At 34.1% G+C, this 72,089-nt stretch overlaps 2 long non-coding RNA genes across 2 annotated transcripts; both read left to right on the top strand.

Moving 5' to 3' along the window:
• The first annotated feature begins 18,234 nt into the window (after nt 1–18,234).
• LOC140811888 (uncharacterized) lies at nt 18,235–20,783 on the top strand. The gene is made up of 2 exons (XR_012113564.1): nt 18,235–18,442; nt 20,584–20,783. It is a non-coding gene; the product is annotated as an uncharacterized lncRNA (long non-coding RNA).
• Nucleotides 20,784–23,936: 3,153 nt separating this feature from the next.
• On the top strand, nt 23,937–48,732 carry LOC140811896 (uncharacterized). Its single transcript, XR_012113565.1, has 3 exons — nt 23,937–24,038; nt 29,936–30,310; nt 48,469–48,732. It is a non-coding gene; the product is annotated as an uncharacterized lncRNA (long non-coding RNA).
• Nucleotides 48,733–72,089: the final 23,357 nt, after the last annotated feature.

Raw genomic sequence — 72,089 nt, forward strand, 5'->3', positions numbered from 1 at the left:
CTGCAAGTGTTGGTCGAACCATGAGAGATGATAATTGTATTGCAGTGCCCTTTGGCATAACATCTATCTTCAAATTCTATAAATCCCATAAAATTTGTTCTTGTACTTGCATTGCAGCAATAGAACTGGGCTTTCCACTCATTGCATCTGCAATAACATTGGTTTTACCTGGATGATAGTTAATAACACAATCATAATATTTCACTAGTTCCAACCAACGTCGTTGACGCATATTCAATTCTTTTGGTGTGAATAAATATTTCAAACTTTTGTGGTCCGTATATATTTCACATCGTTCGTCATACAGATAATGGCATAATATTTTCAATGCAAATACCACTGCTGCCAGTTCTACATCATGTGTGGGATAATTATTTTCATATTACTTCAATTGTCTTGAGGCATAATCGATCACATTCCCGTGCTGCATTAAAACTGCTCCTAAACCTTGTTTCGAAGCATCACTGTAAACTACAAAACCTCCTGGTCCTTTTGGAATAGCAAGGACTAGTGTTGATGTCAATTTCGTCTTTAACTCTTGGAAACTGTGATCAAATGCTTCGTTCCATACAAACTTCACATTCTTTCGAGTTAAAGAAGTCAAAGGTAATGCTATTTTAGAAAATACCGCTATAACCGACGGTATAACCAGCTAGCTCAAGAAAACTACGTACCTCGGTAACAGTGGTAGGTCGTAGCCAGTTATTAACAGCTTCCATTTTACTTGGATCCAATGATATGCCTTCTTTTGAAATGATATGACCTAAGAATGATACTTGTTCAAGCCAAAATTCACATTTCTTCCATTTTGCATATAAATGTTTATCTTTCAAAGTTCGCAAAACTAATTCTAGATGTTCTCGATGCTAATCTACAGTTCGTGAGTAGATGATAATATCATCTATAAACACAATCACGAACTTGTCTTGAAATGGCTTGAAAATTCTGTTCATTAAATCCGTAAAAGCTGCTGGTGCATTTGTTAGTCCAATTGCATACAAGAAATTCATAATGTCCGTACCTAGTTCGGAAGGCAGTCTTTGAGATATCATCTGATTTCACTTTTAGTTGATGATAGCCTGATCGTAAATCAATCTTCGAAAGGATAGCCGCTCCTTGTAATTGATCAAACAAATCATCAATTCTGGGGAGTGGATATTTGATTTTAATTGTTACTTTGTTCAACTCCCGATAATCAATACATAAACGAAGAGTACTGTCTTTCTTTTTCACAAATAAAACAGGTGCACCCCACGGTAAAAAGCTCGGTCTAATAAACCCTTTATCAAGTAACTCATGTACCTGTTCTTTTAATTCTTTCATTTCTGTAGGAGCTAATCGATAAGGAGCTTTCGAGATCGGGTGAGTTCCTGCCATAACATCAATTACAAATTCGATCTCTCTATCTAGGGTAAGCCTGTAACATCATCGGGAAATACCTCTGGAAACTCACAAACAATATATGTATCTTTTAATTCACGAACTGGTGGATCAATAACTAAAACATATGCTAAATATCCTTGACACCTCTTCTGTAATAATTTACAAGCCTTCATACAAGAGATTATCTGAAGAGGTAAGGATATACCTGCACTTGCTACTGACCGGTTCATGTTCATGTATGGGTACGGATATCCAGTCCAAGGGCTGTGATGATCTCTATCGCCCAGTATACTGTGGTTTAGTCTGAACAGACGATTCAGTTCATGTTATGGGCCACTTGCATTGAACATATTCTCAACAGAAAATTATGATATGCTATTTAATGACAGGGCTCTATTGAGCAAAAATTTTACGTACGATTTTCAGTTATGCACGTATTTATAATTATTCATGACACGATTTTCACGTTACACTTCACAATATGATATCTTTACATGGCATGAAACTATATGATATATTTTACTTGTTATTCACGATATATGCATGCTGAATCTTTAAACTCACTAGACTTGATTGTTGTAGGTACTGATGAGGTCGGGACCGATGGCGGGGACCAGTGAGCCATCTTGGGTCGGTTTTTAAAACAAACAAGAACAGCGCTCCATCGGATTTTCATTTTTCTAGTTTTCGTTGTGTGTGTTGAGTTTCGAATTTATGGTGTTAGATGAGTTGTGGTTGGCTTATAGCCCTTTGCCATGATTCATACAACACCTTAGCATGTCTAGCATGAACCATGGTTAACCTCATAACCATTGGATCCTTCATTTGACAGCAAAACAAGCAACACCCCCACCCCCCTCGCGTGCCATGTATGTTCTCGGGTGAAGCTTGGGATCGTCGTAGGTGTTGGCTTGGATTGTGTTTGGCCTATGGCCCTTAGCCATGGTTCAAACCATACCTTAGGAGGTTGGTAAGAGGCTCTGGCTGGTGGTTCAAGCCCCAATGGCCGATAGTCTCGAAAACGAAACACGGAAGCACAAGAGCTGATGTTGTATTCTATTGGACAGCAGCTTTAGCTTCGGTTCAGAGGTGTGGTTCGAGTTCTTGGTTGGCTTTTAGCCTATGGCCATGGACTGGACAGTACCTTATTGAGTTAGAAAGGCCATGTTTTTGGCCTTTCATTATTAGGTTAAGTTTAGAGGTCGTACGAGAATTTACGGTGCAATGTGCCAAAGTGACTCTCGAAAGAGCGTTTCATGATTTTGGCCTACATGCACAATTTTTGTGTATTACAGCCCTTTGTATATATTTTCTATCATTTTAGGTGTATTTAAATCATGACTAAATGATGGTTCAATGTTGGTTCGGGTTGGTACGGAGTCATGGTTAAATATTAAGTTTGTTGGGCGTAATAGTCTCGTTTTTAGTTCGATTTTTGATATGTTGGTCAAGTTGAGTTTATTTGCATATTCCTCATGTTAGAATTAGGTTGCAGCGAGCCTGAGAACGATCCAGCCCAATTGGTAAAATAACACTGGAACATAATTATATTACGTGCATAAAATATAAAAGTTTATTTTGAGATATATGTGATATGTCTTGTGGCCACTTCACACTCATTGGATTGCAGCTTATGGGATTTATGGATGGCAATTTCCTCCGAAATCGTTGGAGGATCCGATACCCCAACCCGAATAGAAGCGGGTATGGAGGGATTTTTAGACTCGATTAAATAATTGGGTAATCGGGTATGGAGATTTTCGGGTTTGGGTATGGAGGCGGGTTTGATATAATCTGACCCCACGCCCGACCCGAATACCCGTTTAAATTAATATATAAATATATATATATATATATATATATGTATGTATGTATGTATGTATGTATGTATGTATGTATATAGTAATTATATTTATTTATATTAAAGATTCATTTTCTCAAATGCAAGTAAATCGATACTTTTTCTTTTCTTTTTCTCTTTATACAAACAAACAAATACTAAATCTATTATAATAGACAACCCTAAATCTATTATAATAGACAACCTTAATTTAGGTGAATGAAGATCTTCAAATCTTCGGCTTTAAGCAGCTAAATGTGAGCTTTGTTTCTCGTAAGCCTTTAAGGTAATTCTGGATCTTTCCAGATGAGGATATGTAAACCACTGTTTATAAACAGGATTGATTTCGGGGTCTTTTAACTGATTCTCAAGAACCTCAATTTGAGTTTTAATTAATTTAATTTTCTTTTTTAAAGTTACAATATAATTTGCAGATGGCATAATATAATCGAAGGGTGGATCATAAATATAATTATAAGACATAAACTAAACTTACATGATCTTGCAGAAGTTTGAAAAAGCAAAGCTTGAGAGAATTCTTCGAAATATTAAACCTTCTATTCAGAAAGAGAGTAGTTATTTTTTGGTGTGTCCATTACAGAGGGAAACCACTACTCTTATAGACTCCAAAAGCAAACAGTACATCCACTATCGAAATACTTAAACCAATACAATAAAGACACGTACTCAATAAAATATAAAAATTACAGACTTAATAATACACACATGTGACAAGAGACTTTTAGTCGGTAGTGGCATCCAACTCAGTCGGTGGTGGCATCCAACTTGCATCCACTGAATTATGTATTAAGTAATGCGAAAATATCTCCATCATCATCATAGGGATCTTGTGCATCTTGATTTTGATCATCATTTTCTGCCATAGTAGTATCATCTTCTATTTTATCTTTTCCTTTTGAAGAGGTAGATGCTTGTGTAGATATATTTGATTTTTCACCAAATACTTCTGAAAACATAGAAGTAATGGTATCTTTGTCCAAATGTTGGAAAAGTTCTTTAAGTAAAGTGGTTTGAGTTGGGGTATCATGATTCATGTTTTTCATAGTTTCTCTGGCAGGTCCAAGAGCTATTACCCCTTGTCGATCATAGGCTTTACCTTCTCTAAAGAAGTCTTCTTTTCCCCACCATTTTATTAATATTTTTCTGATCAAAATGGTAGTGGCAAATTTGATTTCAAATTTTTCTTTTAGCAAATCTTGTAATCCATACTCCCATCTTATAATCCAGGGAATATTATAATTAATGGAGAATTGAATCATTGCGGTCATTCCGTCGAATTGTGGATTGGCTTGTTGAAACTTAATCCATATGTTTTTAACATTTCTAGGGAAAATAGAGGGCATTACCCCCCATGAGAAGAAAAAAGTTTTGAACCAGGTAGGTATGAATTGATGAATATCATCTAATTGGAATTTAATCCACCATGAATGTTTTCTTTGAGAATTCCCATAAATAAGAATTGTATCCCATGCCATGATATAATCATGATAATTAAACATATTTGGCATTGCCTGAAAAGTGTTTAATTGTCTGGCTTGTCCAAGAGGTAAACCCCAATTAGCCGCTGGGATAATTTTCTTTATAATCATTTTAGAGAATGCAAAATCGCGATTGCGATCCATATGTTGGATTTCAACTGAGCCAGTTTCGACTAGAATAGTTTCAAAATAATCACGAGTTTTTCTTCCCAATATGGGTTGTAAATCTTTAATTAAATAGCTTTGAGCTATCTGAATTGGAGATAGACCTTTTAGATCTTTGTCAACAGGACAGCAATGAAGACATCCTGAAATTAGATAAGGATATTTTAATTCCTCTTTTGATCCCTTTAAGGCAAATATAGCATTATTATAATAATGAATGTCATATGCAGTTGGATCATCTGCAAATTCTTTAATGGGATCAAATTTCTCTTCATCTGTAGTAGCCATATTAGGCTGCTGAACATTAGCATCTCTTTTAAAAGGTGGCTTATTCATAGGCTTTTTTCTTGTTGCTGGTCTCTTTAGAACCGTTTTCCAAGGTTGCTCCCTGCAAAAATTCTCTAGTTAAAAAATCTGGTAAAGAATTAGATTTTCCAGATATATGTTCAATATCAAAATCAAAACATGCTAATATAGCTTGCCATCTAGCAAATATTTGTTTAGATGCTATTACTTTAACATCTTTTAAAAGAATATCTTTAGCAGATTTGCAATCAACTCTTAATAAAAATTTCTTATTTAAAAGATCACTTTCAAATTTTGTAATACATTTAACAATTGAAAGAATTTCTTTCTTTATTGTAGAATAATTCTTTTGAGTATTATTCCAAGTACCAGAAGTATATCTCACAAGAATTTCTTTAGATGTATTATCTAATTTTTGTTTAAGTATTCCTCCATATCCAATATCAGAGGCGTCTGTTTCAACTATTTTGAATGCTTCTGGATTAGCAATAGATAAACAAGGGAGTTCTTTAACTCTTTCTTTTATTTTTTTTATTGCTAAAGTATGACTATCAGTTCATGGTTGAGGATTTTTCTTCAACCTTTGAAATAATAATTCACAATCTTGAGCGAGATCTTTATAAAAATCTCCTATATAATTAAGACTTCCAAGAAATCTTTGTAATTGATTTACATCAGTGATTTTATCAGGAAATTTATCAGCAAAAACAATTGCTCTTTCAATAGGAATTATTATTCCATTTTCAATATAATGTCCTAAGAATTTTATTTTAGTTTGAAAAAGTTTTACTTTTCTTTGATTTACTGTCAAACCAGCTTTTTTAGTAACTTGAATAAATATATTTAAATGTTTAAAATGCTGATCAATATTATCAGAATATATAAGGACATCATCTATATAGACAATAATATAGTCTATATATGAATTATAAATTTCATTCATTATATTTTGGAATTCCATTGGAGCATTTTTTAATCCAAATGGCATTACATTCCATTCGTAATGGCCAAATGGTACAGTAAAAGCTGTTTTATATTTATCTTCTTCTTTTAGAAGAATTTGATAAAATCCCGATTTTAAATCAAAAGAAGAGAAAACTTTTCCTTTAAATAATCTATTTAGTAAATCTCTTTTATTTGGTAATGGATGCTTTATCCATTTTAATGCTTTATTAAGCGGTTTATAATTGATAACAAGTCTTGGAGCTCCTCTTTCAATTTCGGCTGCATTTTCAACATAGAAAGCTGGACAACTCCAAGGACTATTACTTGGTCTGATTAACTCTTTTTTAAGAAGACTATCAATTTCTTCTTTGCAATAATTTAAAAGTCTAGGCCCCATAGCTATAGGCCTTGCTTTTGTAGGAATTTTATCCTCATTAAAATCATCTGTATAAGGAAGACTGACCTGATGTTTTTTCCTATTCCAAAAGACATTAGGAACATCAGCACATATCTCTTTGGATATATTTTCAGAAATAATTTTTATTTTTTCTTGAATTTTTTCAAAATTTAATTTTTCTTTAATATTTTTAAAATGAATTTCATCTTTTAATGAAGTAATAAAATTTTCTTTATTACACACTATTTTTTGTAAAATATTAATAGATTTTGAAACTGGTATTGTTGTGAATGGAAAAAATAAATCATTACCTTTAATGTTGGTATATAAACCCTTTTCATTAATTTTATTAATAGGAAACAACATTTGGAAAAATGGAGTTCCTAAAATCACAGGAGTAGATATATTTTTAATGAGAATAAAAGTTGTATTTAAACAAACTCCAGAATTACATATTGCCACATCAGACAATTTGTGATTAACTATAAGAGGTTGCTTATTAGCAGCTGTTATAAATTGAGTAGTCTTTTTATAATATTTGGAAGGAACAATTCCTTCACTGATACAATTTACATCAGCTCTTGTATCTAATAATGCTTCAATAGTAATTTTAAATTTTTTATTAATAATTAATGTTTCTTTTGAGTACCATTTTTGGGAAATAATCTGATCAATTTTATTGATCCATACCATTTGATTTTGATAGGATCGGTTAGGGGGGGTAATCGTTGAGCTACAATAGCTCGGTTCTTGAAATATTGAACACCGATGAATTAAATCGAGTTTGGTGTTCAAACCAAGCGGAAAATACTCGAAATAATCCTTCATAGAAACCGAATAAATAATTTTTAAACCACTTAAAATATATGCACGTTGAATGAGTTAAAATATTCGGTTGAAACATTTTATCAAACACTTGGTGTACAATATTTTGGTATTTGAAGAACACATAAAATGCTTCAACAATGCATCTTTAAAACTATGAAATGATAAGTAAATGCAATAAAGAAATAGACACGAATTTGTTTATGGATGTTCGGAGATTTCAAACACTCCTACGTCACCCCTTCTTCCCCTTGGGAAGGATCCACTAGAAGACTTTGATTTATACAACTCATTGTACAAACCCATTCAGCTAGGACTTACCCACTGCCTAAAACTGAACTCCTAGCACTCAAGATTGTAGGCAGCACCTCACAATCAGCATATTGTTTAATGTCTCATATGCAAAGACTACAAACACAATGTTTTACGTCTTTGTGTAAAGACTCACTCAACTAAACTTTTCAGCTCAAACTCTCTGTATATGTGTGAGTGATTGTGTGTGAGGAATTTATCAGTTACAGTGTACATCTCAAATGTTTCCTCACACAAGGGCTTGTGCTCTCAACTAGCTGATATATTCATGCTAAGTGCCCATGCTTTGAATCCACTTCCAAAGCTCTTGTTGATCTTCAAGATGTTGTATTTATAGGCTCCAACACTGATATATACGTTAGACACAAGAATATGACCGTTGGAAAGTTTATGTACTGTTTCCGAGATTGCAACGGTCAAATTCAGCTTGCTGGGCATTTTCCCGACTGGTCAACTCTGGTCAACTGGTCAACTCAACTGGTCATTCAGTCGGACTGGTTCAGTTGGTCTGGTTCAGTTCAACTGGTTCAGTTGGACTGGTTCAACTGGTCTTCAGCTGGTTCAGTTTCAGCTAGTGTGCTGAAATCAGCCTAGCTGATTTCAGTTTGTGCAGAACCAGTAGCTTCATCGCCATTTATCAGCCTCTTAATCTTCGATTCAGACTTCAACTTCTGAGAATGATTTGTAGATCTTTGTCTTATCTTTCCAACGCATACTGAATCGCTTCGTTTCGATAACCGAGCTGAGAGATATGACCAAAATACGACAGCTGCTCAAACACAACTGATTGCTGTTTTCGTGTGATCAGTTCGGTGATTGAGCGATCAGTTAGACCATGATAACATCCGATTTTGCCCAACTAACGTGAAATACGACTTGTTCCAAATTGCGTTTTCTGATCAGCAAAGTTGGCGGATTGTCATTTGGAGCATCCATCTAGGAGATATCATCAAAACACCGAAACTCGCCAGAAATTCAGTTTGTGCAGAATTCAGTTTCAGCTTGCTTCTTGTGTTTGCAACTTCACACTTGAGTAAATATGTTAGAAACACAATAACAAGTTTTGTTAACATCAAAATCAAGATTGCGAACATGAAATGTTCCAACAGATTTATTTCATGATCATTATCATTTTTTGATAAAATATCTTCTTCTTCTTCTTCATCAGAAGTCGAATCTTTTTCCCAAGTGTTATTATTGATACTAAGAGTATTTACTCTTTCTTTTAAATATTTTATTTCAGAATTTATCTGATCTATTTCTCCTTTTAATTCAGAAATAGTAGGCTCTCTTTCTTTTTGTTTAGCCTTTTCTAATATTTTTATTGTAAGAATATAATTCATGTTCTTGTACTGTATTTTGTACAAGTTTAGTAGACTTATGATTTGCCATATTTAAATAATGTTCTATAGCTTTTCTTTTTTCTATAGGATCGTTAATTTGATCTATGAGATCTAAAATGAAAGTTTCTTCATTTGATATAACATTTATTTCTAATCCCATAAAATTTATGAGACAGGTGTCACAATCACAATTTGGATCACATATTTTATTTTCTGTTATTTCATTATCAGAATCATTATCTGAACTGCTATTAGAATTTTCTGATAATTCATCTATAATATTAATATAGAAATATTTTTGTTTTGAATCTTCTTCTCTATTTAGAAGAATGTTTATCAATGATTCTTTTAAATCATTGTTTATATTGAGATTATTAATCTTTTTCTTGACATAACACTTATTAGCTTTATGTCCAATTTTTCCACATTTCCAGCATACTGGAACTTTAGAATCATTTTTTATAGGTTTTTTAAACCTTTTCTTAGAATATCTTTTAGATTTTTCTTTATCTTTTAAGTAATGTTTCTTTCTTTTAAAAGGAAATCGTTTCTTTTTCTTATCCCTTTTAGGATATTGTATTGGTTGAAAGCCTATTTGCTCACAAAAATCACCAATAATATTTCTATTTTCTTCTTTTTGCATATCAAGTTGTCTTTTTAACTTGATATCATTACAAAGATTAATTCCTTCTGCAGTTATTTCTGTAGATAAATCTCCATAAGTAAGAATATTCCAATCTATAGAATTTGTTGGAGATTTAGATTTTAATCTATTTTTTACTCTTTCTGCAAAAAGTACCGGAAGTCCGGATATAAATTTTTCTTTCCAGAAATTTGCATTGCAATCATTTCTGGTTAAGACTTTGGTCATAAACACATCTTTATACCATCTGAATTCAGATAATGTTGGGCATCTCAGATTCATTAATTGTTCTTGAGATCTATCTAATTGGAGTTCATTTGCTCCAATAAAATTAGATAAAATTGTATAAATAAGTGTATTTACCGCATCTGACTCTTCTCTTCCATTAAGATCAACTATAGAAGAGTTTAGAATTTTATTTTTTGCTTCTTTAGAAAGATAAAAATCCCACCAACCTTGAAGTTGGCCTGTGAAACCAGTAATAATGGCTTGAGCAATTTGCCTATCATTATTACCTTTTATCTTTGCTGCATAAGAATATATTAACATTTGTTTAATAATAGTTTTAATCTGATATTCAGATTTTCCATCTATATTCCATTCAGTAATAGCTTCTCCATTAAACTGAACGTAATCTTTTTTCTCTTCAATTTGAAGATCAACAGGTGTTGCCTTTTTATAAAAAGGTTTTACAATTGATACTTTATGCATTTTATTAATCTGCATTTCATCTTCTGACGAACTAGAAATATTATCTAGTTGTTCAGATTTGTTAATTACCGAAATAGAACCTTTTTCTTTAATATTGATTTTTTGTAATCGATCTATTAGACCTTCCATAAAATCATCATCCTTTTTAGAACTCAAAAGAAAATTTTCTTTTTTAAGATTAGGAGGAGGTTTTATCATCAAAGTTTTTGAACTTTTTTACTAGAAATTCCTGGTTTAGACTTTGATAAAATTTCTTCAATTCTAGTAGTCTGATTTCTTATAGAATGTAAAGTAAGATTGGTAAAATTATTCTGTTGAATAATATGGTCAAAATTACCATGTCCTATTTCTGATTTTATAGGGGTAGCATAAATTTCTTTATTACCTTTTTTAATTTGTAAAGTAGCAAAAGGAGGATGAATATCAAAAGATTCTTCTCCAGTTTCATGAATATATAATTTATATGTTGATTCAAGAGTATTTATAAAAAAACTCATCTTTAAAATTTGGAAATATTTTATTTCTTGCTGGAAAATATAAATTTTCCAACCATTTGAAAAAATCTAAATTTAATTTAGTTTCTTCAATCCATTCTAAATATCTTGAAACATATAATGTTTGTTGTCTAGAATTTAAACAACTTAAAAACCATTTTTTCTTATTAAAATTTTTAATCTTATCTAAACTTTTTTGAATAGAGTTATTATTAATAACCATAACATTATATCCCATATCAGAAAAATTAGGGGAATTTGATTTTCTATTATTAACAGAATAACTTCGTTGAAATCGAGAAGTACTAGATTCGGGAATATCCACTTTATATTCTGGATGAGATACATTATCATTAGTCTTTTGAAGACCAGATATACTAATTTTTTCAAAATCAGATATAGAAGAAGTAGAATTTCTACTTTCTTCAGAAAGTTTAATTCGTAGATGTCTTTGAGATGAGAATTTTATTTCAACATCTCCATCAATATATTGAACTATACTTTCTAGTTTTCTAGATTCTTCTTTTAGAGAAGGGGCTATACTTTCCATTTTCCAGATTTCTGGCAAAGTAACCTGACTCCAATTAATTGTTTTAGGAATCATAATATTACTTTTAGTAATATCAGTTATAAAAAGAGTAGTTTCTCCTCTTTTTGAACTAATTTGATTAGTATTGATTCTAAAATTAGATATCGTTGAATTCATGACCTTGTAACAAATTCTATATAATAGAACAACATTTTCTGTTCCATCTATCATATCAAAACCTTCAGTTTTTATATTTAAAGTGAGGGCTTTCATGATATTTGGATCAGAAAGAGAAATTGGAAAATTAGGGAAACAACTAAAATGTATTGGTCCTTCACATAATGAGAACTCTACTATTCCTAATAAGGAATCCTCGAATTTATTATGCCTTTGGTCTCTTACCAAAATTAAAGCTGAAGTATTTAGGCCTAATCTGGTAAGAGGTTTTAAACCTACTTGTATCATTCCCAAATGCATAAATTTGTAATTTTGCTTGTGAATATTAACAAGTTTTTGAGATAATAAACTAAATGAGTCGTATCCTCCTTTTAAAGGAATCGCTTCTTCAATTGTTTTAATAATATAGTCGGATTTAAAATTAAATCCATTAGATCTATAGATCTTCATATTAGAAGATGCTGGTATTTTCCAGTTTTGAATATTTTTCTCGAAATTTTCAGAAATAATTAATTCTTTGTTCTTAGTATTACTATTAGAAGATTTATTCTTCGTAAAAGATCGTATTAATTTATCCATTCAAGAATATGGTAGATACTGTCAAGGCTTTACCCTGCCTTACCTTTTGGCTTTACAGGCCTTATGGCACCCGACTTAAGGATTTCTCCTGGGTATAACTACCTTCTTCCTTACAGAATAAAAGAATAAGATCGTAATAGAAAACATTCATGGTGGATTAAATTCCAATTAGATGATATTCATCAATTCATACCTACCTGGTTCAAAACTTTTTTCTTCTCATGGGGGGTAATGCCCTCTATTTTCCCTAGAAATGTTAAAAACATATGGATTAAGTTTCAACAAGCCAATCCACAATTCGACGGAATGACCGCAATGATTCAATTCTCCATTAATTATAATGTTCCCTGGATTATAAGATGGGAGTATGGATTACAAGATTTGCTAAAAGAAAAATTTGAAATCAAATTTGCCCCTACCATTTTGATCAGAAAAATATTAATAAAATGGTGGGGAAAAGAAGACTTCTTTGGAGAAGGTAAAGCCTATGATCGACAAGGGGTAATAGCTCTTGGACCTGCCAGAGAAACTATGAAAAACATGAATCATGATACCCCAACTCAAACCACTTTACTTAAAGAACTTTTCCAACATTTGGACAAAGATACCATTACTTCTATGTTTTCAGAAGTATTTGGTGAAAAATCAAATATATCTACACAAGCATCTACCTCTTCAAAAGGAAAAGATAAAATAGAAGATGATACTACTATGGCAGAAAATGATGATCAAAATCAAGATGCACAAGATCCCTATGATGATGATGGAGATATTTTCGCATTACTTAATACATAATTCAGTGGATGCAAGTTGGATGCCACCACCGACTGAGTTGGATGCCACTACCGACTAAAAGTCTCTTGTCATATGTGTGCATTATTAAGTCTGTAATTTTTATATTTTATTGAGTACGTGTCTTTATTGTATTGGTTTAAGTATTTCGATAGTGGATGTACTGTTTGCTTTTGGAGTCTATAAGAGTAGTGGTTTCCCTCTGTAATGGACACACCAAAAAATAACTACTCTCTTTCTGAATAGAAGGTTTAATATTTCGAAGAATTCTCTCAAGCTTTGCTTTTTCAAACTTCTGCAAGATCATGTAAGTTTAGTTTATGTCTTATAATTATATTTATGATCCACCCTTCGATTATATTATGCCATCTGTAAATTATATTGTAACTTTAAAAAAGAAAATTAAATTAATTAAAACTCAAATTGAGGTTCTTGAGAATCAGTTAAAAGACCCCGAAATCAATCCTGTTTATAAACAGTGGTTTACATATCCTCATCTGGAAAGATCCAGAATTACCTTAAAGGCTTACGAGAAACAAAGCTCACATTTAGCTACTTAAAGCCGAAGATTTGAAGATCTTCATTCACCTAAATTAAGGTTGTCTATTATAATAGATTTAAGGTTGTCTATTATAATAGATTTAGTATTTGTTTGTTTGAATTGGTATCAGAGCCATTGTAATTGAAGAAATTCTTCAGAAATTAATAAAAGTTATTCTTCTATTACGATCTTATTCTTTTATTCTGTAAGGAAGAAGGTAGTTATACCCAGGAGAAATCCTTAAGTCGGGTGCCATAAGGCCTGTAAAGCCAAAAGGTAAGGCAGGGTAAAGCCTTGACAGTATCTACCATATTCTTGAATGGATAAATTAATACGATCTTTTACGAAGAATAAATCTTCAAATAGTAATACTAAGAACAAAGAATTAATTATTTCTGAAAATTTCGAGAAAAATATTCAAAACTGGAAAATACCAGCATCTTCTAATATGAAGATCTATAGATCTAATGGATTTAATTTTAAATCCGACTATATTATTAAAACAATTGAAGAAGCGATTCCTTTAAAAGGAGGATACGACTCATTTAGTTTATTATCTCAAAAACTTGTTAATAATCACAAGCAAAATTACAAATTTATGCATTTGGGAATGATACAAGTAGGTTTAAAACCTCTTACCAGATTAGGCCTAAATACTTCAGCTTTAATTTTGGTAAGAGACCAAAGGCATAATAAATTCGAGGATTCCTTATTAGGAATAGTAGAGTCCTCATTATGTAAAGGACCAATACATTTTAGTTGTTTCCCTAATTTTCCAATTTCTCTTTCTGATCCAAATATCATGAAAGCCCTCACTTTAAATATAAAAACTGAAGGTTTTGATATGATAGATGGAACAGAAAATGTTGTTCTATTATATAGAATTTGTTACAAGGTCATGAATTCAACGATATCTAATTTTAGAATCAATACTAATCAAATTAGTTCAAAAAGAGGAGAAACTACTCTTTTTATAACTGATATTACTAAAAGTAATATTATGATTCCTAAAACAATTAATTGGAGTCAGGTTACTTTGCCAGAAATCTGGAAAATGGAAAGTATAGCCCTTCTCTAAAAGAAGAATCTAGAAAACTAGAAAGTATAGTTCAATATATTGATGGAGATGTTGAAATAAAATTCTCATCTCAAAGACATCTACAAATTAAACTTCCTGAAGAATGTAGAAATTCTACTTCTTCTATATCTGATTTTGAAAAAATTAGTATATCTGGTCTTCAAAAGACTAATGATAATGTATCTCATCCAGAATATAAAGTGGATATTCCTGAATCTAGTACTTCTCGATTTCAACGAAGTTATTCTGTTAATAATAGAAAATCAAATTCCCCTACTTTTTCTGATATGGGATATAATGTTATGGTTATTAATAATAACTCTATTCAAAAAAATTTTGATAAGATTAAAAATTTTAATAAGAAAAAATGGTTTTTAAGTTGTTTAAATTCTAGACAACAAACATTATATGTTTCAAGATATTTAGAATGGATTGAAGAAACTAAATTAAATTTAGATTTTTTCAAATGGTTGGAAAATTTATATTTTCCAGCAAGAAATAAAATATTTCCAAATTTTAAAGATGAGTTTTTTATAAATACTCTTGAATCAAAATATAAATTATATGTTCATGAAACTGGAGAAGAATCTTTTGATATTCATCCTCCTTTAACTACTTTACAAATTAAAAAAGGTAATAAAGAAATTTATGCTACCCCTATAAAATCAGAAATAGGGCATGGTAATTTTGACCATATTATTCAACAGAATAATTTTACCAATCTTACTTTACATTCTATAAGAAATCAGACTACTAGAATTGAAGAAATTTTATCAAAGTCTAAACCAGGAATTTCTAGTAAGGAAAGTTCAAAAACTTTGATGATAAAACCTCCTCCTAATCTTAAAAAAGAAAATTTTCTTTTGAGTTCTAAAAAAGATGATGATTTTGTGGAAGGTCTAATAGATCGATTACAAAAAATCAATATTAAAGAAAAAGGTTCTATTTCGGTAATTAACAAATCTGAACAACTAGATAATATTTCTAGTTCGTCAGAAGATGAAATGCAGATTAATAAAATGCATAAAGTATCAATTGTAAAACCTTTTTATAAAAAGGCAACACCTGTTGATCTTCAAATTGAAGAGAAAAAAGATTACGTTCAGTTTAATGGAGAAGCTATTACTGAATGGAATATAGATGGAAAATCTGAATATCAGATTAAAACTATTATTAAACAAATGTTAATATATTCTTCTGCAGCAAAGATAAAAGGTAATAATGATAGGCAAATTGCTCAAGCCATTATTACTGGTTTCACAGGCCAACTTCAAGGTTGGTGGGATTTTTATCTTTCTAAAGAAGCAAAAAATAAAATTGTAAACTCTTCTATAGTTGATCTTAATGGAAGAGAAGAGTCAGATGCGGTAAATACACTTATTTATACAATTTTATCTAATATTATTGGAGCAAATGAACTCCAATTAGATAGATCTCAAGAACAATTAATGAATCTGAGATGCCCAACATTATCTGAATTCAGATGGTATAAAGATGTGTTTATGACCAAAGTCTTAACCAGAAATGATGGCAATGCAAATTTCTGGAAAGAAAAATTTATATCCGGACTTCCGGTACTTTTTGCAGAAAGAGTAAAAAATAGATTAAAATCTAAATCTCCAACAAATTCTATAGATTGGAATATTCTTACTTATGGAGATTTATCTGCAGAAATAACTGCAGAAGGAATTAATCTTTATAATGATATCAAGTTAAAAAGACAACTTGATATGCAAAAAGAAGAAAATAGAAATATTATTGGTGATTTTTGTGAGCAAATAGGCTTTCAACCAATACAATATCCTAAAAGAGATAAGAAAAAGAAACGATTTCTTTTTAAAAGAAAGAAACATTACTTAAAAGATAAAGAAAATCTAAAAGATATTCTAAGAAAAGGTTTAAAAAACCTATAAAAAATGATTCTAAAGTTCCAGTATGCTGGAAATGTGGAAAAATTGGACATAAAGCTAATAAGTGTTATGTCAAGAAAAATATTAATAATCTCAATATAAACAATGATTTAAAAGAATCATTGATAAAACATTCTTCTAAATAGAGAAGAAGATTCAAAACAAAAATATTTCTATATTAATATTATAGATGAATTATCAGAAAATTCTAATAGCAGTTCAGATAATGATTCTGATAATGAAATAACAGAAAATAAAATATGTGATCCAAATTGTGATTGTGACACCTGTCTCATAAATTTTATGGGATTAGAAATAAATGTTATATCAAATGAAGAAACTTTCATTTTAGATCTCATAGATCAAATTAACGATCCTATAGAAAAAAGAAAAGCTATAGAACATTATTTAAATATGGCAAATCATAAGCCTACTAAACTTGTACAAAATACAGTACAAGAACATGAATTATATTCTTACAATAAAATATTAGAAAAGGCTAAACAAAAAGAAAGAGAGCCTACTATTTCTGAATTAAAAGGAGAAATAGATCAGATAAAATCTGAAATAAAATATTTAAAAGAAAGAGTAAATACTCTTAGTATCAATAATAACACTTGGGAAAAAGATTCGACTTCTGATGAAGAAGAAGAAGAAGATATTTTACCAAAAAATGATAATGATCATGAAATAAATCAAATGGTATGGATCAATAAAATTGATCAGATTATTTCCCAAAAATGGTACTCAAAAGTAACATTAATTATTAATAAAAAATTTAAAATTACTTTTTGAAGCATTATTAGATACAAGAGCTGATGTAAATTGTATCAGTGAAGGAATTGTTCCTTCCAAATATTATAAAAAGACTACTCAATTTATAACAGCTGCTAATAAGCAACCTCTTATAGTTAATCACAAATTGTCTGATGTGGCAATATGTAATTCTGGAGTTTGTTTAAATACAATTTTTATTCTCATTAAAAATATATCTACTCCTGTGATTTTAGGAACTCCATTTTTCCAAATGTTGTTTCCTATTAATAAAATTAATGAAAAGGGTTTATATTGTAGAACCCGTAAATCAGTCTACGTTTAAACCATGCATAATTCTAGATTTTTAAATTTAATTGACTCCATTGCATGATTATTTTAAATGCACTTCTTTGAAGTTAATTATTTTATTATTTCATCTCAGTAGTTGATTTTTAGCATTTCAGTTATTTCAGTGAGGCCGGACTGGAGTTGAAGTTTTGAGATAGGATTTAAGATTCGAGAATTATTTCCGGGAGTTAATTTAACTAGCAAGTAAGTTCATTTAAGTTAATAAGGGAGGTGTGAGGATTTAATTTAAGTTGCTTGAGGTGATTAAGAAATAAGCCCATTTAAGTTGCATACTTAAAAGGTTAGCTCACTAAATTAATTAAAGGATCAGTAAGGCCTTTAAGGATTATTAGTTGACTAGATAAACAACACTCCCCATCCATTTTTTTAGAAGTGAAATTTCGGCCACCCCTTAGTACCTAGACAATTATTTTTGCCAACCCACATTTGGCCATTCCATGTAAATTTTTAGCATGCTAATCTTTTCAATTATTAACCAAACCTTAATTAGTTAGTTATTAAGCATGATCCTAGCCTTGGATACCATACAATACATCGGTCAAGGCATTCCCAAGGAGATTTGATAAGCATGTGCAAATTTTAAGGAGTGTGGGACTTAGTCTTGAGTTGAGATCCTATATTTGTGGATCTTGCCTCTCACCTTTCCAACCATTTTTCTCCCCACCTCCATAACCACTCCATCACACCCCTCCCCACTGAAATTCAGAGAGTTTGAGAGGGGAAATTTCGTGACCCTCATAGCTAGAGCAAGGGAGACAAATCCAGCAAGGTAGCAAGAAAAGAAATCGCTCCATCTCCTCCGCGCCGGATCGTCTCATCTTTTCGTTTTCTTTCGAAACGAATCCAAGGCATGTATATACTTTTTCTAAACCTCAATCAAGTCATATTATCAAGTATTTTTCAGTACATGATCAGATTTCATCATGCAAAAACCGAACACATATCAAATTTGTCAAAAGAAAATGCATGCAGATTTTTCGGTTTTTCTTGGGCAGCTTCATGGTTCGCTTTTTGTTGTGGATTTCAGGTTATGATTCGACTCCAGGCTCTCAAGGCTGTTCCTAGACAAGTAATAGGATGTATTAGGACCATGTTGGTCCATTCATTTAGCCCCCACCCTTGCTGGAAACCGAAATGACAGCAAGTTCCCCATAGGTGCAGGAAATGGTGTTCGAAAAATTTCAGTTTCTTGTCTTGAGGGTTGGATCTGATCTTGGCTGCTCTAAGGGCTCTTAGCCATGGTTGGATCACTCCCCTAGCATGTCTAAGACATGACTAAGTCTCCATTTTGGTGGCTTGGTCCATGACTCCTCGGTTTTTAATTAAAACATCACAACAGCCCCTCCCCTCTCGGCCCTTCAGTTTTTGGACAGCATATGTATTTCGAGTTTGGTGGTTTGGTATGGATCTTGGTTGGCCTATGGCCCTTAGCCACGGTTCATACCATGCCCCTATATGTCTAGATTGTGCCATGGTCAATCAAATGGCCAATGGAACGATCCGTGACAGCAAAACAAGAACAATGTCCGACGCGCAGAATTTGTGCTCTCGGGTGAATCTTTTCTGATGTTTGCTGGATTGGTGCGAATTGTGGCTGGTCTTGTGCCCTTAGCCATGGTTCAAATAATTCCTTGGGATGTTGGTAAGGGTCTCTGGTCGGTGGTGTAAGCCCCAATGGCCGGCGGACTCGAAAACGACACAAGGAAAACAAGTGCGCAGCTGCTGTATTTTTGGACAGCAAGTTGCTGTGTCGGTTCAGAGGCTCGTTCGAGTTCTTGGTCGGCTTTTAGCCTATGGCCTTGGACTGGACAGTGCCCCTTTAAGTTAGGAAGGTCATGTTTTTGGCCGTTTGTCATTCGAATCATTTTTGAAGTCGTACGAGAATTTACGGTGCGATGTGCCAAGTTGCGCAGCTGCTGGAAAATTTTACAGCAAGTTGCTGTGTCGGTTCAGAGGCTTGTTCGAGTTCTCGGTCGGCTTTTAGCCTATGGCCTTGGACTGGACAGTGCCCATTTAAGTTAGGAAGGTCATGTTTTTGGCCGTTTGTCATTCGGATCATTTTTGAAGTCGTACGAGAATTTACGGTGCGATGTGCCAAATTGACTCTCGAAAGAGTGTTTCTTGTTTTGGCCTCCATTCCACCTAGATTTCGACCATCATAATTTTGGGAGCATTATTTCATTACTTTCAGCGTATTTTAATCATGACTATATGACGGTTCAGTGTTGGTTCGGGTTGGTTCGGAGTCACGATTAAATACGAAGTCATTAGACGTCATAACCGCATCTTTTGAACGTAAATTGCATAGTTGGTCAAGTTTAAGCTATTGCATATTTTCATGGCACCTTTAGGTTGCAGCGAGCCTGGGGGACGATCCAACCCACTCCAGTTGGTAAAATTACAGGATATTTTCATTATCGCCAGTTAATTATTTTACGTGCATGAAAACAGAAAATGATTATTTTTGAGATTTATGCGATATGGCTTGTTGTTCATTCACTATGTGGGAGCATTATTTATACGGTCGCCAGTGACCGCTCAGTTCAGGTTGGTACCATCAGGTCGCCAGTGACCTATCAGTTCAGGATGGTACCATCGGGTCTTCAGTGACCGCCAGCTCAGTTTCAGGCTCCCCGGTAGTCAGTTACCGATCAGTTCAGCTTAGTGCAGTGGACACAGGCGTAAAACATAATCTCAACAGAAAATTTTACCAGTTATTTCAGTACAGGGCTCCAAGGAGCAAACGTTTTTACTATGATTATCAGTTCAGTTATGCACGTATTATAATTGCTCAGTACAGATTATTTTCAGCATCAGTACAGATTATTTTCAGCATGAGTACAGATTATTTTCAGCATCAGTACAGATTACTTTCAGCACGCCTCATGACATGATATTTTATCCCATGCATATTTTACTTCAGATTTTACTCGTTACCTGCGATATATGCATGCTGAGTCTTTAGGCTCACTAGACTTGATTGTTGTAGGTATTGATGAGGCCAGGGCCGAGGACGGGGGCCAGTGAGCCAGCTTGGGTCGGCAGTAGTGGCACCCGAGGACCTCAGTGCAGCAGTTGTTATTTTTCCGCTAATAATTTTTATCAGTCGTTGGACAAATTTTAAGTAGTTATTTTTGGCAACTTTATTTTTATTCCGCTGCAATAATTTGAAACATTGAACTTGATTCACCTGTGATTTTATGAATGAGACCGTTTAAGTTCTTTTAAAAAGAAAATTTTAAATTTTCCGCAAATTTTCAAAGTAAGGATTTTTGGAACTTTACATATATACCAACATTAAAGGTAATGATTTATTTTTTCCATTCACAACAATACCAGTTTCAAAATCTATTAATATTTTACAAAAAATAGTGTGTAATAAAGAAAATTTTATTACTTCATTAAAAGATGAAATTCATTTTAAAAATATTAAAGAAAAATTAAATTTTGAAAAAATTCAAGAAAAAATAAAAATTATTTCTGAAAATATATCCAAAGAGATATGTGCTGATGTTCCTAATGCCTTTTGGAATAGGAAAAAACATCAGGTCAGTCTTCCTTATACAGATGATTTTAATGAGGATAAAATTCCTACAAAAGTAAGGCCTATAGCTATGGGGCCTAGACTTTTAAATTATTGCAAAGAAGAAATTGATAGTCTTCTTAAAAAGAGTTAATCAGACCAAGTAATAGTCCTTGGAGTTGTCCAGCTTTCTATGTTGAAAATGCAGCCGAAATTGAAAGAGGAGCTCCAAGACTTGTTATCAATTATAAACCGCTTAATAAAGCATTAAAATGGATAAAGCATCCATTACCAAATAAAAGAGATTTACTAAATAGATAATTTAAAGGAAAAGTTTTCTCTTCTTTTGATTTAAAATCGGGATTTTATCAAATTCTTCTAAAAGAAGAAGATAAATATAAAACAGCTTTTACTGTACCATTTGGCCATTACGAATGGAATGTAATGCCATTTGGATTAAAAAATGCTCCAATGGAATTCCAAAATATAATGAATGAAATTTATAATTCATATATAGACTATATTATTGTCTATATAGATGATGTCCTTATATATTCTGATAATATTGATCATCATTTTAAACATTTAAATATATTTATTCAAGTTACTAAAAAAGCTGGTTTGGCAGTAAATCAGAGAAAAGTAAAACTTTTTCAAACTAAAATAAAATTCTTAGGACATTATATTGAAAATGGAATAATAATTCCTATTGAAAGAGCAATTGTTTTTGCTGATAAATTTCCTGATAAAATCACTGATGTAAATCAATTACAAAGATTTCTTGGAAGTCTTAATTATATAGGAGATTTTTATAAAGATCTCGCTCAAGATTGTAAATTATTATTTCAAAGGTTGAAGAAAAATCCTCAACCATGGACTGATAGTCATACTTTAGCAATACAAAAAATAAAAGAAAGAGTTAAAGAACTCCCTTGTTTATCTATTGCTAATCCAGAAGCATTCAAAATAGTTGAAACAGACGCCTCTGATATTGGATATGGAGGAATACTTAAACAAAAATTAGATAATACATCTAAAGAAATTCTTGTGAGATATACTTCTGGTACTTGGAATAATACTCAAAAGAATTATTCTACAATAAAGAAAGAAATTCTTTCAATTGTTAAATGTATTACAAAATTTGAAAGTGATCTTTTAAATAAGAAATTTTTATTAAGAGTTGATTGCAAATCTGCTAAAGATATTTTTTTAAAAGATGTTAAAGTAATAGCATCTAAACAAATATTTGCTAGATGGCAAGCTATATTAGCATGTTTTGATTTTGATATTGAACATATCTCTGGAAAATCTAATTCTTTACCAGATTTTTTAACTAGAGAATTTTTGCAGGGAGCAACCTTGGAAAACGGTTCTAAAGAGACCAGCAACAGGAAAAAAGCCTATGAATAAGCCACCTTTTAAAAGAGGTGCTAATGTTCAGCATCCTAATATGGCTACTACAGATGAAGAGAAATTTGATCCCATTAAAGAATTTGCAGATGATCCAACTGCATATGACATTCATTATTATAATAATGCTATATTTGCCTTAAAGGGATCAAAAGAGGAATTAAAATATCCTTATCTAATTTCAGGATGTCTTCATTGCTGTCCTGTTGACAAAGATCTAAAAGGTCTATCTCCAATTCAGATAGCTCAAAGCTATTTAATTAAAGATTTACAACCCATATTGGGAAGAAAAACTCGTGATTATTTTGAAACTATTCTAGTCGAAACTGGCTCAGTTGAAATCCAACATATGGATCGCAATCGCGATTTTGCATTCTCTAAAATGATTATAAAGAAAATTATCCCAGCGGCTAATTGAGGTTTACCTCTTGGACAAACCAGACAATTAAACACTTTTCAGGCAATGCCAAATATGTTTAATTATCATGATTATATCATGGCATAGGATACAATTCTTATTTATGAGAATTCTCAAAGAAAACATTCATGGTGGATTAAATTCCAATTAGATGATATTCATCAATTCATACCTACCTGGTTCAAAACTTTTTTCTTCTCATGGGGGGTAATGCCCTCTATTTTCCCTAGAAATGTTAAAAACATATGGATTAAGTTTCAACAAGCCAATCCACAATTCGACGGAATGACCGCAATGATTCAATTCTCCATTAATTATAATGTTCCCTGGATTATAAGATGGGAGTATGGATTACAAGATTTGCTAAAAGAAAATTTTGAAATCAAATTTGCCCCAACCATTTTGATCAGAAAAATATTAATAAAATGGTGGGGAAAAGAAGACTTCTTTGGAGAAGGTAAAGCCTATGATCGACAAGGGGTAATAGCTCTTGGACCTGCCAGAGAAACTATGAAAAACATGAATCATGATACCCCAACTCAAACCACTTTACTTAAAGAACTTTTCCAACATTTGGACAAAGATACCATTACTTCTATGTTTTTAGAAGTATTTGGTGAAAAATCAAATATATCTACACAAGCATCTACCTCTTCAAAAGGAAAAGATAAAATAGAAGATGATACTACTATGGCAGAAAATGATGATCAAAATCAAGATGCACAATATCCGTATGATGATGATGGAGATATTTTCGCATTACTTAATACATAATTCAGTGGATGCAAGTTGGATGCCACCACCGACTGAGTTGGATGCCACTACCGACTAAAAGTCTCTTGTCATATGTGTGTATTATTAAGTCTGTAATTTTTATATTTTATTGAGTACGTGTCTTTATTGTATTGGTTTAAGTATTTCGATAGTGGATGTACTGTTTGCTTTTGGAGTCTATAAGAGTAGTGGTTTCCCTCTGTAATGGACACACCAAAAAATAACTACTCTCTTTCTGAATAGAAGGTTTAATATTTCGAAGAATTCTCTCAAGCTTTGCTTTTTCAAACTTCTGCAAGATCATGTAAGTTTAGTTTATGTCTTATAATTATATTTATGATCCACCTTCGATTATATTATGCCATCTGCAAATTATATTGTAACTTTAAAAAAGAAAATTAAATTAATTAAAACTCTAATTGAGGTTCTTGAGAATCAGTTAAGAGACCCCGAAATCAATCCTGTTTATAAACAGTGGTTTACATATCCTCATCTGGAAAGATCCAGAATTACCTTAAAGGCTTACGAGAAACAAAGCTCACATTTAGCTGCTTAAAGCCGAAGATTTGAAGATCTTCATTCACCTAAATTAAGGTTGTCTATTATAATAGATTTAAGGTTGTCTATTATAATAGATTTAGTATTGTTTGAATTTAATAGAAGATTTAAGGTTGTCTATTATAATAGATTTAGAACGAAGTTATTCTGTTAATAATAGAAAATCAAATTCCCCTACTTTTTCTGATATGAGATATAATGTTATGGTTATTAATAATAACTCTATTCAAAAAAGTTTAGATAAGATTAAAAATTTTAATAAGAAAAAATGGTTTTTAAGTTGTTTAAATTCTAGACAACAAACATTATATGTTTCAAGATATTTAGAATGGATTGAAGAAACTAAATTAAATTTAGATTTTTTCAAATGGTTGGAAAATTTATATTTTCCAGCAAGAAATAAAATATTTCCAAATTTTAAAGATGAGTTTTTTATAAATACTCTTGAATCAACATATAAATTATATGTTCATGAAACTGGAGAAGAATCTTTTGATATTCATCCTCCTTTTACTACTTTACAAATTAAAAAAGGTAATAAAGAAATTTATGCTACCCCTATAAAATCAGAAATAGGGCATGGTAATTTTGACCATATTATTCAACAGAATAATTTTACCAATCTTACTTAACATTCTATAAGAAATCAGACTACTAGAATTGAAGAAATTTTATCAAAGTCTAAACCAGGAATTTCTAGTAAGGAAAGTTCCAAAACTTTGATGATAAAACCTCCTCCTAATCTTAAAAAAGAAAATTTTCTTTTAAGTTCTAAAAAGGATGATGATTTTATGGAAGGTCTAATAGATCGATTACAAAAAATCAATATTAAAGAAAAAGGTTCTATTTCGGTAATTAACAAATCTGAACAACTAGATAATATTTCTAGTTCGTCAGAAGATGAAATGCAGATTAATAAAATGCATAAAGTATCAATTGTAAAACCTTTTTATAAAAAGGCAACACCTGTTGATCTTCAAATTGAAGAGAAAAAAGATTACGTTCAGTTTAATGGAGAAGCTATTACTGAATGGAATATAGATGGAAAATCTGAATATCAGATTAAAACTATTATTAAACAAATGTTAATATATTCTTCTGCAGCAAAGATAAAAGGTAATAATGATAGGCAAATTGCTCAAGCCATTATTACTGGTTTCACAGGCCAACTTCAAGGTTGGTGGGATTTTTATCTTTCTAAAGAAGCAAAAAATAAAATTGTAAACTCTTCTATAGTTGATCTTAATGGAAGAGAAGAGTCAGATGCGGTAAATACACTTATTTATACAATTTTATCTAATTTTATTGGAGCAAATGAACTCCAATTAGATAGATCTCAAGAACAATTAATGAATCTGAGATGCCCAACATTATCTGAATTCAGATGGTATAAAGTTGTGTTTATGACCAAAGTCTTAACCATTAATGATTGCAATGCAAATTTCTGGAAAGAAAAATTTATATCCGAACTTCCGGTACTTTTTGCAGAAAGAGTAAAAAATAGATTAAAATCTAAATCTCCAACAAATTCTATAGATTGGAATATTCTTACTTATGGAGATTTATCTGCAGAAATAACTGCAGAAGGAATTAATCTTTGTAATGATATCAAGTTAAAAAGACAACTTGATATACAAAAAGAAGAAAATAGAAATATTATTGTTGATTTTTTTGAGCAAATAGGATTTCAACCAATACAATATCCTAAAAGGGATAAGAAAAAGAAACGATTTCCTTTTAAAAGAAAGAAACATTACTTAAAAGATAAAGAAAAATCTAAAAGATATTCTAAGAAAAGGTTTAAAAAACCTATAAAAAATGATTCTAAAGTTCCAGTATGCCGAAAATGTGGAAAAATTGGACATAAAGCAAATAAGTGTTATGTCAAGAAAAAGATTAATAATCTCAATATAAACAATGATTTAAAAGAATCATTGATAAAACATTCTTCTAAATAGAGAAGAAGATTCAAAACAAAAATATTTCTATATTAATATTATAGATGAATTATCAGAAAATTCTAATAGCAGTTCAGATAATGATTCTGATAATGAAATAACAGAAAATAAAATATGTGATCCAAATTGTGATTGTGACACCTGTCTCATAAATTTTATGGGATTAGAAATAAATGTTATATCAAAAGAAGAAACTTTCATTTTAGATCTCATAGATCAAATTAACGATCCTATAGAAAAAAGAAAAGCTATAGAACATTATTTAAATATGGCAAATCATAAGCCTACTAAACTTGTACAAAATACAGTACAAGAACATGAATTATATTCTTACAATAAAATATTAGAAAAGGCTAAACAAAAAGAAAGAGAGCCTACTATTTCTGAATTAAAAGGAGAAATAGATCAGATAAAATCTGAAATAAATTATTTAAAAGAAAGAGTAAATACTCTTAGTATCAATAATAACACTTGGGAAAAAGATTCGACTTCTGATGAAGAAGAAGAAGAAGATATTTTACCAAAAAATGATAATGATCATGAAATAAATCAAATGGTATGGATCAATAAAATTGATCAGATTATTTCCCAAAAATGGTACTCAAAAGTAACATTAATTATTAATAAAAAATTTAAAATTACTATTGAAGCATTATTAGATACAGGAGCTGATGTAAATTGTATCAGTGAAGGAATTGTTCCTTCCAAATATTATAAAAAGACTACTCAATTTATAACAGCTGCTAATAAGCAACCTCTTATAGTTAATTACAAATTGTCTGATGTGGCAATATGTAATTCTGGAGTTTGTTTAAATAAAACTTTTATTCTCATTAAAAATATATCTACTCCTGTGATTTTAGGAACTCCATTTTTCCAAATGTTGTTTCCTATTAATAAAATTAATGAAAAGGGTTTATATACCAACATTAAAGGTAATGATTTATTTTTTCCATTCACAACAATATCAGTTTCAAAATCTATTAATATTTTACAAAAATAGTGTGTAATAAAGAAAATTTTATTACTTCATTAAAAGATGAAATTCATTTTAAAAATATTAAAGAAAAATTAAATTTTGAAAAAATTCAAGAAAAAATAAAAATTATTTCTGAAAATATATCCAAAGAGATATGTGCTGATGTTCCTAATGCCTTTTGGAATAGGAAAAAACATCAGGTCAGTCTTCCTTATACAGATGATTTTAATGAGGATAAAATTCCTACAAAAGCAAGGCCTATAGCTATGGGGCCTAGACTTTTAAATTATTGCAAAGAAGAAATTGATAGTCTTCTTAAAAAAGAGTTAATCAGACCAAGTAATAGTCCTTGGAGTTGTCCAGCTTTCTATGTTGAAAATGCAGCCGAAATTGAAAGAGGAGCTCCAAGACTTGTTATCAATTATAAACCGCTTAATAAAGCATTAAAATGGATAAAGCATCCATTACCAAATAAAAGAGATTTACTAAATAGATTATTTAAAGGAAAAGTTTTCTCTTCTTTTGATTTAAAATCGGGATTTTATCAAATTCTTCTAAAAGAAGAAGATAAATATAAAACAGCTTTTACTGTACCATTTGGCCATTACGAATGGAATGTAATGCCATTTGGATTAAAAAATGCTCCAATGGAATTCCAAAATATAATGAATGAAATTTATAATTCATATATAGACTATATTATTGTCTATATAGATGATGTCCTTATATATTCTGATAATATTGATCATCATTTTAAACATTTAAATATATTTATTCAAGTTACTAAAAAAGCTGGTTTGGCAGTAAATCAGAGAAAAGTAAAACTTTTTCAAACTAAAATAAAATTCTTAGGACATTATATTGAAAATGGAATAATAATTCCTATTGAAAGAGCAATTGTTTTTGCTGATAAATTTCCTGATAAAATCACTGATGTAAATCAATTACAAAGATTTCTTGGAAGTCTTAATTATATAGGAGATTTTTATAAAGATCTCGCTCAAGATTGTAAATTATTATTTCAAAGGTTGAAGAAAAATCCTCAACCATGGACTGATAGTCATACTTTAGCAATACAAAAAATAAAAGAAAGAGTTAAAGAACTCCCTTGTTTATCTATTGCTAATCCAGAAGCATTCAAAATAGTTGAAACAGACGCCTCTGATATTGGATATGGAGGAATACTTAAACAAAAATTAGATAATACATCTAAAGAAATTCTTGTGAGATATACTTCTGGTACTTGGAATAATACTCAAAAGAATTATTCTACAATAAAGAAAGAAATTCTTTCAATTGTTAAATGTATTACAAAATTTGAAAGTGATCTTTTAAATAAGAAATTTTTATTAAGAGTTGATTGCAAATCTGCTAAAGATATTCTTTTAAAAGATGTTAAAGTAATAGCATCTAAACAAATATTTGCTAGATGGCAAGCTATATTAGCATGTTTTGATTTTGATATTGAACATATATCTGGAAAATCTAATTCTTTACCAGATTTTTTAACTAGAGAATTTTTGCAGGGAGCAACCTTGGAAAACGGTTCTAAAGAGACCAGCAACAGGAAAAAAGCCTATGAATAAGCCACCTTTTAAAAGAGGTGCTAATGTTCAGCAGCCTAATATGGCTACTACAGATGAAGAGAAATTTGATCCCATTAAAGAATTTGCAGATGATCCAACTGCATATGACATTCATTATTATAATAATGCTATATTTGCCTTAAAGGGATCAAAAGAGGAATTAAATATCCTTATCTAATTTCAGGATGTCTTCATTGCTGTCCTGTTGACAAAGATCTAAAAGGTCTATCTCCAATTCAGATAGCTCAAAGCTATTTAATTAAAGATTTACAACCCATATTGGGAAGAAAAACTCGTGATTATTTTGAAACTATTCTAGTCGAAACTGGCTCAGTTGAAATCCAACATATGGATCGCAATCGCGATTTTGCATTCTCTAAAATGATTATAAAGAAAATTATCCCAACGGCTAATTGGGGTTTACCTCTTGGACAAGCCAGACAATTAAACACTTTTCAGGCAATGCCAAATATGTTTAATTATCATGATTATATCATGGCATGGGATACAATTCTTATTTATGAGAATTCTCAAAGAAAACATTCATGGTGGATTAAATTCCAATTAGATGATATTCATCAATTCATACCTACCTGGTTCAAAACTTTTTTCTTCTCATGGGGGGTAATGCCCTCTATTTTCCCTAGAAATGTTAAAAACATATGGATTAAGTTTCAACAAGCCAATCCACAATTCGACGGAATGACCGCAATGATTCAATTCTCCATTAATTATAATGTTCCCTGGATTATAAGATGGGAGTATGGATTACAAGATTTGCTAAAAGAAAAATTTGAAATCAAATTTGCCCCTACCATTTTGATCAGAAAAATATTAATAAAATGGTGGGGAAAAGAAGACTTCTTTGGAGAAGGTAAAGCCTATGATCGACAAGGGGTAATAGCTCTTGGACCTGCCAGAGAAACTATGAAAAACATGAATCATGATACCCCAACTCAAACCACTTTACTTAAAGAACTTTTCCAACATTTGGACAAAGATACCATTACTTCTATGTTTTCAGAAGTATTTGGTGAAAAATCAAATATATCTACACAAGCATCTACCTCTTCAAAAGGAAAAGATAAAATAGAAGATGATACTACTATGGCAGAAAATGATGATCAAAATCAAGATGCACAAGATCCCTATGATGATGATGGAGATATTTTCGCATTACTTAATACATAATTCAATGGATGCAAGTTGGATGCCACCACCGACTGAGTTGGATGCCACTACCGACTAAAAGTCTCTTGTCATATGTGTGTATTATTAAGTCTGTAATTTTTATATTTTATTGAGTACGTGTCTTTATTGTATTGGTTTAAGTATTTCGATAGTGGATGTACTGTTTGCTTTTGGAGTCTATAAGAGTAGTGGTTTCCCTCTGTAATGGACACACCAAAAAATAACTACTCTCTTTCTGAATAGAAGGTTTAATATTTCGAAGAATTCTCTCAAGCTTTGCTTTTTCAAACTTCTGCAAGATCATGTAAGTTTAGTTTATGTCTTATAATTATATTTATGATCCACCCTTCGATTATATTATGCCATCTGCAAATTATATTGTAACTTCAAAAAAGAAAATTAAATTAATTAAAACTCAAATTGAGGTTCTTGAGAATCAGTTAAAAGACCCCGAAATCAATCCTGTTTATAAACAGTGGTTTACATATCCTCATCTGGAAAGATCCAGAATTACCTTAAAGGCTTACGAGAAACAAAGCTCACATTTAGCTGCTTAAAGCCGAAGATTTGAAGATCTTCATTCACCTAAATTAAGGTTGTCTATTATAATAGATTTAAGGTTGTCTATTACAATAGATTTAGTATTTGTTTGTTTGAATTGGTATCAGAGCCATTGTAATTGAAGAAATTCTTCAGAAATTAATAAAAGTTATTCTTCTATTACGATCTTATTCTTTTATTCTGTAAGGAAGAAGGTAGTTATACCCAGGAGAAATCCTTAAGTCGGGTGCCATAAGGCCTGTAAAGCCAAAAGGTAAGGCAGGGTAAAGCCTTGACAGTATCTACCATATTCTTGAATGGATAAATTAATACGATCTTTTACGAAGAATAAATCTTCTAATAGTAATACTAAGAACAAAGAATTAATTATTTCTGAAAATTTCGAGAAAAATATTCAAAACTGGAAAATACCAGCATCTTCTAATATGAAGATCTATAGATCTAATGGATTTAATTTTAAATCCGACTATATTATTAAAACAATTGAAGAAGCGATTCCTTTAAAAGGAGGATACGACTCATTTAGTTTATTATCTCAAAAACTTGTTAATATTCACAAGCAAAATTACAAATTTATGCATTTGGGAATGATACAAGTAGGTTTAAAACCTCTTACCAGATTAGGCCTAAATACTTCAGCTTTAATTTTGGTAAGAGACCAAAGGCATAATAAATTCGAGGATTCCTTATTAGGAATAGTAGAGTCCTCATTATGTGAAGGACCAATACATTTTAGTTGTTTCCCTAATTTTCCAATTTCTCTTTCTGATCCAAATATCATGAAAGCCCTCACTTCAAATATAAAAACTGAAGGTTTTGATATGATAGATGGAACAGAAAATTTTGTTCTATTATATAGAATTTGTTACAAGGTCATGAATTCAACGATATCTAATTTTAGAATCAATACTAATCAAATTAGTTCAAAAAGAGGAGAAACTACTCTTTTTATAACTGATATTACTAAAAGTAATATTATGATTCCTAAAACAATTAATTGGAGTCAGGTTACTTTGCCAGAAATCTGGAAAATGGAAAGTATAGCCCCTTCTCTAAAAGAAGAATCTAGAAAACTAGAAAGTATAGTTCAATATATTGATGGAGATGTTGAAATAAAATTCTCATCTCAAAGACATCTACGAATTAAACTTCCTGAAGAAAGTAGAAATTCTACTTCTTCTATATCTGATTTTGAAAAAATTAGTATATCTGGTCTTCAAAAGACTAATGATAATGTATCTCATCCAGAATATAAAGTGGATATTCCCGAATCTAGTACTTCTCGATTTCAACGAAGTTATTCTGTTAATAATAGAAAATCAAATTCCCCTACTTTTTCTGATATGGGATATAATGTTATGGTTATTAATAATAACTCTATTCAAAAAAGTTTAGATAAGATTAAAAATTTTAATAAGAAAAAATGGTTTTTAAGTTGTTTAAATTCTAGACAACAAACATTATATGTTTCAAGATATTTAGAATGGATTGAAGAAACTAAATTAAATTTAGATTTTTTCAAATGGTTGGAAAATTTATATTTTCCTAGCAAGAAATAAAATATTTCCAAATTTTAAAGATGAGTTTTTTATAAATACTCTTGAATCAAAATATAAATTATATGTTCATGAAACTGGAGAAGAATCTTTTGATATTCATCCTCCTTTTACTACTTTACAAATTAAAAAAGGTAATAAAGAAATTTATGCTACCCCTATAAAATCAGAAATAGGGCATGGTAATTTTGACCATATTATTCAACAGAATAATTTTACCAATCTTACTTTACATTCTATAAGAAATCAGACTACTAGAATTGAAGAAATTTTATCAAAGTCTAAACCAGGAATTTCTAGTAAGGAAAGTTCAAAAACTTTGATGATAAAACCTCCTCCTAATCTTAAAAAAGAAAATTTTCTTTTGAGTTCTAAAAAGGATGATGATTTTATGGAAGGTCTAATAGATCGATTACAAAAAATCAATATTAAAGAAAAAGGTTCTATTTCGGTAATTAACAAATCTGAACAACTAGATAATATTTCTAGTTCGTCAGAAGATGAAATGCAGATTAATAAAATGCATAAAGTATCAATTGTAAAACCTTTTTATAAAAAGGCAACACCTGTTGATCTTCAAATTGAAGAGAAAAAAGATTACGTTCAGTTTAATGGAGAAGCTATTACTGAATGGAATATAGATGGAAAATCTGAATATCAGATTAAAACTATTATTAAACAAATGTTAATATATTCTTCTGCAGCAAAGATAAAAGGTAATAATGATAGGCAAATTGCTCAAGCCATTATTACTGGTTTCACAGGCCAACTTCAAGGTTGGTGGGATTTTTATCTTTCTAAAGAAGCAAAAAATAAAATTGTAAACTCTTCTATAGTTGATCTTAATGGAAGAGAAGAGTCAGATGCGGTAAATACACTTATTTATACAATTTTATCTAATATTATTGGAGCAAATGAACTCCAATTAGATAGATCTCAAGAACAATTAATGAATCTGAGATGCCCAACATTATCTGAATTCAGATGGTATAAAGATGTGTTTATGACCAAAGTCTTAACCAGAAATGATGGCAATGCAAATTTCTGGAAAGAAAAATTTATATCCGGACTTCCGGTACTTTTTGCAGAAAGAGTAAAAAATAGATTAAAATCTAAATCTCCAACAAATTCTATAGATTGGAATATTCTTACTTATGGAGATTTATCTGCAGAAATAACTGCAGAAGGAATTAATCTTTGTAATGATATCAAGTTAAAAAGACAACTTGATATGCAAAAAGAAGAAAATAGAAATATTATTGTTGATTTTTTTGAGCAAATAGGCTTTCAACCAATACAATATCCTAAAAGGGATAAGAAAAAGAAACGATTTCCTTTTAAAAGAAAGAAACATTACTTAAAAGATAAAGAAAAATCTAAAAGATATTCTAAGAAAAGGTTTAAAAAACCTATAAAAAATGATTCTAAAGTTCCAGTATGCCGAAAATGTGGAAAAATTGGACATAAAGCTAATAAGTGTTATGTCAAGAAAAAGATTAATAATCTCAATATAAACAATGATTTAAAAGAATCATTGATAAAACATTCTTCTAAATAGAGAAGAAGATTCAAAACAAAAATATTTCTATATTAATATTATAGATGAATTATCAGAAAATTCTAATAGCAGTTCAGATAATGATTCTGATAATGAAATAACAGAAAATAAAATATGTGATCCAAATTGTGATTGTGACACCTGTCTCATAAATTTTATGGGATTAGAAATAAATGTTATATCAAATGAAGAAACTTTCATTTTAGATCTCATAGATCAAATTAACGATCCTATAGAAAAAAGAAAAGCTATAGAACATTATTTAAATATGGCAAATCATAAGCCTACTAAACTTGTACAAAATACAGTACAAGAACATGAATTATATTCTTACAATAAAATATTAGAAAAGGCTAAACAAAAAGAAAGAGAGCCTACTATTTCTGAATTAAAAGGAGAAATAGATCAGATAAAATCTGAAATAAAATATTTAAAAGAAAGAGTAAATACTCTTAGTATCAATAATAACACTTGGGAAAAAGATTCGACTTCTGATGAAGAAGAAGAAGAAGATATTTTACCAAAAAATGATAATGATCATGAAATAAATCAAATGGTATGGATCAATAAAATTGATCAGATTATTTCCCAAAAATGGTACTCAAAAGTAACATTAATTATTAATAAAAAATTTAAAATTACTATTGAAGCATTATTAGATACAGGAGCTGATGTAAATTGTATCAGTGAAGGAATTGTTCCTTCCAAATATTATAAAAAGACTACTCAATTTATAACAGCTGCTAATAAGCAACCTCTTATAGTTAATTACAAATTGTCTGATGTGGCAATATGTAATTCTGGAGTTTGTTTAAATACAACTTTTATTCTCATTAAAAATATATCTACTCCTGTGATTTTAGGAACTCCATTTTTCCAAATGTTGTTTCCTATTAATAAAATTAATGAAAAGGGTTTATATACCAACATTAAAGGTAATGATTTATTTTTTCCATTCACAACAATACCAGTTTCAAAATCTATTAATATTTTACAAAAAATAGTGTGTAATAAAGAAAATTTTATTACTTCATTAAAGATGAAATTCATTTTAAAAATATTAAAGAAAAATTAAATTTTGAAAAAATTCAAGAAAAAATAAAAATTATTTCTGAAAATATATCCAAAGAGATATGTGCTGATGTTCCTAATGCCTTTTGGAATAGGAAAAAACATCAGGTCAGTCTTCCTTATACAGATGATTTTAATGAGGATAAAATTCCTACAAAAGCAAGGCCTATAGCTATGGGGCCTAGACTTTTAAATTATTGCAAAGAAGAAATTGATAGTCTTCTTAAAAAAGAGTTAATCAGACCAAGTAAAAGTCCTTGGAGTTGTCCAGCTTTCTATGTTGAAAATGCAGCCGAAATTGAAAGAGGAGCTCCAAGACTTGTTATCAATTATAAACCGCTTAATAAAGCATTAAAATGGATAAAGCATCCATTACCAAATAAAAGAGATTTACTAAATAGATTATTTAAAGGAAAAGTTTTCTCTTCTTTTGATTTAAAATCGGGATTTTATCAAATTCTTCTAAAAGAAGAAGATAAATATAAAACAGCTTTTACTGTACCATTTGGCCATTACGAATGGAATGTAATGCCATTTGGATTAAAAAATGCTCCAATGGAATTCCAAAATATAATGAATGAAATTTATAATTCATATATAGACTATATTATTGTCTATATAGATGATGTCCTTATATATTCTGATAATATTGATCATCATTTTAAACATTTAAATATATTTATTCAAGTTACTAAAAAAGCTGGTTTGGCAGTAAATCAGAGAAAAGTAAAACTTTTTCAAACTAAAATAAAATCTTAGGACATTATATTGAAAATGGAATAATAATTCCTATTGAAAGAGCAATTGTTTTTGCTGATAAATTTCCTGATAAAATCACTGATGTAAATCAATTACAAAGATTTCTTGGAAGTCTTAATTATATAGGAGATTTTTATAAAGATCTCGCTCAAGATTGTAAATTATTATTTCAAAGGTTGAAGAAAAATCCTCAACCATGGACTGATAGTCATACTTTAGCAATACAAAAAATAAAAGAAAGAGTTAAAGAACTCCCTTGTTTATCTATTGCTAATCCAGAAGCATTCAAAATAGTTGAAACAGACGCATCTGATATTGGATATGGAGGAATACTTAAACAAAAATTAGATAATACATCTAAAGAAATTCTTGTGAGATATACTTCTGATACTTGGAATAATACTCAAAAGAATTATTCTACAATAAAGAAAGAAATTCTTTCAATTGTTAAATGTATTACAAAATTTGAAAGTGATCTTTTAAATAAGAAATTTTTATTAAGAGTTGATTGCAAATCTGCTAAAGATATTCTGTAAAGGCCCGAAAATTCGTGCTTGAAAATTTGCGGAAAAATTAGAAATTTTCTTTTAAACTAAACGAAGAATCAAATTCATAAAATAAACTGTTAAATAATGTTTAATGTTTAAAGATAGCAGCGGAAGAATTTAATGTTTGCAAAGTAACAATTTAAAATAATTCGACAAGAGATAAAATATTTGAGCATAAAAATCATAAGTGCTGAAAATGAGGTCCTCGGGTTCCACTACTGCCGACTCGAGCTGGCTCACTGGTCCCCGCCCTCGGTCCTGACATCATCAGTACCTACAACAATCAAGTCTAGTGAGTCTAAAGACTGAGCATGCATATATCGTAAATAACAAGTAAATAATATAGTAAAATTTGCATGGGATAAGATGTCGTATCAGGAGTCATAAAGTGAAAATACTTCGCCATAAACAATTATAATACGTGCATAACTAAACTAAACATCGTAGTAAAAATGGTTGCTCCATCGAGCCCTGTCATAAATATCAAGTAATAATTTTCTGGTGAGATTATGGTATCCGCAAGTGGCCACTGCACTAATATAAACTGCAAAACGACCGGTGACTGGCGACCGGACCGATGACTGGCGATCGGATTTAAATATGCTCGTCTGATCAGACAAAATGCCACAGTATACTGGGTGGTACAAACTGAAACTGACCGGTAACTGGCGACCGGATTTACAAAGTCTCCCATGATAGTGCTACGGCCACAAGCAATATCGCATAAATCTCAAAAATAAACATTTTAAATTTCTATGCACGTAATATAATTAAATGGCATCATCAAATCTGAAAAATTTCAATCTCCTGTATTAAAATCATTTACTTGCGATAATTTAAAAATATCTATATGACTTGATTGAAGAGTCAAAGGAGATATAAACATGCCTTGGTTTGTTTTGACAGAAAACAAACAAAATAACGACGCGGAGCGGCGGAGACAGAGTGTTCTTCCTTAATTCCTTTAAACCAAACATACATGATAATTATTATAATAGCGTAAAAATCGTAAACGTGATGCATGAACATTTAAAAATATTATGATTTGTGCTCAGGGCGCTGCTAGGACTAAAATCTCACCTCGGGTGCAAAATGACCATTTTGCCCCTGGAAACCCAAAAATTATCGTTTCAACCCTGGACCTCTAAAATTGACCCGAAGCTTACCAAACTCCTTAAGATATCCCAAAACATATTTAAAAGTATTCCTAAACGTAAACTCGAGCCCAAACCAAACTTAATCTATTCGTTTTAAAACTTGGACCGGGGTCCTGGTTTTAACCCGAACCGCACCGAAACTTAACCAAAACTTTCCCAACTTTTTACCACGCTTAATGAACATCTAAAAGGTCCTAAAGATCTCAAATTCAGCCCTTAGACACTTCAATAAAGTCATGAATGGTTGCTGGAAAATTCCAGCAAGTTTCCCACCATAAATCTTGTGCACCAAATTCGTGTTTTAACGTTCTTAGACCGAATCATTGAGGACCAGCCATGACTCGACTCTGCCTAGACCTCCCTAGAACCCTGCTGGACTCACTAGACGCTAGCCTACAGCCCCACGACAGCTGCGCCAAGCCTACAGCCCTTAGCCCTGAAAACCCATCAAAACCGAGAATGCTCCACTCGAGACTCCCCCTCTAGCATGCGATCGACTTGGTGCAGGAGTGGTTCCAGCGATGGTTGAGCCTCTTAGTGGCGTGTCACAGACCCATCAGGGCCTGGTCTATGCCTCGTTTCAGCCCCTGCATCGCCAGCCTCACCACTCTCTCGATCTCTCAACAAAACCAAGCACACTCGAAGCACACCCCTCGGCCTAAGCACGCTCCCACACCAAACGTGATTCCAGCAACTTTCTAAACACCATGACAGCAACTTGGCACCACCAGCAGCCTCTAAACACTCAAGAACCGCAGCCCCTTGCCCAAAAATCAGAATGGAACGTGAGCAGCAACATAAGAATGCAAGAACACATGAAAATTCGATAATCCTTCCTACACTTGCTTAGATCGAGAGTTTCACAAACAACAAGCATATAACAGCATATATATATATATATATATATATCGTGCAAGATGCAGAGATGATGATGCGTGGCTTGCCTTGTGAGTTCTTTGTAAGAGAGCCAAGCAAAGGGACACGCCGAATGGGAAGAAAATGGAGGCACCGAGCTTTGTGGTGGAAATGCACGAAGAAACTTTCTGGTTGGAGGGGAGGGGAGGTGTCGGCTGAATGGGGGAGGTTAATGACTAGGTTTAGGGTTAATTAGAGTTTAGGTGTTAATTATATAGTTAGGAAAAATGTTAATGGGCCAAGAGTTGGATTTAAAAGGGAGTAAAATGAATTTAGGGCCCATTAAGCTTAATACAGGCCTATTAAGTCTAAACGCACTCCAAAAATATATTTCGAGTTGGAAAGATTTTGAAAATAATAGCCGAACCATTAAAAAGTCCCCCCCGATTCGATAAAATTTGCGTACCGTAAAAATATAAAATCTTGCGGGTAAAAATATCCAAAAATTCCATTTTAAAAAAAATACACTTAAAAATGCTTTAACTTAATTTATAAAAAAAATCTTGCAATAAAATAATTTTCCTGAAAATTCTCCGGTCTCCGATCCTCGTTCGAACGTGAAATGCATTTAGAAACCCTAATGCATGAACTTTTAAAATTTCGTGAAACAAATCCTATCATGCATGAATTATGCATAAAATGCATAAAATAATTAAACATGAATTTATTAATTTATCTCAATACTCCATCTCCAGACCGGCCTCACTTATATACTGAAAAGATGATGATTAAACTACAGCGTAAAATAAATAAATTTAAAGAAAAGAATTTAAATACTCATACGATAAAAATCATTTTAATTTTAAATACTAGAATTATGCATGGCTTATACGCAGTCCAATTTACGGGTTCTACAATCCTTCCCCCCTTAAAAGAAATTTCGTCCTCGAAATTCGCTTATCCTTGATAAACAAAAAGTTTAGACTCTTAATTCTAGAATCCTAATAATCCACGTTTCCGATGCGCTACTCTGATAAGATAAATATTAAGCTGTCCTTATGTATCCTCAATCCTAAATAAATTTGTCTACCAAAATCCTCGTTTGTGAATCGCAACTGAAAACAACTTATGGTGACTTAGTTCTATTCAACTATAGCCTCGAATTTTGACTTCCGGCTGTTTCTCATACTAGAGATGGATGTCCAAACTTATCGCACCTTACTTTTCTTATATTATACTCGTATTGTTTATCAACCTATTACATTGTCCTTTATGCTGTTCAACTTAAGAAATCTTAGTACCAAACTTTACTGATCGACTTCTATCATTGGTAATACACTTACAAATGTAACCTTATCTCAATTCCATAGTAATATTAGCATAAGATCCTTGAATCGAATCTTTATCTTACGGCACCAAACTTACGTAACTTAACTATTTACAAGTACATCTCAAATATAAAATAGTTGCAAATTTTAATCCTCGAGTAACGTTAATCCATAAAACCCAAAATATATCATCGACCTTCTACCTTAATAATAACACTTCTAGCATCAATTACATGCTCAAACTATCCTCTTTCCAATTACAATCTAGTTGAGGCCTAGGACTCTGAACTTCCTCATTGGAACAAGTGTCGCATTCTTATGTATCCTTAATGCTTACTTAATTCTAGCATATAAACTTAATAGGTTAGCCCATGGTAGCATTAGACTAACTTTACTAAATCAATTTCACTTATAACCCATATAATTCTAGAATCCCCATATCAAGCTTTTAGATTTCTTACTTGGTAGAAATCTTAATATTCATCAATTGATAACTTATATTGAACACAACTAATTGCCTTTTGTTTTTATTTCACTCAAAATTTCCATATGAACAAATATCCCATAAATTTGAAATTCAAACTTACCTAATCCAAATATCTTTGAATAAAATAATTCCAATACGCATATACGTTTAGTCCCAAGTTTGTTAATGACTTCCAACATTTCCCAAGACAAGGTGTCTACCTCACCTCTTGCGTTGGTCTATCGATTAAACTAACCCTCATTGTACCCAACTTTGAAAAATTTTAAATTCTCACAAGGTATAATCTTAACTGTTAAGATCATGATCACTAAAACTTGTGACACATCAACTTACGTTCCCAAAAATTTACTAACTCAATGTTTATTCTTATAACTTAACTAACCGATCAAATTTACCTTAAATCGTCATCACTTTAAATTTCTAATTTGCCACAACATTATTTCACTAACGCTTAAATTTTCACGCCCAAGATTGATTCATCCTACAATGTCCTTGATTACCCTTCATTATAACATTATAACCCAAATATCTAAATATTCTATATCTCCTTCGAGCCTAAATAACCAAAAATTCCTATCATTTGAACCGTTCAATTCTCACTTACTACTAAATAGGTTCTCAAATTTCTTACAATTGTAAAATTAATTCTTACTTTCCTCGAATATCGTCCAATTTTTCCCTAAATCTCGAAAGTTCCACAATTACTCATAAATCCTCGGCGTTCCAATTTCATTTTATAGATTTCCCGTATCATAAGATTCAATAGCCTTAAGTTCATTAAACCCAAAATTAATTCCCATAACACGTCTTACATTTCTATAAATACTTTAAATCCCAAGATTTGGTAAATTCAAAAATAGTCCCTTAGAATTTTATTTTTGAACCTATGTCCTCAAATCATTGGTTATTACAATTAGGTCCTTAAAATTCTCAATTCCTACAATTCAATACTTAAATCCAACTATGTAGAGCATGCATCCTAAATAAATTCTCAAAATTAATCTTACATTTTTTTATATATACTTAAAATCCTCAAATTGTACATTTATAATCCTAAAGATTGTCGTAGTCTTCGAATTGCTATTTCTTATATAAAATCCTCAAAAATTTACTCGACTAGCAACCAAGAACCATCGATAATTTCTTTTCTCAAAAGCATTCATAATTTTTCAAGATTAACTTATGACTCATAAGGGGGCATCAATACTACTGAATATAGTCAAATCATTTTCAATTTCTCCTAAAGCCCAATATTCGGATTCTTAGATATGTCCAATTCCAAACGTAACCAACGTGCATAATTCCATAATTTATTTTCAAACGAACACTGAAATACTGAAAATATGATCGTAAACTATTTCATGGAAGCATGCTGTCAAAATAATTCATGCTTGAAATAAAATGCTGAAATGTAAAACTTACAGACCGAAGACGTGGCTTCGTGAGCTTCTCGTGGTCAGTAGTAGTGTAACCCTTTACAAGAACATAGGCTCTGATACCAACTGTAAAGGCCCGAAAATTCGTGTTTGAAAATTTGCGGAAAAATTAAAAATTTTCTTTTAAACTAAACGAAGAATCAAATTCATAAAATAAACTGTTAAATAATGTTTAATGTTTAAAGATAGCAGCGGAAGAATTTAATGTTTGCAAAGTAACAATTTAAAATAATTCAACAAGAGATAAAATATTTGAGCATAAAAATCATAAGTGCTGAAAATGAGGTCCTCGGGTTCCACTACTGCCGACTCGAGCTGGCTCACTGGTCCCCGCCCTCGGTCCTGACATCATCAGTACCTACAACAATCAAGTCTAGTGAGTCTAAAGACTGAGCATGCATATATCGTAAATAACAAGTAAATAATATAGTAAAATTTGCATGAGATAAGATGTCGTATCAGGAGTCATAAAGTGAAAATACTTCGCCATAAACAATTATAATACGTGCATAACTAAACTAAACATCGTAGTAAAAATGGTTGCTCCATCGAGCCCTGTCATAAATATCAAGTAATAATTTTCTGGTGAGATTATGGTATCCGCAAGTGGCCACTGCACTAATATAAACTGCAAAATGACCGGTGACTGGCGACCGGACCGATGACTGGCGATCGGATTTAAATATGCTCGTCTGATCAGACAAAATGCCACAGTATACTGGGTGGTACAAACTGAAACTGACCTGTAACTGGCGACCGGATTTACAAAGTCTCCCATGATAGTGCTACGGCCACAAGCAATATCGCATAAATCTCAAAAATAAACATTTTAAATTTCTATGCACGTAATATAATTAAATGGCATCATCAAATCTGAAAAATTTCAATCTCCTGTATTAAAATCATTTACTTGCGATAATTTAAAAATATCTATATGACTTGATTGAAGAGTCAAATGAGATATAAACATGCCTTGGTTTGTTTTGACAGAAAACAAACAAAATAACGACGCGGAGCGGCGGAGACAGAGTGTTCTTCCTTAATTCCTTTAAACCAAACATACATGATAATTATTATAATAGCGTAAAAATCGTAAACGTGATGCATGAACATTTAAAAATATTATGATTTGTGCTCAGGGCGCTGCTAGGACTAAAATCTCACCTCGGGTGCAAAATGACCATTTTGCCCCTGGAAACCCAAAAATTATCGTTTCAACCCTGGACCTCTAAAATTGACCCGAAGCTTACCAAACTCCTTAAGATATCCCAAAACATATTTAAAAGTATTCCTAAACGTAAACTCGAGCCCAAACCAAACTTAATCTATTCGTTTTAAAACTTGGACCGGGGTCCTGGTTTTAACCCGAACCGCACCGAAACTTAACCAAAACTTTCCCAACTTTTTACCACACTTAATGAACATCTAAAAGGTCCTAAAGATCTCAAATTCAGCCCTTAGACACTTCAATAAAGTCATGAATGGTTGCTGGAAAATTCCAGCAAGTTTCCCACCATAAATCTTGTGCACCAAATTCGTGTTTTAACGTTCTTAGACCGAATCATTGAGGACCAGCCATGACTCGACTCTGCCTAGACCTCCCTAGAACCCTGCTGGACTCACTAGACGCTAGCCTACAGCCCCACGACAGCTGCGCCAAGCCTACAGCCCTTAACCCTGAAAACCCATCAAAACCGAGAATGCTCCACTCGAGACTCCCCCTCTAGCATGCGATCGACTTGGTGCAGGAGTGGTTCCAGCGATGGTTGAGCCTCTTAGTGGCGTGTCACAGACCCATCAGGGCCTGGTCTATGCCTCGTTTCAGCCCCTGCATCGCCAGCCTCACCACTCTCTCGATCTCTCAACAAAACCAAGCACACTCGAAGCACACCCCTCGGCCTAAGCACGCTCCCACACCAAACGTGATTCCAGCAACTTTCTAAACACCATGACAGCAACTTGGCACCACCAGCAGCCTCTAAACACTCAAGAACCGCAGCCCCTTGCCCAAAAATCAGAATGGAACGTGAGCAGCAACATAAGAATGCAAGAACACATGAAAATTCGATAATCCTTCCTACACTTGCTTAGATCGAGAGTTTCACAAACAACAAGCATATAACAGCATATATATATATATATATATATATATATATATATAATATATATATATATATATCGTGCAAGATGCAGAGATGATGATGCGTGGCTTGCCTTGTGAGTTCTTTGTAAGAGAGCCAAGCAAAAGGACACGCCGAATGGGAAGAAAATGGAGGCACCGAGCTTTGTGGTGGAAATGCACGAAGAAACTTTCTGGTTGGAGGGGAGGGGAGGTGTCGGCTGAATGGGGGAGGTTAATGACTAGGTTTAGGGTTAATTAGAGTTTAGGTGTTAATTATATAGTTAGGAAAAATGTTAATGGGCCAAGAGTTGGATTTAAAAGGGAGTAAAATGAATTTAGGGTCCATTAAGCTTAATACAGGCCTATTAAGTCTAAACGCACTCCAAAAATATATTTCGAGTTGGAAAGATTTTGAAAATAATAGCCGAACCATTAAAAAGTCCCCCCCGATTCGATAAAATTTGCGTACCGTAAAAATATAAAATCTTGCGGGTAAAAATATCCAAAAATTCCCATTTTAAAAAAAATACACTTAAAAATGCTTTAACTTAATTTATAAAAATAAATCTTGCAATAAAATAATTTTCCTGAAAATTCTCCGGTCTCCGATCCTCGTTCGAACGTGAAATGCATTTAGAAACCCTAATGCATGAACTTTTAAAATTTCGTGAAACAAATCCTATCATGTATGAATTATGCATAAAATGCATAAAATAATTAAACATGACTTTATTAATTTATCTCAATACTCACTGTAAAGGCCCTAAAACTGCTTGCTTTGAAAATTTGCGGAAAATTTAAAATTTTCTTTTTAAAAGAACTTAAATGGCCTTACTCATAAAACCAACTGATGAATCAAGTTCAATGTTTAACATAAAAGCAGCGGAATGAAATAATTGTTTGTCCACAATAACAATTTAAAAAAAAATGTCCAATGACTGATAAAAATTTGTTTGCGGAATAAAATAAACACTGCTGCACTGAGGTCCTCGGGTGCCACTACTGCCGACCCAAGCTGGCTCACTGGTCCCCGCCCTCGGCCCTGACCTCATAAGTACCTACAACAATCAAGTCTAGTGAGCCTAAAGACTCAGCATGTATATATCGCAGGTAACGAATAAAATCTGAAGTAAAATATGCATGGGGTAAAATATCATGTCGTGAGGCATACTGAAAATGATCTGTAATCATGCTGAAAATAAACTGATCTAAGCAATTATAATACGTGCATAACTGAACTGATAATCATAGTAAAAATATTTGCTCCTTGGAGCCTGTACTGAAATAACTGGTAAAATTTTCTGTTGAGATTATGTTTTACGCCTGTGGCCACTGCACTAAGCTGAACTGATCGGTAACGGACTACCGGGGAGCCTGGAACTGAGCTGGCGGTCACTGAAGACCCGATGGTACCAACCTGAACTGAGCGGTCACTGAAGACCCGATGGTACCAACCTGAACTGAGCGGTCACTGACGACCGTATAAATAATGTTCCCACATAGTGAATGAACCACAAGCCATATCGCATAAATCTAAAAAATAATCATTTTCTGTTTAATGCACGTAATATAATTAAATCGCATACTGAAATACCTTGTATTAAAATCATGTACTTGCGATATTTAAAAATATCTATATGGCTTGATTGAAGAGTGAAAGAAGATATAAACATGCCTGGGTTTGTTTTGACTGAAAACAAACAAAATAACGACGCGGCGCGGCGGAGACGGAGTGCTCTTCTCTTCCTCACTTAATTCCTTTAAATTAAGTATACACCATAATTATTATAATAGCGTAAAAATCGTAAACGTGATGCATGAACATTTAAAAATATTATGATTTGTGCTCAGGGCGCTGCTAGGACTAAAATCTCACCTCGGGTGCAAAATGACCATTTTGTCCCTGGAAACCCAAAAATTATCGTTTCAACCCTGGACCTCTAAAATTGACCCGAAGCTTACCAAACTCCTTAAGATATCCCAAAACATATTTAAAAGTATTCCTAAACGTAAACTCGAGCCCAAACCAAACTTAATCTATTCGTTTTAAAACTTGGACCGGGGTCCTGGTTTTAACCCGAACCGCACCGAAACTTAACCAAAACTTTCCCAACTTTTTACCACGCTTAATGAACATCTAAAAGGTCCTAAAGATCTCAAATTCAGCCCTTAGACACTTCAATAAAGTCATGAATGGTTGCTGGAAAATTCCAGCAAGTTTCCCACCATAAATCTTGTGCACCAAATTCGTGTTTTAACGTTCTTAGACCGAATCATTGAGGACCAGCCATGACTCGACTCTGCCTAGACCTCCCTAGAACCCTGCTGGACTCACTAGACGCTAGCCTACAGCCCCACGACAGCTGCGCCAAGCCTACAGCCCTTAACCCTGAAAACCCATCAAAACCGAGAATGCTCCACTCGAGACTCCCCCTCTAGCATGCGATCGACTTGGTGCAGGAGTGGTTCCAGCGATGGTTGAGCCTCTTAGTGGCGTGTCACAGACCCATCAGGGCCTGGTCTATGCCTCGTTTCAGCCCCTGCATCGCCAGCCTCACCACTCTCTCGATCTCTCAACAAAACCAAGCACACTCGAAGCACACCCCTCGGCCTAAGCACGCTCCCACACCAAACGTGATTCCAGCAACTTTCTAAACACCATGACAGCAACTTGGCACCACCAGCAGCCTCTAAACACTCAAGAACCGCAGCCCCTTGCCCAAAAATCAGAATGGAACGTGAGCAGCAACATAAGAATGCAAGAACACATGAAAATTCGATAATCCTTCCTACACTTGCTTAGATCGAGAGTTTCACAAACAACAAGCATATAACAGCATATATATATATATATATATATATCGTGCAAGATGCAGAGATGATGATGCGTGGCTTGCCTTGTGAGTTCTTTGTAAGAGAGCCAAGCAAAGGGACACGCCGAATGGGAAGAAAATGGAGGCACCGAGCTTTGTGGTGGAAATGCACGAAGAAACTTTCTGGTTGGAGGGGAGGGGAGGTGTCGGCTGAATGGGGGAGGTTAATGACTAGGTTTAGGGTTAATTAGAGTTTAGGTGTTAATTATATAGTTAGGAAAAATGTTAATGGGCCAAGAGTTGGATTTAAAAGGGAGTAAAATGAATTTAGGGCCCATTAAGCTTAATACAGGCCTATTAAGTCTAAACGCACTCCAAAAATATATTTCGAGTTGGAAAGATTTTGAAAATAATAGCCGAACCATTAAAAAGTCCCCCCCGATTCGATAAAATTTGCGTATCGTAAAAATATAAAATCTTGCGGGTAAAAATATCCAAAAATTCCCATTTTAAAAAAAATACACTTAAAAATGCTTTAACTTAATTTATAAAAATAAATCTTGCAATAAAATAATTTTCCTGAAAATTCTCCGGTCTCCGATCCTCGTTCGAACGTGAAATGCATTTAGAAACCCTAATGCATGAACTTTTAAAATTTCGTGAAACAAATCCTATCATGCATGAATTATGCATAAAATGCATAAAATAATTAAACATGACTTTATTAATTTATCTCAATACTCCATCTCCAGACCGGCCTCACTTATATACTGAAAAGATGACGATTAAACTACAGCGTAAAATAAATAAATTTAAAGAAAAGAATTTAAATACTCATACGATAAAAATCATTTTAATTTTAAATACTAGAATTATGCATGGCTTATACGCAGTCCAATTTACGGGTTCTACATATTCTTTTAAAAGATGTTAAAGTAATAGCATCTAAACAAATATTTGCTAGATGGCAAGCTATATTAGCATGTTTTGATTTTGATATTGAACATATCTCTGGAAAATCTAATTCTTTACCAGATTTTTTAACTAGAGAATTTTTGCAGGGAGCAACCTTGGAAAACGGTTCTAAAGAGACCAGCAACAGGAAAAAAGGCTATGAATAAGCCACCTTTTAAAAGATGTGCTAATGTTCAGCAGCATAATATGGCTACTACAGATGAAGAGAAATTTGATCCCATTAAAGAATTTGCAGATGATCCAACTGCATATGACATTCATTATTATAATAATGCTATATTTGCCTTAAAGGGATCAAAAGAGGAATTAAAATATTCTTATCTAATTTCAGGATGTCTTCATGTTTACATATCCTCATCTGGAAAGATCCAGAATTACCTTAAAGGCTTACGAGAAACAAAGCTCACATTTAGCTGCTTAAAGCCGAAGATTTGAAGATCTTCATTCACCTAAATTAAGGTTGTCTATTATAATAGATTTAAGGTTGTCTATTATAATAGATTTAGTATTAAGGTTGTCTATTATAATACTAAATCTATTATAATAGACAACCTTAAATCTATTATAATAGACAACCTTAATTTAGGTGAATGAAGATCTTCAAATCTTCGGCTTTAAGCAGCTAAATATGAGCTTTGTTTCTCGTAAGCCTTTAAGGTAATTCTGGATCTTTCCAGATGAGGATATGTAAACCACTGTTTATAAACAGGATTGATTTCGGGGTCTTTTAACGGATTCTCAAGAACCTCAATTTGAGTTTTAATTAATTTAATTTTCTTTTTTAAAGTTACAATATAATTTGCAGATGGCATAATATAATCGAAGGGTGGATCATAAATATAATTATAAGACATAAACTAAACTTACATGATCTTGCAGAAGTTTGAAAAAGCAAAGCTTGAGAGAATTCTTCGAAATATTAAACCTTCTATTCAGAAAGAGAGTAGTTATTTTTTGGTGTGTCCATTACAGAGGGAAACCACTACTCTTATAGACTCCAAAAGCAAATAGTACATCCACTATCGAAATACTTAAACCAATACAATAAAGACACGTACTCAATAAAATATAAAAATTACAGACTTAATAATACACACATATGACAAGAGACTTTTAGTCGGTAGTGGCATCCAACTCAGTCGGTGGTGGCATCCAACTTGCATATATCTACACAAGCATCTACCTCTTCAAAAGGAAAAGATAAAATAGAAGATGATACTACTATGGCAGAAAATGATGATCAAAATCAAGATGCACAAGATCCCTATGATGATGATGGAGATATTTTCGCATTACTTAATACATAATTCAGTGGATGCAAGTTGGATGCCACCACCGACTGAGTTGGATGCCACTACCGACTAAAAGTCTCTTGTCATATGTGTGTATTATTAAGTCTGTAATTTTTATATTTTATTGAGTACGTGTCTTTATTGTATTGGTTTAAGTATTTCGATAGTGGATGTACTGTTTGCTTTTGGAGTCTATAAGAGTAGTGGTTTCCCTCTGTAATGGACACACCAAAAAATAACTACTCTCTTTCTGAATAGAAGGTTTAATATTTCGAAGAATTCTCTCAAGCTTTGCTTTTTCAAACTTCTGCAAGATCATGTAAGTTTAGTTTATGTCTTATAATTATATTTATGATCCACCCTTCGATTATATTATGCCATCTGCAAATTATATTGTAACTTTAAAAAAGAAAATTAAATTAATTAAAACTCAAATTGAGGTTCTTGAGAATCAGTTAAAAGACCCCGAAATCAATCCTGTTTATAAACAGTGGTTTACATATCCTCATCTGGAAAGATCCAGAATTACTTTAAAGGCTTACGAGAAACAAAGCTCACATTTAGCTGCTTAAAGCCGAAGATTTGAAGATCTTCATTCACCTAAATTAAGGTTGTCTATTATAATAGATTTAAGGTTGTCTATTATAATAGATTTAGTATTGGTATCAGAGCCATTGTAATTGAAGAAATTCTTCAGAAATTAATAAAAGTTATTTTTCTATTACGATCTTATTCTTTTATTCTGTAAGGAAGAAGGTAGTTATACCCAGGAGAAATCCTTAAGTCGGGTGCCATAAGGCCTGTAAAGCCAAAAGGTAAGGCAGGGTAAAGCCTTGACAGTATCTACCATATTCTTGAATGGATAAATTAATACGATCTTTTACGAAGAATAAATCTTCTAATAGTAATACTAAGAACAAAGAATTAATTATTTCTGAAAATTTCGAGAAAAATATTCAAAACTGGAAAATACCAGCATCTTCTAATATGAAGATCTATAGATCTAATGGATTTAATTTTAAATCCGACTATATTATTAAAACAATTGAAGAAGCGATTCCTTTAAAAGGAGGATACGACTCATTTAGTTTATTATCTCAAAAACTTGTTAATATTCACAAGCAAAATTACAAATTTATGCATTTGGGAATGATACAAGTAGGTTTAAAACCTCTTACCAGATTAGGCCTAAATACTTCAGCTTTAATTTTGGTAAGAGACCAAAGGCATAATAAATTCGAGGATTCCTTATTAGGAATAGTAGAGTCCTCATTATGTGAAGGACCAATACATTTTAGTTGTTTCCCTAATTTTCCAATTTCTCTTTCTGATCCAAATATCATGAAAGCCCTCACTTCAAATATAAAAACTGAAGGTTTTGATATGATAGATGGAACAGAAAATGTTGTTCTATTATATAGAATTTGTTACAAGGTCATGAATTCAACGATATCTAATTTTAGAATCAATACTAATCAAATTAGTTCAAAAAGAGGAGAAACTACTCTTTTTATAACTGATATTACTAAAAGTAATATTATGATTCCTAAAACAATTAATTGGAGTCAGGTTACTTTGCCAGAAATCTAGAAAATGGAAAGTATAGCCCCTTCTCTAAAAGAAGAATCTAGAAAACTAGAAAGTATAGTTCAATATATTGATGGAGATGTTGAAATAAAATTCTCATCTCAAAGACATCTACGAATTAAACTTCCTGAAGAAAGTAGAAATTCTACTTCTTCTATATCTGATTTTGAAAAAATTAGTATATCTAGTCTTCAAAAGACTAATGATAATGTATCTCATCCAGAATATAAAGTGGATATTCCCGAATCTAGTACTTCTCGATTTCAACGAAGTTATTCTGTTAATAATAGAAAATCAAATTCCCCTACTTTTTCTGATATGGGATATAATGTTATGGTTATTAATAATAACTCTATTCAAAAAAGTTTAGATAAGATTAAAAATTTTAATAAGAAAAAATGGTTTTTAAGTTGTTTAAATTCTAGACAACAAACATTATATGTTTCAAGATATTTAGAATGGATTGAAGAAACTAAATTAAATTTAGATTTTTAAAAATGGTTGGAAAATTTATATTTTCCAGCAAGAAATAAAATATTTCCAAATTTTAAAGATGAGTTTTTTATAAATACTCTTGAATCAACATATAAATTATATGTTCATGAAACTGGAGAAGAATCTTTTGATATTCATCCTCCTTTTACTACTTTACAAATTAAAAAAGGTAAAAAAGAAATTTATGCTACCCCTATAAAATCAGAAATAGGGCATGGTAATTTTGACCATATTATTCAACAGAATAATTTTACCAATCTTACTTTACATTCTATAAGAAATCAGACTACTAGAATTGAAGAAATTTTATCAAAGTCTAAACCAGGAATTTCTATTAAGGAAAGTTCAAAAACTTTGATGATAAAACCTCCTCCTAATCTTAAAAAAGAAAATTTTCTTTTAAGTTCTAAAAAGAATGATGATTTTATGGAAGGTCTAATAGATCGATTACAAAAAATCAATATTAAAGAAAAATGTTCTATTTCGGTAATTAACAAATCTGAACAACTAGATAATATTTCTAGTTCGTAAAATGCATAAAGTATCAATTGTAAAACCTTTTTATAAAAAGGCAACACCTGTTGATCTTCAAATTGAAGAGAAAAAAGATTACGTTCAGTTTAATGGAGAAGCTATTACTGAATGGAATATAGATGGAAAATCTGAATATCAGATTAAAACTATTATTAAACAAATGTTAATATATTCTTCTGCAGCAAAGATAAAAGGTAATAATGATAGGCAAATTGCTCAAGCCATTATTACTGGTTTCACAGGCCAACTTCAAGGTTGGTGGGATTTTTATCTTTCTAAAGAAGCAAAAAATAAAATTGTAAACTCTTCTATAGTTGATCTTAATGGAAGAGAAGAGTCAGATGCGGTAAATACACTTATTTATACAATTTTATCTAATTTTATTGGAGCAAATGAACTCCAATTAGATAGATCTCAAGAACAATTAATGAATCTGAGATGCCCAACATTATCTGAATTCAGATGGTATAAAGATGTGTTTATGACCAAAGTCTTAACCAGAAATGATTGCAATGCAAATTTCTGGAAAGAAAAATTTATATCCGGACTTCCGGTACTTTTTGCAGAAAGAGTAAAAAATAGATTAAAATCTAAATCTCCAACAAATTCTATAGATTGGAATATTCTTACTTATGGAGATTTATCTGCAGAAATAACTGCAGAAGGAATTAATCTTTGTAATGATATCAAGTTAAAAAGAAAACTTGATATGCAAAAAGAAGAAATAGAAATATTATTGGTGATTTTTGTGAGCAAATAGGCTTTCAACCAATACAATATCCTAAAAGGGATAAGAAAAAGAAACGATTTCCTTTTAAAAAAAAGAAACTGTTAGATATGAATTTTATTGTGGCGATGGTAACTAAAACCAGTAGACCAGCAGATCAGAACAACTAGATAGTTTATCAGTAGCTGCTGCTCTAGTAAAAACCAGTAGAAAGAGGGCTAACTATACAAACCAGTAGAGAACACTTTCTAACGTTGCTACCTTAATTGTTACCGTTAAAGTGTTCCTAGTACCAGCATTAATTGCAGCATTAAATACTATACGGAGTCATTTAATGCATATTACCAAATTGAGTATAAAACAAGACTGATTGTTTTATAGCTTTTCTGCAGGAACCTATTTCGGTAATAAAGCTGATTGTATCAGTTATCTGAAGACTTCTCTGTTTATGAACGTTGAACTCAGTCGATTATATATACTTGGATCAAATCCTTGTTCGACACGACACTTCGCATAATATCATTTTTCAAGGAACAAAGCTACTCTCTTATCAGAAAAATCATTCATTCTGAGCGCTGTCAAGTTCAACACAAAGAAAAGTAGCACACGCTTCATAGCTTATATCTGATCTTGTTAAAGATCATCTTGTGCTACTAATTCTTACACTCTTCACAATCTTTACTACATCAATATTTTATCAGAAGAGTCTGTAATCTGAAAAGAGTCTTTTCAGAACTTTGTGTTCCACATTTGTGTAAAGTTGAGAAACTAAGAGTTTCAGTAGGCTGAGGTGTAAGTCCTTCTGAAGTGGGTGTGTACAAGTGTTGTACTGTAATATCCAAAGTCTTTTAGTTATACCTTCTGGAAACAGAAGAAGGGGAGACATAGAAGAGTTTATCTTCGAACTTCCATAAACAACTGCTGTCTACTGCTTTATTGTTTTTCAACTACTTCATCAGATTATTTCCGCACATTCTATTGTAATCAGGTGAAAGTTTTCTCACAAGATCAACTACTATCCTTAACAGGATTCTAGTACTTCATCCTCACGAAAAACGAGTAGAGTTTATTCACCCCCCCTCTAAACTCAACTTCGATCCTCAACAATTGGTATCAGAACAGGTTATTCTTGTTTGTGAAAAACTACAACAAATGACACACTTCAGCAAGATTCCTATGTTCTCTAAGGAAGATTTTGACGACTGGAAGATAAGAATGCAAGCTCATCTTGCAGCACAAGATGATGACATGTGGTACGTCATCACAGATGGTCCACTGAAAATCTTAAAGCCTAACACAGCTGTTGCTGTTACTGACGGTGCACCACAGATGGTCGAAAAATCAAGAAGTGAATGGACCAGTGAAGATAAGAAAAAAGCCAATCTTGATAATGTGGCGAAGGATATATTGTATAAAACTCTTGACAAGAACACTTTCAGCAAGATAAAAATGTGTTCTACTGCAAAGGATATTTGGGAAAAGCTCATCCAGATATGTGAAGGAAATGAGCAAACAAAAGAAAATAAACTGTCTGTAGCAATGCAGAAGTTTGAAAATCTGAAAATGAGATCTGGTGAAACTCTAAATGAGTTTGATGAAAGATTCAGTAGCTTGGTCAATGAGCTAGCTGCTCTGGGTAAAGAGCATAGCAACAGAGAAATAGCCCTCAAGGTGATGAGAGCCTTACCCAGAGAATGGGATGTTAAAACAATGGCTATGAGAGTATCCAAAGATCTAAACAAATTGGAACTGCACGACCTATTTGCAGATCTAAAGGCCTATGAATTCGAATTGGAAGTAAGAAGTGGAGAAGAGCCTTCAAACTTACCCACCAAGGCCCTTGCTGCTACTGCTACTACTTTTACTACTACTGCCTCTACCTCTTCTACTGCTGCTGCAGTTGTACCTCAGGCTTTACCGGCTGTGATCATTGATAATGCTATGGAGAAGACTGCTGAACAAATCAGTAGTGATGCTATGTCCTTATTTGTAAAGAAATTCTCCAGGTTCTTGAAGAAGAACCATCGAACCTATCAGGGTCCCAATCGCAACTTCAAGAAAGATTCACCATCCGGTGATATGGGATGCTTCAACTGTGGAAAGATAGGTCACTTCATTGCTGATTGTCCCAAACCAAAGAAGGATGATCAAAAGAGAAAGGATTACACGAGAAATGACAAAAAGTCCAGAAGAGATCGAAAAGCGATGATTGTCGAAGAAAGCAAATCTAAATGGGCGGACTCTAGTTCTGAGTCATCTGACTCAGAAAGTCATTCCAGTGACAGTGATGCAGAAGAAGTCAAATGTCTAATGGCAGACAATGACTCAACCTCGACATCTGAAGAGGTATTTGATTTTGACTCTAGTGAATTTACACGAAATGACTTGATTGATGCACTGCATGAAATGGTAAAAGAGTATTCTAGACTTTCTCAATCGTTTGAAGAAGTTAAAATTGAAAATCAGAACTTAAAGAGTCAGAACAGTAAGTTAACTTGCTTGCAAGTAGACAGCTGCAATGATTTACAAGTTAAGATGAGTAAATTAATAACTGAGAATGAAAGAGCCAAAGCAGATTACCAGAAGGTGCTTTCTGAAAACCAGAAGTTGTCGCTACTGGTAAATGCTTGGAACAAGTCTTCTGTTTCATTAGAAAAGATGCAAGAGTTACAAAAACAGTCAGGAGATAGAAGTGGTCTCGGTTTTTGTAATAATGAAAGCACTTCTGAAACAAATACTAAGCCAACACTGGATATGTGCAAAGCGAAATACATTCACTTTGTGAAATCCAGTGTGGTACAAGAACCAGAAGTACCTACTGCTTCAGTGGAAAGGAATGTAAATCTGACGAACAGAAGAATGCACTATGGTCTGGGTTACGTTAAACCTAAGGAAAAAGTTGACCAGAGTTCTAGATTCAGAATAGAATTCAACTCTGGAAGACAACATCCCATGAAGGTTAAGAACTACCAGTACTACAACTCTAAACCTGTTCAGAAGAGATACAGACTGGAAAACAGAAACAGAAGGGAAGAACAACATTTTGGTATGCATGCTGTTAGAAATAACAGACCCTCTGTTGCACACACATCTTTGGATACCCGAAGTACAAAGTTACCAAGAATTGTACAAATGTGGGTTCCCAAAGGACTGATAAGGCTTGGACCCAAATAGATTTGGGTACCAGTTACTAAAATTTGTGTTTGCAGGAACAGAAGAAGGAAACAGAAGTCAGTAACTCTACATGGTATCTGGACAGTGGTTGTTCCAGACATATGACTGGACAAAGAAACTTACTATCCGAAATAGTGAGCTGTACTGGACCAAAGATTACTTTTGGAGATAACTCAAAAGGTAAAACCATGGGTAAGGGTAAGATTATCCATGGTAATATAATTATTAATGATGTGTTGTTAGTTGACAATCTTTATTACAATCTTATCAGTATTAGTCAACTATGCGATAATGGGTATTCTGTGGCTTTTCAAAAGCATTCTTTCATAGTTAGAGATTCTGCTGGAACTACTGTGTTAACAGGAAAGAGAGAAGGCAATACTTATAGAGTCTCTTGGAACTCAAATCATGTCAACACTCCTACATGCTTAGTTGCTTCTTTTAGAAATAAACACTGGCTATGGCACAAGAAACTGAATCATCTGAATTTCAAGTCAATCAATTATCTTAAGAAGCAGAATATAGTCGATGGATTACCTGACTTTAATTTTGTTAAAAATCACGTTTGTTCTGCTTGTCAGCTTGGGAAACAGATAAGATCCAGCTTCAAGACTAAAGATAGCAAATCAACTTCAAGATGTCTGGAACTACTGCATATGGATTTATTTGGTCCTATCCCCATCATGTGCTTAGGGGGAATGAAATATACTCTTGTTAATTGATGATTTTTCCAGATTCACTTGGGTAATATTTCTCGCAGGAAAAGATCAAACCGACTGTCTCCTGATCAAGCTTCTGAAAAGGATTCAAAATGAAAAATCTACTACCATTATTAAAATCAGAAGTGACAGGGGCACTGAGTTCACTAACAAGTATCTTGAGCTATATTTGAATGAGCAGGGGATTCATCATGAATATTCAGCTGCCAGAACTCCTCAACAAAACGGAGTAGCTGAGAGGAGAAATAGAACTCTAAAAGAAGCAGCTAGAACAATGCTAGCAGATGCAGATATTTCTCAACGCTTCTGGGCTGAAGCAATCAATACTGCTTGTTACACGCAAAACAGATCAATGGTCAACAAAAGACACAACCAGACTCCGTATGAAATATGGAAAGGGAAGAAGCCCAATGTATCTTATTTTCATGTGTTTGGTTGCAAATGCTTTGTACTGAATAATGGGAAAAATCATTTGACTGCATTTGATTCTAAATCAGATGCTGGAATATTTCTTGGCTACTCTGCTGTAAGCAGAGCCTTTAGAATCTTCAACAATAGAACTCTTAATGTTGAAGAATCAATTCATGTTGTCTTCGATGAAGACAGCAGTGCTGAAATTTCTAACACATCTGATTTAAGTAACAGGTTAGACATGATTCACTTGGAAATTGACAGTGAAGATGATGTAGAAGCTAATGCCAAGGATCTTCAAAATCCAGAACCAGATATTCCAATAGTGGAACCAGAAGTTCAGACGTTGGATCAACCAATACCAGCAGAAGATGTTCAAGAACCTACTACTGGTTCTGTGGAAGACAATCTTAACATACCAAATCAAGAAGATGTTCATTCCAATCCATTTATCTGGAGAAAATCTCATCCTCCATCATTGGTTATTGGTAATCCAGCAGCGCCGTTGAGAACCAGAAGACAAATGCTTAATGAATATATGCATGCTGCTTTTATATCTCAGGATGAACCAAAGAAGATTGAAGAAGCTCTTCTGGATCCTAGTTGGATTGAAGCCATGCAAGAAGAACTGAATCAATTCAAACGTAATGATGTTTGGTTTCCAGTACCTAGACCATCTCATCAAGCGGTCATTGGAACTCGATGGGTATTTAGAAACAAACTCAATGAAGAAGGCACAGTGGTGAGAAATAAAGCTAGATTGGTAGCTCAAGGCTTCAGACAAGAAGAAGGCATAGACTTTGATGAGACTTACGCACCAGTAGCAAGGCTCGAAGCAATCAGAATATTTTTAGCCTTTGCTGCTTTCAAGAACTTTAAAGTATATCAGATGGATGTGAAAAGTGCTTTTCTAAATGGTCTCTTACAAGAAGAAGTTTATGTCGAACAACCTCCAGGTTTTATCGATCATTTCTCTCCACATCATGTATTTAAATTACACAAAGCATTATATGGTCTAAAACAGGCACCTAGAGCTTGGTATGACACTTTATCACAATTTCTTATTGATCATGATTTTACCATCGGAGCAGTGGATAAAACTTTATTTACTTTAGTTAAGAATAAGCACACTCTCTTAGTACAGATCTATGTTGATGACATTATTTTTGGGTCAACTAACCCCAAATTATGTGCAAAGTTTGGAAAATTGATGCAGGATAAATTCGAAATGAGCATGATGGGAGAATTAACATTCTTCCTAGGATTGCAAATAAAGCAATCAGAAACAGGAATCTTTATAAATCAAGCCAAATACACCAAGGAGCTTCTGAAAAAGTTTGGAATGGAAGCATGCTCTGCTGCTTCTACTCCAATGAGCTCATCTATTAAGCTTGACAAAGATGAAAGTGGTATTCCAGTAGAGGTAACTCAGTATCGAGGTCTTATTGGCTCCTTATTATATTTAACTGCCAGTAGACCAGATATCATGTTTGCTGTTTGCATTTGTGCTCGATTTCAATCTAACCCCAAACAATCTCATTATATTGCTGCTATGCGTATTTTGAAGTACTTGAAAGGAACTCAAAACGTCGGTTTATGGTATCCCATTGATTCATCGTTAAATCTTATTGGATATTCAGATGCCGATTATGCAGGTTGCAAACTAGACCGAAAAAGCACAAGTGGATTTTGTCAATTTCTTGGAGATAGGTTGATATCCTGGTTTAGCAAGAAACAGACGTCCATAGCCACATCTACTGCAGAAGCAGAATATCTGGCTGCTGGAAGCTGCTGCTCTCAGATACTGTGGATTCAACAACAATTAAGAGATTATGGGATTCAAACCTCCGAATCACCTATATTCTGTGACAATACCAGTGCAATTGCAATCACACAAAATCCAGTACTTCATTCTAGAACGAAACACATAGACATCAGACATCACTTTATTAGAGATCATGTGCAGAAGAAGAACATTCGTCTGGAATATGTTTCTACTGATCAACAAACAACAGATATCTTCACGAAACCCTTACCAGAAAATAAGTTTTCTTACTTTCGTAATTCTCTTGGTTTAATAGATTTAACTTAGTCATCCTCTGTAATTTTAGTTTAACTTTTTTTGTATTGAATTGATTTTTTTTTAACAGTAAGTTTTTGCAGATAAGCAGGAGAGTAAAGTCAGATGAGCAAAACTGGAATTTTATTAGAAACCATTTCAGTACTTTACACAATGCGTAAATGAAAAACAGTAGATCTTCTTTGCTATTTAACCAGTAGCGTTACATGTAGTGCTTGTCTTCTAATAGAGGAACTTTCTGACATTTGCTTGCAAAGTACTTCAACAGAAAAAAGATGGTCTTCTTCGAAAGAGAAAGGCCTAGAAAGAATCTAGCAAGCTTAGGTCTTGCCAGCACTAATGTAATTTTTAGATGCCACACAAGGCATCAGAGAGGATTTCATCATCATCAATCCTCCAGCACTCTCTTATCGCATTAGAATGCTTCTGGAAGAAATGGATGCAATATTTGAAACTCAACCATAGCAAAAGATTTGCATAACTGTGGAAACTACAACTCAAGGAGAGTATTTCAAGGACCTTTTCGACAACGTTGAAACCTTCAAAACTCTCTCTGAACAATTTTGCCTCATCTCCTGAATCTAGCTCTAACTCTCTTTTTATTTGTATTCTCATTGTTTTTCTTACTTACTTTCGATCAAGATTTGCAGGTATTTATAAGGGAAACAAAGACTCTTGTGAATCACACGATTGTAACTGTTCATCTTCAACGGCTCAGATTGAGAGATGGCCAAGAGTCACTTGTCACAATTATGACTACTTATTAATTGCATTTACCGAGGGGGAACAGTATCTTAGTCAGACTGAGAGTTTGATATCTTTTTCAGAAAACAGATAGGATATTTGTCTTCTCGATAAAACTACTTGTCTGCTGGTTTTGACAGAGTGCTCATTTACTTCAGGACTCTGAAACTTCCAGTAGACGTTATCATAAAATGACAAATCCTTTTCTGATTTCCTTTAGTAACCGCCTGGACAGCCCGCTCTTTTTCAAATTTTCAAAATCATTCGTCTTTCTGACAATTTCTGCAAAATCTTTTCAAACACTCAACCTAGAACATACTGACACGTGTCTTTGTGTTCATTTGACGGCTGTATATCTTTTTCATACCCTTCATTTTCATCTTTAATGTTTCATAACTATCGTTATTCAGCTACTGCTTTCTCTATATCGTAACTAACTACTGCAAAGTTTTCTGCTCTCATCTGCTTACAGAAATGGCTGGCGCATATACTCTCAATGCTTATCATGTAGTATCCCGATTCCTAATTTGAGTTAATTATTGGATTAATTATTTTCGGTAGGATCGGAAGGACCGAACCGGGTTCGGATCGTCCGAAGAGGGTTCGGAGCGTCCGAAGGTGGTTCGGACCGTCCGAGACAGGTGTCTGGAAGACGTGGAAGGGTTCTGGACACGTGGTAAAGTTCGGATCGTCCGATCGGGGTTCGGATCGTCCGAGACAGGTGGCTGTACTCGTGGAAGTCATGCAAGGTTCGGATCGTCCGATCAGGGTTCGGACCGTCCGAAGTGTACCGGATCGGATCGTACGAAGTGGTTCGGAGCGTCCGAACACTGGCTATAAATAGAGGCGCGAGGCTTCATTTGTGACTCGCCATTTCAGAGCGTTTCAGAGAATTTCAGTCGTTTCTGACAAGTTTCTAGTCTTTTTCCGAGGTTCGGGCACTAGCGGGGAGCTACTAGTGTTGTAGCGGAACTGTGCTCTAGTTTGGAGCTAGCGGCATCAGTGGGCTGACTGCGGACGCAGGCGTGAGTCTAGGACTGATTGTTAGGATTGCAGTGATAGAGGTACGAAAGTACTATCCGAGATATCCTGGTCGAGTATACATTCTTATATGTGTTGCATGATTATGTGGTGCATTGATATATGTCATATGATGCATGCTATTATGTCACGTTTTATGATGCATGTTGCATTTCATGTTGAGCCGTATCTCCTTCGAGATAGCCTTTACTGTTGAGCTGTATCTCTTTCGAGATAAGCTATATCTTGTGGGGCCGCTCAGCCCTGTCTTGTCTTGTGGACGCATGGACACCGAGAGTACACAGTGGCCCACGGGTCCGGAGGGCTTCGGTGATCCGGGACATTTTAGGTCCACGTCTGTTCTTGTAGTGGATGCAGTGACCCAGAGGAGTACCGCGCGGCACTATCCACTTGGCGCCTCTAGACTGAGCATTTTGAGATCCTTTGTTACTCCTGTTTCTTGACTACCCTGGTATCATATCATAGCATGTGCATTTCATATAGGCTTGTATACTCATGCTTTTGTATTGGGCGTTCTTATCGCTCACGTCCTCGGTTTTGTTTATCTTGGACACCCCATTCCCACGGGGCAGGCCTCAGGTTGGACAGCTCAGGAGGAGGAGGAGGAGGACGTTGAGTAGCTGGTTGGTTTAGTATTTCAGTACTCTTTGATTCGATATGGTTGTACCGTATACTTTCTTTTCATTCTGAGTTGTTATTGATTTTCGATGGGGTTGTATAACTATCGTTTGTTGGCCTTTTCCGCAATTATCTCTGATTATTATTAATTAAGTTAGTTGCATGCTTAGTTCTTGATTAGTAGGTGATTTTGGAACGGGTCACTACATTTATGGTATCAGAGCATGCTTACGATTTTGGGATATAGATTCTGTTTTGGGATTTTCGTTGACCATTTTACCATTTTCCCCATTCTATCTTGTAGCGATGGCTGACCACTTTGGTGATGAGAGTAGTCAGGGAAGTGTAGGTCGTTGGGGTGACCAGGACGATCGTAGGCGTCATCGTGAACATCGTCATCGTCGGGATGGTCCTAGGCGTTTTGATTTGCACCGTTTCATTCAGATGGGGCCTAAGCCTTTAGTCGGCGGTGAGACTCCCGATGATGCTGAGGATTGGTTAGAGCGCATGGAGAGTTGTTTCCGTGCATTCCAGTGCACCGAGGAGCAGAGGATGGAGACCCTTAGTTTTCTTCTCGAGGGCCGTGCGCGCAAGTGGTGGCGATCGACTTCTGCGCCGATAGTTCAGTCCCAGGGTAGGGTGACTTGGGCCGATTTCCGTGCAGCTTTCATGCAGCTGTATTTTCCTCCAGCCCTTCGCCAGGCAAAGACGATTGAGCTCCTGAATCTTAAGCAGGGGAGTATGTCTGTTGATGAATATCAGCAGAAGTTCTTCGAGTTGTTACCCTTTGCCCCTCATATCAGTGGCAGTTCTGAGGCCAAGTATGACCATTTCCTCCAGGGTCTTAACCAGGAGATTTTTGATCGAGTCACTGTCTGTGATAATCCTACTTCTTATGATGGGTTAGTGAACCGGTGTCGCCAGGCAGAGATCAGTCTCCAGCGTGGTAGGGCTATTCTTTCTTCTGGACCTCCGAGTACTTTAAGCCCTCGATCTCAGTCTTTCAAGAAATCTGGTTCTTCTTCTTCTGGATCTGGATCACGGTCTAGCGGTGTTTTCCGCTTTGGTAAGAAGAAGGTTTCTTGTGTGCATTGTGGGAAGAACCATCCATCGGAGCAATGCCGATCAGCCGCGGGAGCTTGTTTTCAGTGCGGAGAGATGGGTCATCTCAAGAAGAATTGTCCTCAGTTGCGAGGTGGAGCAGGATCTGGTTCCGGATCTCAGACGACTGTTCAGCAGAGGAGGCAGGGTCAGGCAGTGGGTAGTTCAAATCTTCGACCTCGTGCCCAAGGTCAGGTTTTTGCGCTGAACCAGGATCAGGCTGCAGATGAGACAGAGAGAGTCATAGCAGGTACTTTTCGTTTATGCGGTATTCCTGCTGTTGTTCTTATTGATACCGGAGCATCACATTCATTCATTTCTGCATGATTTGTTAAGCGTCATAAGTTACCATATGTTTCTATAGACGTCATTCTTTCCGTTTCTACCCCGATGGGTCATTCGGTGTTAGCAAAGCGTCTAGTGATGGGTTGTCCCTTAGATTTTGAGGGTAACGAATTGATTGCGAATCTTATGATCTTGGAGATGGAAGATTTTGATTGTATTCTAGGTATAGACCTATTGACTACCTACCGAGCTACCGTGGATTGTTACCAGAAGCTTGTTCAGTTTCGTACGACTGAGAGCTCTAGTTGGTTTTTCTATGGTGAGGGAGCGCGACCTCCGATGCCAGTGGTATCTGCTCTGAAAGCCTGTCGTGCTTTAGAGGCGGGCGGGGAAGGCTACCTCATCTATGCGATTGATTCTTCCACAGGTAGTGTTGGTATAGATGATATTCCAGTGGTTTGTGAATTTCCTGATGTTTTTCCAGATGAGATTCCTGGTTTTCCTCCGGTTAGAGAGGTGGAATTTGGCATTGAGTTAATGCCAAGGACTGCACCGATTTCTCGTGCCCCCTATCGTCTTGCTCCGTCAGAGATGAGAGAATTGAAGCAGCAATTGCAGGATCTTCTTGATAAAGGTTATATTCGCCCGAGTGTTTCCCCTTGGGGAGCTCCAGTCTTGTTTGTCAAGAAGAAAGATGGATCTATGCGATTGTGCATTGATTATCGCCAGCTGAATCGAGTGACGATCAAAACAAGTATCCATTACCTCGTATCGATGATTTGTTCGATCAGCTTCAGGGTACCTCTGTTTACTCCAAGATTGACTTGCGATCGGGTTATCATCAGATGAGAGTTAGAGATGATGATATTTCCAAGACTGCATTTCGTACTCGATATGGGCATTACGAGTTTCTAGTTATGCCATTCGGATTGACGAATGCGCCAGCGGTGTTCATGGATCTAATGAACCGAGTCTTTCGGGATTTTCTGGATCAGTTTGTTGTGGTTTTCATCGATGATATCTTGATTTATTCTCACAGTGTGGAAGAGCATATCCAGCACTTGAGGATTGTGTTGCAGATTCTTCGCGAGAAGCAATTGTATGCTAAGCTGAGTAAGTGCGAGTTCTTGATTGATCGTGTAGTATTCCTTGGTCATGTGATTTCCAAGGAAGGAATTTCTGTGGATCCCAGCAAGATTGAGGCAGTGCTGAATTGGTCACGTCCTACGACGGTGGCTGAGATCCGTAGTTTCCTAGGTCTGGCAGGGTATTATCGTCGCTTCATCGTGAATTTCTCTCAGGTAGCTAGACCATTGACGCAACTTACTCGGAAGGATGTTCCATTTGAGTGGTCATCTGAGTGCGAAGATAGTTTCAGAGAACTTCGTCGACTTCTGACTTCGGCACCTGTTTTGGCGTTACCGTCAGGATCTGATGGTTTCAGTGTTTACACCGATGCCTCTTTTCAAGGCTTAGGGTGTGTGTTGACGCAGAATGGTCATGTGATCGCTTATGCTTCCAGACAGTTGAAACCTCACGAGGAAAAGTATCCTATTCATGATCTAGAATTAGCTGCTATTGTGTTCGCGCTGAAGATCTGGCGTCATTACTTGTACGGGGTTAAGTTTGAAATTTTTACTGATCATAAGAGTCTGAAGTATCTGTTCACTCAGGCTGAGTTGAACATGAGACAACGTCGTTGGATGGATCTACTTAAAGATTATGACTGCGAGATCAAATACCATCCAGGTTCTGCGAATCTCACAGCCGATGCTCTTAGTCGCAAGGTGAGAATCTCTGCACTTCAGACCAGTGCTATGATTAGTACTATCCAGGATTGTTGTTCATTGGGATTTAATTTCAAACATCGGAAAGGTATGGAGAGCATTCGTGTTGCTACCATTTTATCTGAGCCAGCTTTGTTCGCTCGGATTCGAGATGCACAGATGTCTGATCTCAAGACTCAGAGATTAGCCCGATTGGTTGGTGGAGATAGCAATTTCCATTATCAGTCTAATGGTCTTCTGTGTTTGTCTAATCGGGTTGTGGTACCAGAGGATGATACTTTGAAGGAAGAGATCTTGGCTCAGGCTCATCGAAGCAAGTTGAGTGTCCATCCAGGAAGCAACAAGATGTATAAAGATTTGAGGACACGATTTTGGTGGAAAGGGATGAAGCGCAGCGTTTATCAGTTTGTTTCCAAGTGTCTTGTTTGTCAGCAGGTTAAGGCAGAGCACCGTCGACCGGGAGGATTATTGTTGAACTTACCTATTCCCGAATGGAAGTGGGAGCATATCGCGATGGACTTCATTACTCACTTACCATTGTCTTCGAGGAATAGTGATGCTATTTGGGTAGTGGTGGATCGACTCACCAAATCTGCTCATTTTCTGCCATATAACCGTGATTTCACTTTCGATCGTATGGCTCGATTGTACATTCAAGAGATTTTACGTTTGCATGGAGTGCCAGTCAGTATTGTTAGTGACAGAGATCCTCGTTTTACCTCACGATTTTGGGGTAGTTTCCAGTCGGCATTGGGTACTTCACTAAGTTTGAGTACGGCTTATCATCCAGAGACCGACGGTCAGACAGAGAGGACTATCCGTACACTTGAGGATATGATGCGAGCTTGTGTTATGGATTTCGGAACCGCTTGGCAGGATCATTTGCCTTTGATTGAGTTTGCGTACAACAACAGCTATCATCGTAGTATTGGTATGGCACCATTTGAGGCGTTGTATGGGCGACGTTGTCGTACTCCATTATTTGGGGATGAAGTTGGGGAACGACATGTTGAGGGACCGGAGTTAGTCCAGCAGGCTATTGATAAGGTTGCAATAATCAAGAAACGGATTAAGATCGCTCAGGATCGACAGGCTAGTTATGCGAACACCAAGCGGCGACCTCTTTATTTTCAGCCAGGTGAGAAAGTGTTTCTCCGAGTTTCGCCTTTTCGCAGGATTTTGAGATTTGGTCTCAAGGGTAAGCTGTCTCCGAGATTTATTGGTCCATTTGAAATATTGGAAAGCGTGGGAGATTTGGCTTACAGACTTGCATTGCCGCCGTACCTATCAAGTATTCATGATGTGTTCCACGTATCTTTGTTGAGACGATACGTAGCAGATGAGTCTCACATTTTGCATCCCTCTGAAGTTCAACTAAATTCGGATTTGTCTTATGTGGAACGACCAGTTCGGATTCTAGATCGCAAAGACAAGGTGTTGCGGAATAAGATCATTCCTCTTGTCTTAGTTCAGTGGCAGCGCAGAGGCACTGAAGAAGCCACTTGGGAGCTAGAGAGTCGTATGCGTTCGGAGCATCCAGAACTCTTTTGAGTTATGCTTTGTATATGTTTGTGTTTTCAGTTGTATTCAACAACAATTGAGATATAATAACAATGTTGTTACTCCTTTTTGTTCATCCTATAAACCTGATTTCGAGGACGAAATCTTTTTAAGGGGGGAGAATGTAGTATCCCGATTCCTAATTTGAGTTAATTATTGGATTAATTATTTTCGGTAGGATCGGAAGGACCGAACCGGGTTCGGATCGTCCGAAGAGGGTTCGGAGCGTCCGAAGGTGGTTCGGACCGTCCGAGACAGGTGTCTGGAAGACGTGGAAGGGTTCTGGACACGTTGTAAAGTTCGGATCGTCCGATCGGGGTTCGGATCGTCCGAGACAGGTGGCTGTACTCGTGGAAGTCATGCAAGGTTCGGATCGTCCGATCAGGGTTCGGACCGTCCGAAGTGTACCGGATCGGATCGTACGAAGTGGTTCGGAGCGTCCGAACACTGGCTATAAATAGAGGCGCGAGGCTTCATTTGTGACTCGCCATTTCAGAGCGTTTCAGAGAATTTCAGTCGTTTCTGACAAGTTTCTAGTCTTTTTCCGAGGTTCGGGCACTAGCGGGGAGCTACTAGTGTTGTAGCGGAACTGTGCTCTAGTTTGGAGCTAGCGGCATCAGTGGGCTGACTGCGGACGCAGGCGTGAGTCTAGGACTGATTGTTAGGATTGCAGTGATAGAGGTACGAAAGTACTATCCGAGATATCCTGGTCGAGTATACATTCTTATATGTGTTGCATGATTATGTGGTGCATTGATATATGTCATATGATGCATGCTATTATGTCACGTTTTATGATGCATGTTGCATTTCATGTTGAGCCGTATCTCCTTCGAGATAGCCTTTACTGTTGAGCTGTATCTCTTTCGAGATAAGCTATATCTTGTGGGGCCGCTCAGCCCTGTCTTGTCTTGTGGACGCATGGACACCGAGAGTACACAGTGGCCCACGGGTCCGGAGGGCTTCGGTGATCCGGGACATTTTAGGTCCACGTCTGTTCTTGTAGTGGATGCAGTGACCCAGAGGAGTACCGCGCGGCACTATCCACTTGGCGCCTCTAGACTGAGCATTTTGAGATCCTTTGTTACTCCTGTTTCTTGACTACCCTGGTATCATATCATAGCATGTGCATTTCATATAGGCTTGTATACTCATGCTTTTGTATTGGGCGTTCTTATCGCTCACGTCCTCGGTTTTGTTTATCTTGGACACCCCATTCCCACGGGACAGGCCTCAGGTTGGACAGCTCAGGAGGAGGAGGAGGAGGACGTTGAGTAGCCGGTTGGTTTAGTATTTCAGTACTCTTTGATTCGATATGGTTGTACCGTATACTTTCTTTTCATTCTGAGTTGTTATTGATTTTCGATGGGGTTGTATAACTATCGTTTGTTGGCCTTTTCCGCAATTATCTCTGATTATTATTAATTAAGTTAGTTGCATGCTTAGTTCTTGATTAGTAGGTGATTCTGGAACGGGTCACTACATATCAGGTTAACTTTGCCTCTGTTCTTACCATCAAGGATGAAAATCTTCTAAGAATGTTTCAGGACATTGAGAAATCAGGACTCCGAAAATTCCTGGAAGCACCAGCAATCATCTACAAAAATGCTCTCCTGGAATTTTACGCCAAAGCAACAGTCCATGAAGGAAGGATTGTTCATACCCTAGGAGATGCTTCTATCTCCATTGATGCCGCTCATCTAGGAGCAACCTTCCTCCTTCCACTTTCGGGTATTTCTGAACTTTCTGATATTTCAAAAACAGATATGTCTGTTGCTCTCACCTCTTTCTCCGCATCTGGAGAAGAAGTGTCTCCTTCTTGCCATAAGAAATTACTAAAGATAGAGTATCAGATTCTGGCCGATATTGTGGCCAAAGCTATTCTGATCAAGGCTGGCACCTTTGATAAACTGACAAAAGAAAAAGTTCAGGTCATGACTGCCATCACCAAAGGGATTAAGGTGGATTGGAGTCACTTTATTTTTAGAATGATGAAGGATATGGTCACTCGGAAGAGCTCTGGTTTCGCGGTTCAGATCAGTGTGTTGCTCAAAGATGCTGGTTTTCCATCTACCAGTGATCTTGATGCTACTTCTGTCACAATGATTGATGCAGCAAATGTTTTGGCTCTAAGGCCTAAGCCAACAGTGACGGAATTTGTTGCAATGAAAAAGGAAATTGGGGAATCTGCCTCTGAGGCTCCCAAACCTCACAAGCAAATTTCAAAGAAACGACTGCTTATTTCCACAGCTTCCGATAAAACAGCTTCAGAAGAACCTGCTGCTACTGCTCGCCCAACAATACCGACCCCAGCAAAGAAGAAACAGCGCACCATCTTCAAATTGAAAAAGACAGCAGCACTGTCTGAGATTGAGAAAGTACCTATTCGACAGGTCTTTCCAGAAGCTGCTCCTTCTGTTCGCTCGACTATTTCTTCCACTGCTCTCGTTACTGCGTCCGTATCAGCACCCTCTTCTGTTTCAGTTTTTAAGCCATCATCTGGCGTTGTTATTCGAGAACCAGCAAGTGGGTCTTCTGGTTTCCGTCCTATTGCGCCCATTTCATCTACTGACAAAGGAAAAGGGAAAATGGTTGCAGAACCACCTACTCTTGGTCACAAGACCACTGTTACTACAGGTGTTGACCTTCACCTAGCAGAAATTGAGACCTCTGCTAACGAGGAGATAAAGTTCTTTGATGAATGGCATGCTGTCCGATTGTTCCATTCTTTTGACTTCTTCAAAACCAAAGGCAATTATAGCAAGATGATGACTGCCGAAAGAAGGACTTTTCAACTGGCAAAAACGAAGAATGTTATCGAGGCTTTGGGCAGAAGGAACTTCATCCTCGATCAACTCAAGTGTCAGAAATTAGAATCAGTGTTGCAAGTTATTCAATCGAATTTTGATCCTGCCACTCCTACTGTTGCTCAGGATCAACATGTTATTTTGATTCTTTCTGAAAGACTTCTGCAGATGAATGAGCAACTTCTTGCTCAAGAACAAGGCTTTGGAGAGCCTACAGTCTATCATATGGGTCTTATCCCGAGCTTTAAACAAAATCAGATAGTTGAGGAAAGGACCACTGCCTCCCCAAAGGCTGCTGTTTTTAGTACTCCTACATCTCCGACTCGGCCCATTCAGTCCTCATCGCTTCTATCTGTGCATGAACTGGCTTCAATTGAAGAAGTGATTGAATCTATTGTCCCTGCTGTCTCTGCCACCTTGGACTTACCAGCCTCTGGATCTCCTACCCCAGGACAACAAGTCGCAGAACCAGACACTACTTCCCTACTGCCGAACTTAGGATTATTTTCTGCTGAACATCAAGCAGAAATGAGTGTTCTTCTGGAACCTCCCTCTGCACCTTTGGTTGAAGCACCTTCAGCTACACAGGCTGCAATTGTACCTTTGGAAGAAGTTTTGGCTTCTGATCTGACTACACTTACTGAAGATGTTCCTCCGCCTCTGGTTGCTGTTGAGTCTACTGTTTCTGCATTTCCAGCAGAAAGCACTATCGACCCGATTCCTTCTACTGCTTTGTTAGATGCTCCTGTTGACTCTACTGCGTTAACTGTCTCCCTACCTGTTGTGACTGCGACGACTTCTCGTCTATCTGAGATCAAACAACGCATTCTTTACCGAACTCCTTCACCAGAAACAGATGTTTTCAATCTCGAACAACAGATTCTATGTCTACAAACCGACCTCACCAACATATCTGAATTGGTGCAGCGTATGTCTTGTGAAAACCTTGTGGAAATCACTGGTGCTAAAGACTTCCGAGAGCGCATGGGTAAACACATCTATCTCACTAAGGAGACAACGGACAAGATGTATGTTGAAGCCTCCATCTTCAGACAAAATGTATCAAGAACTCACAACGCCCTCCTACTCGCTCAAACTGATATACTTTCTCGAATCACTGAGCATGACGATCTTTTTCGATCGCTCTCTACTTCTGTGGAACTTCTGGATGCCAAGATTGATTCTCAAAATCAATCTATTACAGCCTTAGATAATCGCATCTCCTCTCAGACTCCTTATCTAGAGATGCTAACTGATGGCATTCAAAATATTTCCGGAAGATTGAATGATCTCTTTACCCATGTGGTGGCCGCTGATGCCAAAAAGGGGGAAGATAGAAGAGATCAAGAAGGAGTTAGGCAAACAGAAGATGAGGCTGAACCTTCCAACAGAAGAGATCTAGAACCTCAAAATGAAGAAATCATTTACAGGGACATTGGAACCAATTAATTTGCTTACCTTGATACATCATTATTATCATTATCTGTTTATTTAAATGATTATCTGTTTATTTTATATCTTTCTACTGTTTAGGTTTTGGCATCACCACAAAGGGGGAAATTGTTAGATATGAATTTTATTGTGGCGATGGTAACTAAAACCAGTAGACCAGCAGATCAGAACAACTAGATAGTTTATCAGTAGCTGCTGCTCTAGTAAAAACCAGTAGAAAGAGGGCTAACTATACAAACCAGTAGAGAACACTTTCTAACGTTGCTACCTTAATTGTTACCGTTAAAGTGTTCCTAGTACCAGCATTAATTGCAGCATTAAATACTATACGGAGTCATTTAATGCATATTACCAAATTGAGTATAAAACAAGACTGATTGTTTTATAGCTTTTCTGCAGGAACCTATTTCGGTAATAAAGCTGATTGTATCAGTTATCTGAAGACTTCTCTGTTTATGAACGTTGAACTCAGTCGATTATATATACTTGGATCAAATCCTTGTTCGACACGACACTTCGCATAATATCATTTTTCAAGGAACAAAGCTACTCTCTTATCAGAAAAATCATTCATTCTTGAGCGCTGTCAAGTTCAACACAAAGAAAAGTAGCACACGCTTCATAGCTTATATCTGATCTTGTTAAAGATCATCTTGTGCTACTAATTCTTACACTCTTCACAATCTTTACTACATCAATATTTTATCAGAAGAGTCTGTAATCTGAAAAGAGTCTTTTCAGAACTTTGTGTTCCACATTTGTGTAAAGTTGAGAAACTAAGAGTTTCAGTAGGCTGAGGTGTAAGTCCTTCTGAAGTGGGTGTGTACAAGTGTTGTACTGTAATATCCAAAGTCTTTTAGTTATACCTTCTGGAAACAGAAGAAGGGGAGACATAGAAGAGTTTATCTTCGAACTTCCATAAACAACTGCTGTCTACTGCTTTATTGTTTTTCAACTACTTCATCAGATTATTTCCGCACATTCTACTGTAATCAGGTGAAAGTTTTCTCACAAGATCAACTACTATCCTTAACAGGATTCTAGTACTTCATCCTCACGAAAAACGAGTAGAGTTTATTCACCCCCCCTCTAAACTCAACTTCGATCCTCAACAGAAACATTACTTAAAAGATAAAGAAAAATATAAAAGATATTCTAAGAAAAGGTTTAAAAAACCTATAAAAAATGATTCTAAAGTTCCAGTATGCTGGAAATGTGGAAAAATTGGACATAAAGCTAACAAGTGTTATGTCAAGAAAAAGATTAATAATCTCAATATAAACAATGATTTAAAAGAATCATTGATAAACATTCTTCTAAATAGAGAAGAAGATTCAAAACAAAAATATTTCTATATTAATATTATAGATGAATTATCAGAAAATTCTAATAGCAGTTCACATAATGATTCTGATAATGAAATAACAGAAAATAAAATATGTGATCCAAATTGTGATTGTGACACCTGTCTCATAAATTTTATGGGATTAGAAATAAATGTTATATCAAATGAAGAAACTTTCATTTTAGATCTCATAGATCAAATTAACGATCCTATAGAAAAAAGAAAAGCTAAAGAACATTATTTAAATATGGCAAATCATAAGCCTACTAAACTTGTACAAAATACAGTACAAGAACATGAATTATATTCTTACAATAAAATATTAGAAAAGGCTAAACAAAAAGAAAGAGAGCCTACTATTTCTGAATTAAAAGGAGAAATAGATCAGATAAAATCTGAAATAAAATATTTAAAAGAAAGAGTAAATACTCTTAGTATCAATAATAACACTTGGGAAAAAGATTCGACTTCTGATGAAGAAGAAGAAGAAGATATTTTACCAAAAAATGATAATGATCATGAAATAAATCAAATGGTATGGATCAATAAAATTGATCAGATTATTTCCCAAAAATGGTACTCAAAAGTAACATTAATTATTAATAAAAAATTTAAAATTACTATTGAAGCATTATTAGATACAGGAGCTGATGTAAATTGTATCAGTGAAGGAATTGTTCCTTCCAAATATTATAAAAAGACTACTCAATTTATAACAGCTGCTAATAAGCAACCTCTTATAGTTAATTACAAATTGTCTGATGTGGCAATATGTAATTCTGGAGTTTGTTTAAATACAACTTTTATTCTCATTAAAAATATATCTACTCCTGTGATTTTAGGAACTCCATTTTTCCAAATGTTGTTTCCTATTAATAAAATTAATGAAAAGGGTTTATATACCAACATTAAAGGTAATGATTTATTTTTTCCATTCACAACAATACCAGTTTCAAAATCTATTAATATTTTACAAAAAATAGTGTGTAATAAAGAAAATTTTATTACTTCATTAAAAGATGAAATTCATTTTAAAAATATTAAAGAAAAATTAAATTTTGAAAAAATTCAAGAAAAAATAAAAATTATTTCTGAAAATATATCCAAAGAGAT

Source organism: Primulina eburnea, chromosome 1, assembly GCF_022965805.1.
Source record: "Primulina eburnea isolate SZY01 chromosome 1, ASM2296580v1, whole genome shotgun sequence".
In the NCBI taxonomy this organism is placed as follows: domain Eukaryota; kingdom Viridiplantae; phylum Streptophyta; class Magnoliopsida; order Lamiales; family Gesneriaceae; genus Primulina; species Primulina eburnea.